The 60,948-nt window shown below is 36.2% G+C and overlaps 4 protein-coding genes across 7 annotated transcripts; 3 read left to right on the top strand and 1 right to left on the bottom strand.

Moving 5' to 3' along the window:
* Positions 1-26,306: 26,306 nt before the first annotated feature.
* On the top strand, positions 26,307-26,931 carry LOC145122036 (histone H3.2-like). Its single transcript, XM_079057714.1, has one exon. The coding sequence runs from the start codon at positions 26,397-26,399 to the stop codon at positions 26,805-26,807; it is 411 nt and encodes a 136-aa protein (XP_078913840.1). The 5' UTR covers positions 26,307-26,396; the 3' UTR covers positions 26,808-26,931.
* A 16,365-nt stretch (positions 26,932-43,296) lies between these two features.
* LOC145120783 (germin-like protein 1-1) lies at positions 43,297-46,620 on the top strand. Of its 3 annotated transcripts, none has more exons than XM_079056576.1 (3): positions 43,297-43,591; positions 45,687-45,731; positions 45,860-46,620. In XM_079056576.1, the coding sequence occupies exons 1-3, from the start codon at positions 43,483-43,485 to the stop codon at positions 46,396-46,398; spliced, it is 693 nt and encodes a 230-aa protein (XP_078912702.1). In that variant the 5' UTR covers positions 43,297-43,482; the 3' UTR covers positions 46,399-46,620. The 3 variants fall into 3 exon arrangements, with proteins under 3 accessions (XP_078912702.1, XP_078912701.1, XP_078912703.1); XM_079056575.1 differs by lacking the exon at positions 43,297-43,591 and adding an exon at positions 43,923-44,131; XM_079056577.1 differs by lacking the exon at positions 43,297-43,591 and having other exon boundaries at positions 45,558-45,731.
* Positions 46,621-51,915: 5,295 nt separating this feature from the next.
* On the top strand, positions 51,916-54,191 carry LOC145118934 (Pentatricopeptide repeat (PPR) superfamily protein). The gene has a single exon (XM_079054592.1). It carries the CDS (start codon positions 51,953-51,955, stop codon positions 54,101-54,103), a length of 2,151 nt encoding a protein of 716 aa, XP_078910718.1. The 5' UTR covers positions 51,916-51,952; the 3' UTR covers positions 54,104-54,191.
* A 504-nt stretch (positions 54,192-54,695) lies between these two features.
* On the bottom strand, positions 54,696-59,671 carry LOC145119654 (ubiquitin interaction motif-containing protein). 2 transcript variants are annotated; one of them, XM_079055359.1, is made up of 8 exons: positions 59,567-59,671; positions 58,918-59,398; positions 58,031-58,109; positions 57,639-57,790; positions 57,383-57,506; positions 57,104-57,289; positions 56,879-56,950; positions 54,696-55,792 (listed from the first exon to the last, which is right to left on the bottom strand). In XM_079055359.1, exons 2-8 carry the CDS (start codon positions 59,337-59,339, stop codon positions 54,995-54,997), a joined length of 1,833 nt encoding a protein of 610 aa, XP_078911485.1. In that variant the 5' UTR covers positions 59,340-59,398; positions 59,567-59,671; the 3' UTR covers positions 54,696-54,994. The 2 variants fall into 2 exon arrangements, with proteins under 2 accessions (XP_078911485.1, XP_078911484.1); XM_079055358.1 differs by having other exon boundaries at positions 58,918-59,627.
* Positions 59,672-60,948: the final 1,277 nt, after the last annotated feature.

The following is a 60,948-nucleotide window of genomic DNA, read 5'->3' on the forward strand; positions in this document are numbered from 1 at the left end:
ACTTCCTAATTACATTTTTTTTACAAATAAAGCTCATGGCTTTCTTTGAAATCCGTGTAACGGGCTTCCAACCAACACATCCAGATCAAATGACCTTAGTGTGCTAGATTTAAAGAGATCCCTCGGGTTTACTTGCCCGAACCTCAAAGGCCACAGATTAGCTTTATTTGCTATTATTAAGTTCATGACTTTCTACGGAACCCATGTAACGAATTTTCAACTCAATCAGTCCCAAACAATTTAGCTTTAGGCGATTAGGTGTAAAACACCCCTCAGAGTTTACTTGTTCGAATCCCAAAGGTCACAGATTAACTTAATAATAGTTTTTTTTTTTTTTTTTAAGTAACACAAATACAAATATCTAAGTTAACACATAACACTCTTATTAATTTATTTATTTATTTATTTGGTCAATTTCTTTATATTTTCGTCCTTGACTTTTCTATTGTGGGACATCTCACGGTCTATTACCGTGAGGACTTCTAAGACATTTTTCAGGGGACTAAAGGTTAACATGCAAAGACCCGTAAGTATAGTTGAAAGCTATGTCCCCAAGCAGGGTATATAAAAGGGAATGAGTAGAAATGACTTTTTAGAGCGCTGGAAGGCTCGGGACATTGAAATTTTGCATTCTTTTTTTTTTTTTTTTTTATTTGGCATTTTAAGTTCAATTGAGCACTTACTACTCATAAGACCAGTCATATGTCCCAAAGAATCGACTCATACCTGCTGTTATGCTCAAATGTTGACAATCTTCTCACTTTCTGTTTTGCACAAGTAGCTTCGGGAGGTGTGTTCGTGTGCGATTAACTTGCTTTTAGATTTTCAATAAAAAGAGCAAGTCTAATCTCAAGGCACATGACTCATTTACCAGCTCAACTGTTTCGAAAAGATTCGGTTGCTTGGGATTGGATCTTTTTTTTTTTTTTTTTTTAAGATCAATGCAATGCAAAAATTTAGATGTTTAGATGCAAAGAAAATAATAAAAATTATAATAGAAAGAAAATCTTTTTGGTTTTTGAATTTTTTTTTTTTTTTTTTTTTTTAAAAAAAATGACAAAGAAAAATAATGCAATGCAATGCAATATGTACAAAATTACATGCAACCTACATGCAACGGGATAATACATGGATGGATGCACCTCCCCAAGCTTAAAATAAGCATCGTCCTCGATGCTTGGAGAGAGGCATAGCCGGCCTATTGAGGACCGGGCAGTGGATATGGAGGGAACTGTGAAGGATAATCTGCAGGATAGTATGGAGGCCATTGGGGTTGGGATGATGATGGTTGCTGCTGCTGTGTGGGGAGCACAAGAACTCGATGGATATCGCTCATCAAATGATGAACGTTGCGGTTATGCTGCTCTTGAGCGATCCATCTCTGATCCTGCTCAGCCCACCGCAGTTCTTGTTGGGCCCAACGCTCTTCTTGCAAGTTACGGTAGTCCTGAAATTCAGAAGTGATTTCAGCGACACCCGTATAAATTTCTCCGACTTCCTGCTGTATGCTGGTGTAACGGTAGTTCAAGCGTGCAAACTCGCCCATGTAAAGATTGTGTTCAGGAAAAGGAATGGGGCGAGATGAGCTAGAGGCACCAGCAGTAGGAGCAGGAGGAGTAGAAGTGGTGGTTGAAGGTCTACGGGCAGCAGTAACACCCAAGTTGGATTGGAGGTGCCAATTGGTAGAAGGGATGTCATTGGCCAAGACTAATATCTTCTTATTTCGGTTATCGACGCGTAAATATTCTTTACCATCGACTGTCCAATGAACATCCCCATTGGGATGGCGGTGAAAGAGATGCATGATTTCCAAAACCTCAAGTGATAAACGAGTGCGGCCCGGAATTATATTGGTTGGATTGTTGGGTAGATGGAGGCCAAGATGTTCAGCTATAATAGATACCATGCCTCCACAATGTAGCTGGCCACCAATGCTCAGGGCATTTCTGAGCATTTTCTGAACTACCCAACACCCAAAATGAGGGACTTCCTCGGGCTTGTTAATCATGCACCACAAAACTTCTAATTCTTTTTTGTTTGCTTTGCTAATCTCTTCTTGAGGAAATAAGAGAGAAGCAATAATCCGGTGGGTGACCTTCAGAACCGGATGAATAATGCTAGAAGCTTTTGCTGTGCCTGACTGAAACTCATCTTCACAAGAGATAGTTCTCCAAAACGTTCCACACTCGCGCTCAAATACAGCATTTCTTCTTCCTTTTGTTGTATATACATCTCTTTTCGCTTTTGGGGCACCAATAATATCACATAGAGTATCATCATGAATTCTATGTGATTGATTGAGCAAACGGAAAGTGAGGATGTGTGTTTGGTAATCGAAAGTGATGGATGACAAGAATTCCAACATAGGTGTTTGATAACTGACTGCATGTAGATTCAATAGCCCTTCCCAACCAATGTTCTTGAAGAGCTTGTGGACACCTTTATAGATATGAAGGTCTTTGAGGGCTTGGATGTCCACAAATTTTTGAGCCGCCATTACTCTTCCAATAAGGCTTGCATACAAAATGTTTTGTTGATTGGTCTCAAAAATAAGACCAAATTCATATGGGTTTTCCATGGGATGTTGGTCTTGTTCATCATTAGACTCTTGACCACCCATATGTGAGGTCCCAGTTCTAGCCCTTTTTCCACGGGAGGCCATGGTCAAATTGGATTCAACAAAGTTTTGCACACAATGTAGGACAATTTAAACTCAAGAGTATGCACAAAAATAAACAGCAATATCACCAAAATCACCCCAAAATCTAAGTATATGCACAAGTAAAGAGTTGGAACAATTATACCAATTTGTGCTTGAAAATGGTGGTAGGGTGATATCCAATGCTTCCCCAAGCTTTTCCTACAAGAAATTTCAAGCATTAGGTCGAGATTTGAAGTTCAAAAATTCTAGGGTTTTGCTCAAAAGCCCCAAAATCGGCCATGAAAAGGGTGGAATAGAGGTGGAAGACAAAGAAGATGAAGAAAAGAGAAGAATTTCATACCTTGGAGCTTGATTTTTGATGCAAAATTGAGGAAGATTGAGTATTTTGAAGGGTTTTTTCGAAGGGGGCAGTAGGGAGGAGAAAAAGCGCAGGTTATGTGAAAAGAATGAGTTAAAAAAATCGAGTTTTAGCCTCAAAATCGACCAGCTCTGTTTTAACGTTTACACGGCCCGTGTAAACAGAAGGGCACAATTTACACGGCCGTGTAAATGTAGAGTTTTAACTGCGGTAGCTGGTCGTTTACACGGCCCGTGTAAACCATAAGCATAATTTTACACGGCCGTGTAAATGTCTGTAAAGGCCAAATTTTTTTTGATTTTTTCACTTTTTGAATTTGCAACCCGCTAAACCTCTACTGCCCGAAAAATGATTTTTAACCCTCTTTTAGCATGAAAAACAACTTGGAAGTTTGAAAACAAAGAAAATACAATGAAAATATAAGAAATGACAAAAATACCCCCGGGTTGCCTCCCGGTTAGCCGCCCCTTTTTAATGTCGTTGGCTCGACTTTGCCCCAACTATTTGTGCTTCAGTCTTGATACGTGGGCCTCTCCAACACATCAACCTCTTCGCCATCTCCTTCTTGAGATGTATATTCTTTAAGGGATCCAGTGGAGTTTTTGCTCCTGAATTTTGTGCTTGTTCCACCGGTGGAAGGATTTTGATTTTGGTGGATGGCTTGGGTTTTATATCATCACTCCTCACATGCTTCTTGTCATCAATAAACTCTAAAATCTCCAACACTTCATTATCCATATCAAATTTCTTTGCAAGCTCTTTGGCTTTTTCCCTGTCTAGTTTTCGTGACAAAACTAACTCTAGAAATTCATTGTTAGACAAGTTCAAACCCTTTTTTGTTGAGGGCTGGATCAAATTGACAAAATTAACAGATTGAACATCAAAAGGAGTCTTTTTTGCTTCATGCACATTGAAGTTGATAACTTCACCATCAAATTCCATACTCAAAGTTCTATTGTAGACATCAATTTTTGTTTTAGAAGTTTTAAGAAAAGGTCTACCCAAAAGTATGGAACTTGAACTTGGAGAGTCATTATCTCCCATATCTAAGACATAAAAATCAGCCGGGAAGACAAATTCATCGACTTGCACTAACACGTCCTCTAATACTCCCTTTGGGTGTACCAAAGACCGGTCAGCAAGTTGGATGATCACACCGGTTTTGCTCAATGTTCCTACACCAATTGATTTGAAAAGAGAATATGGTAGGACATTTACGGATGCACCTAGATCAAGCATAGCTCGGGGTACATAAAGATTCCCCAACTTGCAAGGCACGGTAAAGACACCGGGATCCTTGCACTTCGGGGGCATCCTCTTTTGCAAAACCGCGGATACATGCTCCCCAACTGTTACGACTTGATTTCCTTTTAATTTCTTTTTAGATACACAAAGATCCTTAAGGAACCTTGCGTATCTAGGTACCTGCTTGATGACCTCGAGGAGTGGAATGTTGATTTGAACTCTCTTGAACATTTGCATGATCTCATTCTCCTCCCGTTCTTTCTTCGTGCTCTTTAATCTTTCGGGAAATGGAGCAGGTGTGGCTTTAGACTCAGTGATGAAGGGCTTCTTTTCGATTGTTTTCTCTTCCTCCTTCTCTTCTTTGGTTGCCTCTTCGACCACTATTTCTTCTTCCTTTTGATCAACCGACACTTTTGGACCATCATAGCTCTTCCCGCCTCTCAATGTGATGGCACACACATTGTGCCTTGGGTTTGCTTCAGTTTGGGCAGGCAACTTTCCTTGAGATTCTAGTTTGCTTACGGAAATAGCAAGCTGTGAAACTTGTTTCTCTAAGTTCTTTATGCTTGCTTTTGTCTCTTGTTGGAAAGCTTGTGTACTGGTTGCCAAACTCTTCACTATGTCCTCTAAAGACATACTTGATGAACCCGCTTGTTGAGGAGGGTGTTGTGGTTGCCTTGGCTGAAAGTTTTGTGGTGGAAAAGGTGGTCTTTGTTGGTATTGATGTGGTTGACTTGGTTGATAGTTCCCTTGTTGATTTCCTCCCCAACCTTGATTGTTGTTCCATCTTTGATCACCTCGTGGCTGCTCATATCCCCTTTGATTAGACCCAAGAAAACCTCCCATGGCTTTTTCTTCTTCATAATCTTCCTCTTGAAGTTGAGGGCACATGTCGATTGGATGCCCCACTTGAGTACAAATACCGCATGGACGGGGTGTGGGTTGCACACCTTTGTCTTTGGCTAGCATCATAACCACTTTCGTAAGCTCGGACAATTGAGCTTCAATTTGAGGAGTTTGGACCTCCTTTACACCTCGGGGTGCATCCATGTACCATTCTTCTTCTTGGACTGTATGCTTGGATTCTTCTGCCATGTTCTTGATAAGAACTCTGATTTCTGTTGGAGTCTTATCAGCTATAGATCCACCACTTGATGCATTGAGTAATCTCCTATCCCAAGATGACATTCCTTCACAAAAATACTGCAACAACTGATATTCTGTAATCCCATGTTTTGGACATCTTGAACACAATTTCTTGAACCGTTCCCAATATGTATGCAAGGCTTCTCTCTTTTGTTGCTTGATACCAATTATCTCTCTGCGTAAAGCTGAAGCTCTCATTTCTGGAAAATATTTATCCAGAAACATCCTTGCAAGTTCATTCCATGTTGTGACTGACCCCGGTGGTAAGTCATATAACCACTCCTTGGCTGAATCTTGTAAAGCAAAGGGGAATGCCCTTAACTTGATTTGATCTTCTGTGACTTCATGTGGCTTCATACCCACACAGACAACATGAAATTCCTTAAGGAATTTATGTGGGTCTTCATTCTCAAGACCACGGAATAAGGGTAACAAATGGATGAGTCCAGACTTGAGTTCAAAGTTGATTGCTGCAGGGTAATTTATGCACAAAGGTTGTTGGGTGACATCTTGAGTAGCCCACTGTCTAAAGGTTTGTTCAGGTGGTGGGTTTGGAGGTGGGTTTCCTCCATGGTTGTCTGCCATGGTAGGAGTAGGTGAAGATGGTGGGGTGGTACTTTTGGATGTTGGTGAAGATGTGGTTGATGGATTTGATAAAGAAGCTCCGAATTGTTGTTTCTTTAAAAGTTTAGCTTGCTTCCTTCTTTGTTTTGCAGATTTCTCTATCTCCAAATCAACTGGTAAAGGTGTACCTGTGCGAAAAGATCTTGGCATAAACAATTAGTACTACCGTATCCCCGGCAACGGCGCCAATTTGTTTGGGTGTCAATCCAACAAATAATGGGACAAAATAATATTAATAAAGCTCAAGTCACTGCTATTTCTTATACTAAAGATAGTATAGAGTAAGCAGGGTCGGTCCACAGGAATACAGGACTTCTTATCTTGCCATATTTTCACACATAATACAAATAATATTAAAATGGGGGATTGTGTTTGAACTTGAATTAAACTTCATAAATAAGAAAGATTGATAACAAAACGCAGTAAAAGAAGTACATTTCCGATTCTGACTCTTATACATGTATTATGTTGAAAGATGTAATATGATTATAACTCATGTTCAATCTAGGTTGGTAAGTTAGATATTAATAAACTCTAATCTCCAAATTGGCAAAAGTATTTTATTCAAAACAAGCTCTTCAAATAAAACTTCATTTAATTGATTCAATTCAAATAAGCTCTTGCATCAAATCATTAAATGACATTAAGTTTTTTCACTAATTACCAACAATGTTTAACATTCCTCTTAAGCTTGGGAATATAAACATTTAATCTTTGATTGCACTAATTTTGATCTAATTGCAACCAAGTAAGTGTGTGTTACTAACATCAAATCATAAAACATATACGAATTTCATAATTTGATTAACTAGATTGATAAGAACCCTAGTTCATTGATCAAGTGAAAAAGAGAGCTAACCAAACACATGATTAAGATCAAATCAAAGATTACTAGATGTTAAACACAAATCAAGTTCAAGTTACAACCTAACAACACATACTTAAGAATTCAGATTCGGAAATGATAATGAAATCAACCACACATGTGTAGGTTAAACTACAAATCAAACAAGTTCAAACTTCAAATTGACTTACAAAAAGGAAATTAAAGTGTTTCCAAGTGTTAATCTACTTCCAAAAGCTCTGAAAATCTCCTTCTCCCTGTCCAAAATCCGACCTAACCTCCCACAAAACTGATTGTCCCCATTAAATGAGAGTAAAACTACTTTAAAAACTGTCGAGACGTTTACACGGCCCGTGTAAATTAAAGGGTGCCATTTACACGACCGTGTAAACAAGAAAAGAAGAATGCTCTTGCATATGCGTTTACACGGCCCGTGTAAAATATAAGCCATCATTTACACGGCCGTGTAAATGTCTGAAAGGCTCAAATCTTCATTTCTTCATTCTCTCTCTCTTCAATGCTCCAAAACTTCTGAAACTTTGTCTCCAACTCTTTTTAACTTCCTCCATCAAGATCCAACCTTCAAAAGTCCCTGAAATATCATAAAAGTGTGTGAATGGAATTGCATCATGAAAAATCCCGAAAAATATGCAAAATGCATGAGTTTAAACCTAAATGAAATGCACTTTTATGAACTAAAACTACAAAATGAATGCATGAATATGCATCTAACAATGAGCTGGTAGACTTGCATGCTAGTACTGAGTAGTCAGCGGTAGATTGACCTGATATGGTATGCCATGCTAGAATGAGAATGATTATTGGTATTGGTAACTACTACGTGTATGTTTTTAAAATTGTATACGGTTAGGATCTTATAGCCTTATAATAATTGATTCGGCCTTATTTCCTGTTTCTCATATGGTTGTGGTCCTAGGGTAGAGTCTATTATTCGACAGTCTATTGGATCCTGTTATGTGTATAATTTTCATGCATAAGGCAGCCGACAGTGAGGATGGGTGGATGAATGTGGATAGCACGACTTGTGGTTTGTGGGCTGAACGTTCTATGATATTTCTTTGGATCAGAGTGCTACTGCACGAATGTTGCTTGCTTTATGCTTTGTGGAAGTCTTAAGTGATGGGAGTCAGCCACTAAGTGGATATGACGATATCCAGGAGGTGGATGGCTGACATCATGGGGAGTTTTCAGCAGCTGATGGCAGGCGAGGTTGGGGACCTAGGAAAACCTAGGATATGCTCCAGTGAGTTAGTGGGGCGGTTCGGTGAGATTGGGAACCTAGGGGGAGCCTAGGAGTTGCTTCGGTGAGAATCGTGCTGCTGTTTAGTGGACATTTGGTGCATCAGTTGAGTAGGTGACTTAGAGGATTCAGGAGGATTGCTGAGGAAAGTATGGATAGGTGTGGAAGGTAGTATTGGGCCCGTACTACTGAAAGCACAAGATCCATACTCGAATCGGTGAGAGTCCTGGAGAATCTGAGAAGCTTATGGGAAAGAGAATTCTTGGCTATGCCTTGATCGTGGGAATAGCTGCTTTGTAAAATGAGGATGAGCACGTATGGGAAGGACCATGGTTTGGTCCCGGCTCCGGTGGTGAGCCAGTTAGCGGAAGAAGTGCCAAGATTTCGAGTTCGCCTTGGATCTCTTGTATCGGGCGGCAAGGGTTGATTGTGCAATTTATTGCGCTTTGGGATTTGGAACTATGTATTGGGAATAGTTTGTAGCCGGTTTAGAGCAGAGATTGCTCCAGCTACTATAGTTCAGCCGTCGACGATTGAGCTGGTGAGTGTGTCAGGGTGCGAGACCCTGAATGTATTGGACCTCAGATTCGAGGGCAGAATATTGATTAGGAGTACCTCAATGAGAGAGGTTCAGTTCAGGTGAATTATTTGGAGGGTCTCGGGCGGATACCTAAGAGTTTGGATCAGTCTTTGAGAGGCCAGCAGGGTCGGATCCAGTTCAACGCTTGCAGAAACTGCACGGCGGAGTTTCGTTCCAAGGGTTTGGATTGTCATTGGGATCGGAATGAAGTGTTTCATCATGTTCTTAGGGTGGTTGAGGTAACCCAGGAGGAGGTGGTCAGGATTCCTCCAGATGTTTGCGGATATGCTATCTTCGGCCATTTTCGGTGGATATCAGGTATTTGTACCGCTTGGGAATTGTGATAAGTTAGATCTCGGGTTGGTTTTCTGCTATCGTCTGGGTTAGAAAGGGTTGTTAGATGCCTTTCAGCAGGTCGAGGAATCTTTGAGAGATCTTCAGACGGATGTATCTCGCGGAGCGAATTCCACGTGTACCGTGATTGCTCCGAGTCATTGTCAGAATCTGTTCAGTGATTTGGGTTGTTACACGTGTAGTAGGTTTGGCCACGTCATCAGGGATTGCCCATAGAGAGCAAGCCCGTTATATTTTCGTTGTGTTCAGCTGGACGACAAGGAGGTCGACTGTCTGGCGATCAGGGAGGAGCAGTGAGTGCACCTGCTCCAGTTATTTTCGGGGTTGGTTCAAGGGCTTGAACGAGGGAGTTATGACTAGCTTTCAGTAGCCTTAGTAACGGTGTTTGGAAAGGCTTTTGGGGTTGTCAAAGGAAGAGAGAGAGAGTTGTTGCTGAATTTTTGATTGGAGCATCCGACCTTTGGACTCCGAGATCTGAGTGTGATATCAGTTTGAGCAGCTAGAGTCATGGGCATTGTTGGGACACAAGATGTATTAGTTGGTATTCGGGAGTCGTGTTGCTTTGGAAGGGTTATTCATGGCGTTCAAACCTTGTTAAGAACCGACCGTCAACAGATTGATCATTAGAACGAGAGAGGGTTTGGGAATCCTTCAATTCTCATATTGTAACACCCATAAAATTTGAGCCAAATTAAAACATTTGATTTCATTCAAAACCATTAAGTTCATACATCTTGTTTTCAAAATAGTTTAAACATCAGAGTATCCCCCAGAACCATATCATATAAATCATAAAACATGAGGAGCGGTACGATCACGCCTTCGCCTTGCCACGATCTCCTGAAGTACCTGAAACAATACACTGAAACTGTAAGCCCGAAAGCTTAGTGAGTTACCCCCAAAATACCAACCACACATATCATACTCATAACATATCATAAATAAAACAGCCATGCACATCGGGTCTACTGTGTAACTGGTCCGCCCGTACCGGGCCTTCATTCCACCTGGTCCACCCTCCGAGTCTAGCCATGTACGTCGAGTCTACAATGTGATTGGTCTGCCCGCACCGGGCCTTCAATCCACCTGGTCCACTCTCTGAGTCTACAGTATGACTGGTCCGCCCGCACCGGGCCTTCAGTCGGCCTGGTCCACTCTCCGAGCCTCGGCACGTCTGGTCTGCCCTCTTGGGGCCTTCAGCCTATCCGGACCGCTCGCTGGGCCTTCGGAACATCCGATCCGCCCTGGGTATGTTGGCCTACATCACAAAGCAGGACCCGCCTCAACCCAACCCCCGTCAAACAACCATGTGCACATACAACAATTAATCACATAACAATCCTCAACCAGACAAACAGTCTAACAGATCACATAGCATATCAACATCCTAACCAGGATTCCGACCTAACCGGTCACTAGCATAACATTACCCTATATCCCGGGTACCGACCTTAACCAGGTCACTAACATAACACCATCCTAAATACCAGGATGCAAATCTAGCAAAACAATGACATAACAACAATACCCGGATTTCCATCCGATAAAGGGCCGGCCTTGGTGCCGTAGACCCTGTCGATATAGTGAGGATAACTCACCTTGCAACTGCCGAAATCCTGCAAATCTCTGACCGCTGACTCACCGGGACTCCCAACTATCACATGATAATCACCAAGTTAGAATCCAACATGACTTTCTAGGCCAAGGGCCCACAACACTCATTAAGTCCATTATCCTCTTAGTGGGCCAAGACCCAAAACCAAATCCTCATGCAAAACCCAATATTGGCCCAATTTACTAAATTGGGCCCACCTTTCCAAACGGGCCTAGATCCAAGGTCCATAATAATTATTGGGTCCAATTTACTCCATCCATACTATTCAGTCACGGCCCAAGCCCAGCTAGCCCATAAACAGCCCAATTACTCAAGGCCCAAAATTGAAAACCCAACAGAGGGCGTACACTGGGCGTACTCCTTCGGTACGCGGGGCGTACGCACGTCTGTACCAAAAATCCTTCTAGGTGCTTAATGGCTTAAGCTCTTAAGCCCAAACTTCAGATCCATCGACCAAACATGCCTAGGATTCATAAAGTCTCAAACTTTATTACTCGGGACGTCCATAAAGCTCTTAACTCAAGGTCTTAATCCACTAAAACCCACCTACATCACACATGAGACAATCAAAGCCTTTGGGACCTCATTTTTCTCACTCAAGACCTCTCCTAAGGTCTGAAAGGACAGCTAATCTCAACCAACTCGCATCATGCATCACTTTGGGGTTTTTGGGACAAGAAATGGTGTCAAAACCTCATAACACCTAGATCTACACAAAATAGATATCAAGCAAGAGACTTTATACCTCAAAAGGGCTCCAGAAGATGATGCCTTCCCAGATCTACGAGCTCCAGCCACCCAACTCCTTCCTTGACAACTTCTTCTTTCTTCTCCTAGGCTCTCCTTTGCCAAACCAAGCTCCACAAGGCCAAACACACCCAACAATGGAAATGGAACGGCTATCTAGGGTTTTCTGAGGATAAGGGAACATATAAGGAGGCTAGGGTTGATCCCTTATGTTCTTTATATAGTGGTTGGCCCCAAAATTAGGGTTTAATGACTCTGAGCGTACGCTGGGCGTACCTCTAGTACGATGGGTGTACGCGTCCTTGCACCCGCGAACATTTGCTCTATTACGCTGGGCGTAACCCAGCCTACGCTGGGCGTACCCACGCGTGTCCCAATTGCATGCATGGCCTACTTCGACGCCTTTTTCCATTAAGGGCCATAAATGTCACTTTCTTTAAAATGTCATAACTCCTTTATTCTAAGTCCGTTTCCGACGAACTTTATATCCACAAAAAGGTGGCGAGAAGCCCTACGCTTCTAGCAACACACCCCGACCCGAAACCTTCTCGAATAAAACCCATTGCCCATGAAAGACCGAAACGCCCTTACTCTTGATCTCGGGGATCCATGAATAATTACTCTTAGAACGGGGCGTTACACATATGCTGAGCGGACTTAGTTTAATCTAAGTGGGGGAGAGTTATTCAGATATCCAGGATAGAAGCGATTGTGAGACGAGGACGCGTTTCACATTCCCCTTTGGGGGAGGAAAGGTGGCCTTAGGGGCTGACTGAATATAGGATATCGTGGATGGGAGTTCGGGAAACTCCCCAACAATTGGATCGTGTCGCCTGATGTCATATAATAGGCTTTGGGGGAGGGAACCAGGTAGATTTCCAGTCAGTGTTTGAGTTCAGTTGGGAGGATAGACCGCGTGGACGCTCAACGTTGAGATGTGTTCGGATTGATAGATGAGCGATATGGCTATGGTCAGTGATCATGTGAGTGTGGGAAGTGTTGTAAGACTACGGGGGAGCCGTAGCATTCACTAGCATTCGGATAGTGTGGAAAGTGTTGTAAGACTACGGTGGAGCCGTAGCATTCACTAGCAGTCGGATAGTGTGGAAAGTGTTGTAAGACTACGGGGGAGCCGTAGCATTCACTATCGGTCAAATAGTGTGGGAAGTGTTGTAAGACTGCGGGGGAGCCGTAGCATTCACTATCGGTCAAATAGTATGGGAAGTGTTGTAAGACTGCGGGGGAGCCATAGCATTCACGAATTCATTCAGATGATTGAGGATAGGATAGACCAGTTCGCAAGATTGAGGGGAAGCCACAACTTTATAGAATCAGGGCCGGAGGTGGTTATTCGATCGGTTACCCGTGGCGCCCAGATGGTTATGGGGATTCGGAATGGAACTGGCAGAGACTGTTGAGTCAATGGCTTGGACCTTGAGTTGCAGGATCTTATGGATAAGTGGTACGTGACACAGTAGGGCTACGGCTGGGTAGTCTTGATATTTGATCTCTTGGGAACCTGGTGGTTGGACCGGGTGCGAGACTGGTAGTCTCGGGGATCGGCTAAGGGTATCTATTTACCGATAAAGTAAGGGATGTTGGAAGTTATGGTGCATTATGGATCTCGAGGTAGTAGCGGGGTATTGACTCGTTTCGGAAAGGATTCCGAATTGGGATTCGCGCATGTTTAGTACAGGATTTTGTTTCAGTGAGATGAGATTTTTGAACATAAGGATGCCAAGGGATTCAAAGGCAGGGTACCAGGGTAATGAATGGGTTTGTTTCGATGGTAGCTTAAGCCATCATGATGTGTCTCGGGCTGGTTCCATCAATAATAGGGCCACGACATGTTGGAATCGAGAAACGGCAAGACGGAGGAGACTGGGAATGACAAAAGACTACCGTATTCGGGTAGCGCGCACTATTGTATTGGATTCAGTGGCGATAGGGTTTCGGGTTATGATGATTAGATGTGTCAGAAGGATTGGCGGAGTCATGAGTGGCGGTAGGGCAACTACTGCTAGACGGGGTCACTTCGGAGGTCGCAGGGGACTGTTGAGTGTGTTTTGGCTCAGCAATCGGGTATGTGTGCGGTGTTCTGGACAGTTGGCAGACAGGTTGGGACCAGGGAGGTCCCCGGGTGTTCTCCAGGAAAGCAGCCATGTGGCAGTAAGAGGAGTAGGAGCGACTTCAGTGATTTGGGGTCTGTGTGTGGAATTGCCTTTTATACGGTAGACGCGGTTGATCGGTGATTTTGTTCTTTAGGAAGCCTCAAGGTATTACGAGTGGGAAGTATTCTACCTAGGCTGGTTTCTTATGAAATCAATTCGATGTGGGCAGTCTGTCAGGGAGACAGACCATCTCGAACTTCAGAGTTCGGATGAAGTAGATGTGATCAGGTTGCAAGGAATTCGTTCATCTTTGGGTTCTATAAACCTGCGAGGGTTGTTTTCAGTTGCCTTGGGAAGGTTGTGGTATTCTCGGGTTTGTGGCGGTGTTGCTCAGGTTGTCTGGTATGACGGGGATATTAATACATGATTTCGAGGACCAAATCTAATTTAAGTGGGGGAGAGTTGTAACGCTCTGTTCCGAATTGACTTCTAGTATGAGGTTGTGGGCCGAAGGTTGGTCATCATAAGGAGTATGGCTCTAGAGAAGGTAAGATCTAGGCCCATTTGGGTGCGGGTGATGTATTAGGAGTGATTCGGGTGTTCGGTTTGTGTTTTGGAGCTTAGGGGTATTTTGGTAAAGTGTCAGTTCGGGCTTTTGTGGAAATGGATTTTTGTTGGAAAGGTCTAAAGGAATATATGAGTTTATAGATGTGTAGAGCTTCTCGTCACCTTTCCGTGGATTTAGGATCGTCGAAATCGGGCTTGTAACGAAGAAGTTATGGCCTTCAGAAGTTTTGTGGTTTTCAGGCTTAGCCGAGTACACGGGGCGTACACAAAGTGTACGCGGGGCGTACTAGTAAATAAATTAGTACGCTGGGCGTACCTTGGAGTAAGCTGGGCGTACTGACCAGGATGGTCGCGAAGGTTCCCAGGAGTACGCTGGGCGTACTCCAGTCAGATCAGAACCCTATTTTAGGGTCTTGGACCCTAAATAAGCTCCTTATATCATAAACTAACCCTAATATCTTCAGCCTCTATACCTCTAAACCCTAGAAATCGACCCTTAGCCTCCATTTGAGTGATTCTTGAGCTTTTTGGTGATTTAGTGGCTTTTTGGTGCTTATTGTGGAAGAAGGAGTTCCTTGACGAAGCATTGCTTGGCTTGAAGCTTGTGGATCCAAGCCCTAATCATATTGATCTAACTCCAGAAAGTATAAAGTTTGGATCTTGGTGGATTTCTCATGTGGATCTAGTTAGGTTATGACTTGTTATGTTTGGACCTTGAAGAAGAAGGAACTTGGTGATCAAGCTATGGTTGGAGTCAAGCTTCTAGATCCAGAACCTTCATTAACTTTGCAAGCTTTTGGAGGTATAAAGTCTCAACCTTGTCAACTCTTTCATGTAGATCTACCATTGTGAGTTTTAGTTCATTTTGGTCCCAAGGATGGAACTTTATGGTTAAAATCCGATTCTTAGGCTTTGAGTTGCCACTCTCAATGTTAAATGAGTCCCTAAGGCAGAAAGTTGCCATCTTGGGAGTCTTAATGGGCTAATGCATGATTTAAGACCATTTCCTTGGAAGTAGATTATCATTTTTGGAGTTTGAGCTTATGTGGGCCATGCAAAGCCGTCAGGTAAGCAACTTTATGGTTTAAGACGTTGAAAAGGACTTCGATCTGTGTTTATAGCTTTTGGAGTAGAGTATTAAGCACTGAATGGGAAAATTGCTTAACATGGGATTACGTTGAGCGTACGTGCAGGTACGCCCACCGTAAGCATCATTTGCCCTGTACGCTTAACGTACATAGGAGTACGCCCAACGTACTCATCAGTCATGGGCTTATTGTGTTTTGGGCCTCGGTTTGGGCCATGTAGTGGACTTTGGGCCTTTGGGCCTTAGTGGACCATCAGAAGTTAGATGTATTAGGCTAAGGATATGTTTGGGCTTAGGGTAAGGCCCATTAGAGGCATTGGGCCCAATTGAGCAAATTGGGCCATTATTTGGCCACTAGTGGGCTTGGAAAGCCTACCTAGTGTTGGGCTTTAGTATAAGGTCCATTAGAAAGATTCGGGCCCAATTTGGAAAATTGGGCCATTGATGGTTTTATGGACATTATAATGATGGGCTTTTGTTTTGCGTTTGGACCTTAGTTTTGGATCATATTGGGGCAGGGGTAAAATGGTCATTTTACCCCATGCATGGATTAAGGATTATGGTATGAGACCCAATTTCTAATTGGGTATATTGATTGGTAGTGACAGCTCGGGAAGCTGGCAGGGTAGCAGCTAAAGAATTCATGCGGGAAGCTTCTGCAGTGCGAGGTGAGTCTTCTCACCATACCAATGGGTCTAAGGCACCAAGGTTGGCCCATTTTATGTTATGTGTTACACTAGCTGTAGTAGAGATATGTGGTATGATAGTTAGCTTATGCTAAGTGGTATGCTAGTGATACAGGTTATATGATATGTGTTATGCTAGTTGTCTTTGTGATACTTGCATGGAAGACCCTGGGGGGAGCCCGTGGCATTGGATATAAGACCATGTGGGGTAGCCCATGGCAGTCCTAGGTAAAGACCATGTGGGGTAGCCCATAACATTGGATGTAAGACCATGTGGGGTATCCCATGGCTTTCCTAGGTTTTATGTATGCATGGCTTATGTGATATATGTAGCTTTTATAGCTAATATGGTATGCGTTATGTGGATTGTGTGTGGGGTATGCTCTGGGGGACTCACTAAGCTTCGTGCTTACGGTTTACAGTTTTGGTTTCAGGTATCATCGTTTTGGAAATGAAGAGCTCGGATTGATCGCAGTGCACACACCTATGATTTCCGCAACGAATGATTTTGGGATGAACTCTAATAAACGTTTTAATTAATGATGATTTGAAATGTTTGAAATAAATGGTATCAATGTTTTAGCTATTCTAAAAATGAAATTGTTACCCTTGATTTTTAGGCTGTTACAGGTAAATAGAGAAGCGAGACTCGTGAGCCTCCTCTAGTACAATCTGTCTGACCCCACCAGACATTGGAACCCATACCCGAACGCAACGGGTCAATAACCCCTGAATTTCCTGCACAAATTGGGTGATCTCGCCTCTAATCCGCTCAAGCTTTCAGTTCTCCTGCCGTACACTCTTAGCCTAAGCTTCCCTGATTAAGCTCAAAAGTGGAGAATCCACTAATATCCTCATGCATGTCGCTGAAGTAGAAGATCCATCCGACATGCGGCTCAAGTCATCCGCCACAACGTTCGCTTTACCTGGATGGTAAAGGATCTCGCAGTCATAATCCTTGACTACGTCTAGCCTCCTAAGTTGCCTCATGTTCAGGTTCGGATAATTTATGAAGTGTCTCAAACTCTTGTGGTTCGTGTATATGGTACAACGGACCCCGTAGAGATAGTGTCTCCAAATCTTGAGAGCTAATACCACCGTCCCAATTCCAAATCGTGTGTGGGGTATCTCGTCTCATGCGGCTTCAACTTCCGCGATGCGTAGGCTATCACTTGTCCTCTCTGCATGAGGACTGCTCCCAGTCCCATGATGGATGCAATACAGAACACTACAAAATCCTCAACTCCCTCTGGGAGAGTCAAGACTGGAGCCTCGCAAAGTCGATGCCTGAGGGTCTCAAATGCCCTCTGCTGCTCAGGGCCCCACCGGAAATACACCCCTTCCTCGTCAGGCGGGTGAGGGGTATTGCGATCTTGGAGAAATCCTGTATGAATCTTCGGTAGTATCCTGCCAATCCCAAGAAGCTCTTGATATCCGAGGGAGATTTCGGAACCTTCCACTGCATAATGGCCTCAATCCTGGCCGGATCGACCAAAATCCCCTCGTGGTTAACGAGATGTCCAAGGAACCGAACCTCTCGTAACCAAAACTCACACTTCGAGAACTTAGCATAAAGTCGTTCTCGTCTCAAAACTCCCACTAGCTTTCGAAGATGCTCCTCTTGTTGTTCTCTGGTATTGGAATACACCAAGATGTCATCTATAAACACAATGACTGAGCGGTCGATCATCGGTCTGCATACCCGATTCATCAGGTCCATAAATATAGTTGGCACGTTGGTGAGCCCAAACGGCATCACCACGAACTCGTAGTGTCCATAACGAGTCCGGAACGCAGTCTTCTCCGCGTCCTCCTCCCGTACCCTGACCTGATGGTACCCGTACCTCAAATCAATCTTGGAGAACCAAGATGCTCCTTGTAACTGATCAAAGAGATCATCGATCTGTGGTAGTGGATAACGGTTCTTCACCGTCAACTTGTTCAACTCCAGGTAGTCAATGCACATCCGGTGTGAACCATCCTTCTTATTCACGAAGAGAATCGGTGCTCCCCACGGAGAACTGATCAGACGAATGAACTGCTTGCCTAGCAGTTCCTGCATCTCAGGTGGTGTCAATCGTTACGGCGCCTTGGCGATAGGGGCCGCACCTGGCACAAGGTCGATCCTGAACTCGACCTGCCTCTCCGGAGGTACTCCGGGTAACTCCTATGGAAACATGTCTGCGAATTCCCTGACGATTGGAACCTCTGAAACCGAACGTTGATCCCTGACCCGTGTATCCACCACATACGCTAAGTAACCCGCACACCTGTGCTGAATATACTGTCGAGCCCTAGCAGCTGAGCAAAACCCTGAATCCACTCTGGTGCCCTCGCCGTAGATAACCAGTTCTCCCCCACTTGGGGTTCGAACAACCACCCGCTGACCTTCGCAGTCGATTATGGCACCGAGTCGACTCAGCCAGTCCATACCCACTATCACACATACTTCCCCCATGGGAATCAGAATCAGGTCTAGCGGGAAAGGTACCCCGAAGATCTCCAAAACACAGCCACGATAGACCGAAGAAGCAAGATTCTCGTGTTTGTTAGCGATGGAGACTCGCAACGGATACTCTATCTCTCCAACAGGAAAACCGAACTCCTTACTGAACGACCAAGAGACAAAAGACCGACGCGCCCCGGAGTCAAATAATACCAAAGTCAACAGTCCTTGTTGACCCAACTCGTCTAGTGCACCTAGCAACTTGTCGAGTTCCTTTAGAACTCTGAGACCGAAAACCCAAGCCAACTCGCCGAGTTTCCCAACAACTCGTCGAGTTCATGCAGTGTCCAAAAGACAGGAAAACCCTAACCAACTCGTTGAGTCATCTTACTGACTCGTCGAGCCCATACAGAACCAAAAACAGGCAATCTTCATCCGACTCGTCGAGTTGACCATGCAACTCGTCGAGTCCCTTCAGTCCTTTTCTTATTCAGATGCTTTTAAGCAAGACCAATGCTCTAAATTGTAGATCTAGCCTCCTAGGGCATGGCTACCACGAAAAGTTGCAAACTTTACGTGCATGCAAGGCCTTAAATGCCAAAGCCAAGATAAGGAAGAGGTTTAAGCCAAAGAGGAGGGCCAAAGCATGATAAATTCAATAACTTTATGACTATGAGGGCTTAAAGGAGTTCAGATCTGTCGTTACAACTTTAGATCATGCTCAATACCAGAAATGACCCACAAACATGCTAGAAATGGCTTTAAACCCTTGAATGGGGAGATGTAACACTAGAATAATCAAGGTAACAACTTGTTGCCTTCAAATGGAGGCCAAAATGGAGTAGGTACTGGATCTACAAGCTTCTCCTTGATCCAAGCTCTTGAGTCTTCAAGTTCCTTGCACTAAAACCACCTTCCAAGCTTTTACACACAGACACACAATGGGGAGTAATACACGATTAGGGTTTTCTGAGGTCAAGGGAGGCGATAAGAGAGGCAAAGGGTGGCTAATGAGCCCTTAAATAGGGTGCAAAACCCTGGAAATTAGGGTTTCACATTCCAGCTCCAACTCGTCGAGTTGGGTCCTCCAACTCGTCGAGTAGGTCCCTTAAGTCACACGGCCATATCCGCTTCTACACGATGAGTTGGGGCACCCAACTCGTCGAGTAGGCCTTTACATCTGAATATAAAGTTGTAAAATTTGTACATGGGAGTCGGGGTGTTACAAATAACCATACAAATATGCTTGGCACTCTCGATGTCATTTATAATATCATTTTAACGTGCCGGTTAACCACACGTGATCCATTAATTAATGATAATTTTCAAGATGCCCATTATTACTCTTTATAATCACTATTAGTGTGTTGGTTAACCACACACACTCCAATAACTACTATAAAGTATAATGTGCTTATTTTATTGATTAGCATACTTTTTACATTTTTCCTAAAGTAACTAAGAGTGGGATTTTATAAAAAGGTGTTTTTGTTATTTTAATAACATTATACTTTTAATGAAGTTAATGTTCTATCAGATCCGTTCTGCTAACGACCCTCCACCAAACAAGGAAACGGTGGGTGAGAGTGGACACCATTCAACTACCATTTTATAGGTAGATTCCTTATACCCGCTTATAGTTCGTCTTCGTGAATGAGGCATAATAGAGATCCAACTGACTTATTCTTATATATATATATATATATATATATATATATATATATATATATATATATATAAACAATTAGTCATATTTATAATATAAGGTGTATTTTAAACAATTTAAAAATACTAAGGATTTGACATTAATTATTAAAAATGATCAATATCTAAATTAATCATTTACACATTTAAAATCAATCATGTTAATCAATTAAACAGTTAATCAAGTAAAAGATATATCTCCTAGTTTATAGGATTTTATTTAACTATCAAATATGCATAAAATTTGGATTGGCAGATATTTAAGGCGGATAATTACCAAATAAAGGGCATGCAAATTAGATTAGGCAGATAAAATTTGAAATTTTCGAATTCGACAGATCTCACATCGTGAGCATAAACCCTCACGTCGTGAGATACAAAAATCCAAAATTTTTTGTTTGATCGATTTATCAATGTGTAATTATATGTAAGACAACATGGCTCTGATACCACTGATGGAAAGCATAGATTGCAAAACAATGCTCTAAGCAGGAAAACATTTAACAATTAAATGATTAAGGCACATGCAAACTAAAGAGGATCTATGTCTTTCACATAAAGGCAACGTACTATGAACTATCAAACTACAAAACCCTAATGAATTCATAATTCATAAAGGAAGATTACATACCTTGTTGATTGTTGTAGAAAACAATCAAGAATCCTTTCTTCAATAACTTGGAAGTTAGCACCACAAGTGTTGTGCCTCTGATGGTTCACACCCAACATTAGCAACTAATAAGCTTTTGAGAGAGGAGATAGGTAAGCAAAACTTTGGCTATCTCTAGAGAAGAATAAGTGGCCAAAATTTGAATCCAGGAAGGTCCTTTTATAGTTGAAAGAAACTTGGGGCCAAATCTAAGGTTTTTGGGATAAGGCCTAGATTAAATAATATAATAATCATGTTGCCTTATCTCCTCATCCTTGCCCCTTGGACGAAAATTCTAGATGATCTCTATCCAATTTCCGTCCACCTCATCCCACAGGGATTCTAGAGCCTTCTTGCTTAAACTACATACAACCCAAGTTATTATTACCGTATAATCATGCAACATAAACGCGTACATATACTAGCATATTACATATCCTTGACAACCAGCCTTCCCTAGTTACCCTGCCATTGACCACTTCTCGATTAAGTCCTTCGTTGGTCAATCATACATAATCATGATAACTATCCTTCCCCAATCACCCTAACCATACATAACCCCTAACTGTATCATACGATCAAAAGGCAAGACCCTACCGGTGTAACATACCATGACACCAATTTTCATACATTGTACACACATAACAAGAAGTTATCCTAGCCAACTATCATACTTGTACCCAAACATGACTCTTTTCTCATTTTTATAAACCTAAAGACCATTTGAGAGCCACAACAAGCTCGAGCGTTCCTCAAACTCCAAGAGCATCCATGGAAGGGACCAAAATCACCCAAAATGAATTTAAACTTGAGACAAGAAGATCGGAGGTCAAGGTATGAACTTTATACATTCAATACCTCGAAAATTAGAAGAGTGTGATGGATCTAAGCTAGCTCCTTGCTTCCTTGCACCAATATGAACTTCCACCTTCCTGGAGCTTCACTAAAATCCAAGAACAAACTCTTCGATCAAGTAAACAAGCTTTTAATCATGCATGAAGGCTATGGGTTTGAAATGAAGAGATGGATGCTGATGGAGAAAACCTAATCCAATAATTAAGATGATTAAATATGAGAGGAACCCTAAAATGTCATGGGTTTGGGCTGTTATAGCCATGACGTCGTGGAGCACTACTTGCCACACTGTGGTGTCCATCATAATACGCTCACAAACACAAGCAATGCCACGTCGTGGCATATGGTTTTCATCAAAAACCATACATTTGTCTCCTTTAGGTCACTGACTGACTGATCCAATCTGGAAAACGGGTGTTACATTATATCACAAAAAGCAACTATCTTCTCTTTTGTAATGTTTTGACTTAATCTGGTCCAATATCAAGTCACATTCACCTATCATGTATGTATACTAGACACTCGTATATAACTTCTTGATTCAACTATAAAAAGTTAACTATGATAAAAGGTCAATTCTTGTAATTGTTTTTTGTTTTTGACATCCACTGTGAGTGTGATGTAATCGAGTGTCACATGTTGTAACCTTAATTTTTTACTTTTTATTGAATGAAGTGCTTGCGACTTCATTATACATGCTACAATATGGTTCTCCTCGTTTTATCATTTGAAAGACCAGTCATTCTAAAAATATACACTATAAAAAAACTTATATGTTGAAAAAGATTTGTACATATGAATAGATGAATGAATGTAATTGCTTCTCCTAAATACTATATTACCACGATTAGATTTGTTCTTCCCGTCACTTGTCCACACATAGGAGAGACTTGATTTATTTTAAAAAAAAGGAAGATCGCTACTATAATTGGGTATATTATATTTTTTTCAAAATGTATAAGAACTTACTTACCCTTTCATAAAAGTAAACATCATTTTTACATTATCTATCCGGTAAACATATTTCTGTATTTCCAAAGATAAAAGTATCGATAAACATTTTTTTGTACTTTGGCATCGAGCATATGTATTATGTATAATTTATTAGTAGCGATAGTTAAGACTTAATTGTGTCTTAATTGTTGAATACAAATATGTAATTAACGTTTTTAACTAAACAAATAAAAATTATGTATAATTTATTAGTAGTGATAGTTGCGACTTAAGTATTGGGTTAATGGTGTGCAATAGTACTTTATATAAGAATTGTCATTGATGCATTAACAATAAAAATATACTCTGTTATTATGGTATAAATATCAATTAATCTTTAATAATAACAATTATAAAAAAATATAGGGAAAATGACTTAGGAGGGTAACTACCTCTTATCCGTGTTCACATATTGACAACTTCTTCTTTTTTGTACATAAGAAAGCAACTAACTTGTTTTAACTGTTTAAATTACACAAATATTACCGGCTAATACCTGTTTTAACCGATAACTCAAAGGGAAAATGACTTAGGAGGGTAACTACCTCTTATCCGTGTTCACATATTGACAACTTTTTTTTTGTACATAAGAAATCAACTAACTTGTTTTAACTGTGTAACATTCCAAAAATCATGACCAAAAATTTAGTTTTTAAGTGACCTACTCGGCGAGTCTGGGACCGACTCGACGAGTTGGTATGAGTTTGGGAAACCCTAAATCCGGGTGTTGGTATCCTATTTAAGCATCTTATTCTCCTTCCTTTGGTTCCATTCCCAGCATCTTATCCGGGTCTTGGTACCCTATTTAAATCCGGGTGTTGACTTTGACCATTGACCGTTGACCTTGACTTTGATCAGGGTTGACTTAGTTTGACTTTTGGAGGGTATTCTGGTCTAAGTGTTGGAGTAGCAGTTCGGGGAATTGCCAGTTAGCCGCCAGCAGAGTTTCAGCCAGGGCTTCAGTAGTGCAAGGTGAGTCCCCTCACTGTATGAATGAGTCTAAGGCCACAATGCCAGCCCATGTAGTCTATGAGTAGGAAGACCCGAGGGTTAGCCCTAGGCATTGTATGCTAGTATGTTATTTCGGACCAAGGTCCGATACCGGTCGGGTGCCCGAGGAATGTTTGCATGTTAGATTATACTTGTTGTCAGTGTGATACTTGTATGCCGGACGGGTGACCAAGGTCCGATGCCAGACGGGTGCCCGGGGTTCCGTATCTCATTATTAGTAGAGTATGTTTCTTAGGACAGGGATACAGTAGAGTATGTTTCTTTATGTGTTAGCATGTTATATGATTGTATGTGTTTAGCGGGCGGGCCCCGGAGACAGGCGGGGTCTAAGAGAGACGGATATGTATACCGAGCGGGGCTCGATGCCAGGCGGGGCCCGATGCCGGGCGGGGCCCGATGCCGGAGTATTAAATTAATGGGTTGATAATTATGGTTTTAGTATTAAATTAAAAACGAAATTTTTGGTCATTATTTTTGGGATGTTACACAGTTAAAACAAGTTACTTGTTTTCTTATGTACAAAAAAAAGAAGTTGTCAATATGTGAACACGGATAAGAGGTAGTTACCCTCCTAAGTCATTTTCCCTTTGAGTTACCGGGTAAAATAGGTATTAGCCGGTAATATTGGTGTAATTTAAACAGTTAAAACAAGTTAGTTGTTTTCTTATACAAAAAAAAAAGAAGTTGCCAATATGTGAACACGGATAAAAGGTAGTTACCTCCTAAATCATTTTCCCAAAAAGGAAATCACCATAATATACTCCATTATTATTTAGTTCGAATAAAAAATATACTCCATTTCCTTTATTATGGTGATTATTTAGTGGGAAAACTACAATAAAGTCCCTACATATTGGCCTCATAATCGATTTAGCCCTTATATATTTTTTTAAATTCAATTAAGTCCCAAATACCGGTAATCATATTCAATTTAACCATTTGACCCGGTCAACAGGTCATCCAACTTTCAAAAATTACATTTTCGGCCCAGATTTCAAAATTTATTACAAATTTGGTCCAAAATTTACATTTTTGGCCCATATTTTAATTTTTTTTACAAATTTGGTCAAAAATTTACCCTTTTTGCCCAAATTTTAGAATTTTATTATGAATTCATCATAACTTTAGTTTTTTTTACAACTTTTTTTTCTCAAAAGTTTGTTTCTAATATGTTTTTTCTTTAAAACTCATATTTATACAAAAAAAAAACATATTTTCACATAAAAATCTTATTTTTTCTATATAAAAACTTTTTTGTATATGAAATATCTAATTATAAAAATAGGTTTGGATTATTTGTGTGATTTCTCTCCAAAAATCAATTAAGAAATTAAAAGTAACCCTAAATTATACTATTAAATTATAGTTTGTCAAAAACTAGTTACACTCATTTTAATATTATTTATTTGTTCTTTAATCACATTTATAGGAAAAGTTTAAATAATAGAAGATGCTACATATTGAAAACTTCATATTTTTTGTTTCTCGCTGAATACATGTTTATACATATAGTTCATCATCACTTTGGATTTCTTTATTTAAACTTCTTTGTAAAATCGGATTCATGTGTCAATTTTGTTTGTTGTAATAACAAAAAATAACTATCTAGAATGGAGCAATTGTCATTTGTCGATAAGGAGGTTTTTGGCAGAAAAGGGCATTTAACAAATGTAAAAAAGTATTACAAACGTTGATAATGCAACTCCTGCTGAAATCAATATGGATTGTCATATATGAGATTAGAACAACTTTACATACCTTTTGTCATATATATATATATATATATATATATATATATATATATATATATATATATATATATATATATATATATATGTAATCGAAGGTATGATTTAATTTACGAAGATGCAACAGATTGAAAAATACATATAAACAACTATATTAAAATCTCATAGAAAAAAGAATACACACTAAATAGAACACATATTAAAATCTCTATATTAATAGTATAATTTAGGGTTACTTTTAATTTAGGGTAACTAGTGTAACTAGTTTTTGACAAACTATAATTTAATAGTATAATTTAGGGTTACTTTTAATTTCTTAATTGATTTTTTAAGAGAAATCACACAAATAATCCAAACCTATTTTTATAATTAGATATTTCATATACAAAAAAGTTTATAAAAAAAAGTTTTTATATAGAAAAAATAAGATTTTTATGTGAAAATATGTTTTTTTTGTATAAATATGAGTTTTAAAGAAAAAACATATTAGAAACAAACTTTTGAGAAAAAAAGTTGTAAAAAAAACTAAAGTTAGGATGAATTCATAATAAAATTCTAAAATTTGGGCAAAAAGGGTAAATTTTGGACCAAATTTGTAAAAAAAATTTAAAATCTAGGCCAAAAATATAAATTTTGGACCAAATTTGTAATAAATTTTGAAATCTAGGCCGAAAATATAATTTTTGAAAGTTGGATGACCTGTTGACCGGGTTAAAGGGTTAAATTGAATATGATTACCGGTATTTGGGACTTAATTGAATAAAAAAAAAATATAAGGGCTAAATCGATTATGAGGCGAATATGTAGGAACTTTATTATAGTTTTCCCTTATTAACAAAGGAAATCACCATCACGGAAGAGGCACAAGGATCGCGATCCGCATTCTCTGCTAACATATAATCTAAGCCGTCCATTTCTTATTCGAACAACCAACGGTCTAGGATTGTTCGCGCTATTCTCCCCCAAAGTTTCAAATATCGCACAACCTCCGTCACTGTAAACCCTAATAAATAGAAAATCTCCCTCCCCCTTTTCCCACAACACTCGATCGAATCTACTAACCAAACACAACAAGCTCACTTTACTTTCCGAATTCTCAAAAAATGGCGAGAACCAAGCAAACTGCTCGCAAATCAACCGGTGGAAAAGCACCAAGGAAGCAGTTGGCGACAAAGGCGGCTAGGAAATCAGCTCCGGCGACAGGAGGAGTGAAGAAGCCACACAGATTCAGGCCAGGAACTGTTGCACTAAGAGAGATCCGTAAGTACCAGAAAAGCACCGAGCTTTTGATCCGCAAGCTTCCATTTCAGAGGCTTGTGAGAGAGATCGCTCAAGATTTCAAGACGGATTTGAGGTTCCAGAGCAGTGCTGTTGCTGCGCTTCAAGAAGCGTCGGAGGCTTATTTGGTGGGTTTGTTTGAAGATACTAATTTGTGTGCGATTCATGCTAAGAGGGTTACAATTATGCCTAAGGATATGCAATTGGCTAGGAGGATTAGAGGCGAGAGGGCTTAGATTTGTTTTAAAAATTCAGTTTCGGATTTTTTTGATTGTAGAAAGTAATCAGGGCTTTTGGGTTCATGTTATTGAGATATGCTTCTACTTGATTCAATGAATATTATGAAGGCATATTTTCAAAGCTTTTTTATAAAATGTAAAATGTTTTTTTTTCCAATCTCAGTCATGTGAAAGTCGTTTCGTCAAAACTAGAATGAATGAAGCAAATGATGATTTTTGTGTATCATGCTTTTCTCCAATTCTAATTCACACACGAAATGATGATTCTCGAATATAATTTCTCACTTTTGCCCTCTGGGGATAAGATTACTTTGAAAGGAAGATACATAGAATCTGGGTTTAGGGTTTACTTTTGATGCTTCAGTGATATGTGGACTGATCAGCCCCCATGGACTTATCCGTTTCTTTGCCTGTTCCCTTTTGGGGTTTGATCAAGATTTTCCCGAGAAGAAGTGGATTCCATTGATCAACGACTCTATTATCTCCTATGGTTTTGCTGGAATGTCATCTGCAACTCCTACAAACATTGCAAGCTTGCTTGTGACAGGGATGATCTTTAACTACTTTGTGTTTAAGTACCGGAGACAATGGTGGCGGAAATAAATTTTTGAGGGGTTTGAGTTACCTCTGGTGAGAACCCCCTCTTTCGATTATGAAATGTGCGATGATGTCATATTCAGGTTGCTGGCTTGTGGTTGCTTGAATGACTCCAATGGGGAGAGTAGCAATCCAAGCCAAGAAGAAAGCGAAGCGAAACCCAATAACTCAAATTGTCTCCAACATTTGTTGTCACATAGACATTAAGTAGTATGCTCTAATATTTGTCATTTGATGCCTACTAGGGTAGTGGATGTATCCTCTCACTACTCACTTTTTGCTTGTCACGATTATTTTTCTATTTTATTTTTCTATTAGTCTCCTTTGTGTCTCACTTATGAAAAATGGTTAATTCTCATCTTTTTATTTTTTTAATTAAATATAAAATTATAATATAATAATTTTATGAATATCTAATATTATAAAGGTGTAATATTTTACTAATTCAATAATCAAAACATCTTTAGTAAAAAACGACAATTAAATAAATAAAATATAAAATAAATCTAATAATTGATTTTTTTTTTACAATTAATTTCATCTTTTGCCATAAAACCATGGTGAATTCAGATAGTCGACGCTTTGTGATTGAAATTTCATATCACGTTGTTTTTTGTTCGTATAATTTGTGCTTATTTTCTCACACTATTTGATTTTCTTCTCACGTTTTTTCTTGTTCATTTTTTTTGTTTCGAATTGCGAATGAGTTTCAAAATTCAAATTATATAATTCAAAGCTATTCGCCATGTTCCCGACGTCATTACCTAACTCTCTATTTTATTTTTTTGCCTTATCTCTGTCAATAAATTGAACTATCTGTTTGAGTTCAAACTCGTCATCTTGGTCAAGTCAAACCCAAAATGAATATCCGATGTAGTTGTGTATCTCGTTTAAGAGTTTTTGGTTTTTTTTCGAACCACCTCTTCTTCTTATCCGTAAAAGTCTTCATTTTTTAGAACTAGATAAAAACTTCAAAACTTCAACAAATTTGAATGAACTTCCTTTATTGTCGATTTTAAATATTTCAAACGCCATCTCAAAAATGTTTGTATTGCTTTCCTTTTTTTTCGTTGACTCATCAAGTTGTTGTAGTCCCGTTAAACTTTGTAACTGTCTTGTTCATTTCAGGAAACTTGTTCCTACGTTGGTGTTTGTACGGTGCTCATCACGACCCATTTCGTTGTGAAACCGCTTGGTAATACTTTCTATTCTATTATTCTCGTGTCTATCGTTGAGGGCCGCCTTTTCTTTTTTAGCCATCACTTTTTCCTTTCCTTTTCCTTTAGGCCAGAGTGTTAAGGAATGGGTGAGTTTGGTTGTGTTTCCCGATTAAACCTGATTTCCAACTTAGGGTTAGATTCCTTGAACGTATTTCGAAAGACTGGAAAAATTATGAAATAAGGTTGGAATAATGGGCTGCATAAAGTAATAATGTGGTGTATTTTGAGAGGTAAATTGTTGGGGTTGGGATTGGGGTGTGGTTGAAAAAATAGAAGCATTTATATATGGTTGGTAAATTGACGGTTTGAAAGTAAAACATTTGGAATCAATATCATTGAAGCACTTCCACATGATTTGTTGCGACCGGATCTTGGGGTGAGATTATTGGAAGGATTGTTTGGATTCATTTTAGTATGAGGTTAGAATAATAGTAGAAAATGGAAGAAAATTGTGTGAAATGAGGAGTAAAAAATGTAGTATTTATAATGTTAAATTTAAAAGTAAAAAACAAATCTAAACTAATCCTTTATTTCGGTCGGAGAGGAAAAGAGAAGAAAGGAGGTGTGGGAGAAATAGTTGTCGCAGGGAGGGTTACCACACCACTGCACACTGGTTGGTCTAGTGTTCAACGCACCACCATGATGACATGTCACCACCTCTCAGTGTACCGTGCATGTATATCGTTTTGCTTTTAGGTGTAGTGCCTTTTAATGCCACCAACATTTGCATTTTTTCTAAAACAAACATTTTATATCATTTTAGAAATAAAAACCATAACATTAAATTTAGGAGTGGAAGTGTTGGGACTTTAAAGTATTTTGGTTGTTTGACCAATGGTGAAGATGATGAAGAAGAGTAGGTGGGAGGCGAGATGATATTGGTGAGGTCATTGGAATCATACACTTCCAACTATTGGCCTAACAATCATAATCATCATCCGCATCTACGAACGCCACCTCATGCCCACCACCAAACGCCTTAGTAACCACCCCACCAAAATCACAATCATCCAACGTATTATACTTGGGATTTTCTTCTAGATCTTAACCACAATCGTCTCAACCTTAGTCGAATTAAATTGTAACTAACGATGGACTAATCGACAACCTAAAATCAATTATTCTAATGAATAGGGTAGACATTGATGATTTTTACAAGGTGTTGTATTTTTTGAGTGGATCGAGTCTAATATATGTGTGGTATTGGCTTTTTTTGGTGATGTTTTCCATCAAGGAGAGAGGGGTGGAAGCAAAAGACACAAACACACACATGGAATCATTTACCTTTAAGCTCTATTTTTGTTTTTGTTTTTCTAGATCAAGTTAATCTCATTGTGTGTGTATATATATATATATATATATATATATATATATATATATATATATATATATATATGTGTGTGTGTGTGTGTGTGTATGTGTGTGTTTAGTTTTCTTAGATGATGACCAACAAACGAATAAGATGATGGTAAGAAAAAGGTTGATGTTTCCATAACTTGTCATATATTTTGGACAATTATCTTAATACTTATGAGCTTATTTGATATTTAAAATGATTTGAATGGGATAATTATAGGAAAGATTGTGGCTTCAAGCAAAAGGGAAGAATCGGAGTTGATTTGAGTTGATAAGTCTCTAAGTAGTTAAACTATTTTGTTCATTTCCATCATTACCTTTGTTTCGGTAATGACTATGAAGATAAATATTATTCCGAACCTAGTGGTCATATCGGATCGAGTCCGATTAATCTACGAAGTAAGTTTGATGTAGCGTCCGACTTTAGATTGAAGGAAAAGATAATCGAAGCGATCAATAGAAGTATCAAGATCGCTGTTAAAATTAACCAGTCTGTAGCTAGACGTGCTACATGCTAGAATGTGATTTTATCACATTAGAACATGAAGAAATGTATCGTCCATATTGAAGTCTGACTCAAAGAGACGTGAGTCTAACCATAGCCTCATACGATGAAAGGTCATTAGAGTATGACCCATCAGTCTCTTACGGTAGTCAAAGTAAAGACCTTATCTTAGGTTCTAGAAGGAGCAGGAGTCTCCGGTGAAAATCAAATTTAAAATGAAGAGCAGGTGCAAGATTGAGCACCAACAACAGTCAAGAAGTCCAAGAGTTCGAAACTTATTTAAAAAGACATAAGAGTTACGGTTATTAACAATGATGGAAAGGTAATGTGCAAAGTCATTATACAAGACCTGTTTTGTTGATGATTCCGAAACGTAATCATCTTAAGGGGGAGATAATTATAACACCCGTAGATTCGGGTTAGTCAATTAAGATATAATAAGCATTAAAAATTACTTTTTGATATAAAATTATTTAGGATAAATAATCTTAACCAAAGTTATATTATATGTGACAAGGATTCCGTACATATAAAGAACACTGAAATCCGACTTCATATGAAGAAGTTATGTTTCTTCGAAGTTTCACGATTAATCTGACACAACTTTGCGTATCGTAAAAAGTGAAATTTTGATAAATTTCTTTTTAGCCTAAGTGATCTAAACAAAATTCATAGTAGTCATAAAGCCGAGAGCTTGCATATAGAGAATGTCCAAATCTAACTTTGTGAGATAAAGTTATGATTTTTCGAAGTTTCAGCGCAACCGTATACGACTCAGAAACCGAAATTGAAATCAGTCGATTGTTAGGAAAAACAATCTAAACGAGAGTTGGAAATCTCATCTATACCTATCCTTCGATATAAAGACAGTCGAGAACGGATATCATACGAGATAATTATGATTTTTATACAGACTTTAACAGTCTAAGCATGTTAAAAAATGTACATTTAAAAATAAAGTGAGAATTAGCTGACGAGTCTAAATGAAAGTTGTAGATCTTGTCGATAGTTACGCGGGGATATAACGAACGTCGAAAACAAAGCTCATATGAAGAAAACCTGAATTTTTGAAGAAACTGAAAATCCTCGCGTGCGTTCACGCGCGTCAGTAGGGCACAAAGCGCGCACCGACACTCTACCCAATAATTGTCACGTGTCACCACCTAGAGCAAGCCACGTCACCTGCCCCGGCCAAGTGCGCGACACACAAGCAAAAAATGCCCTATAAGTTGGATTCAAGCCTCATTCGATTTCCCACACCTTCCAGCTTTCTCTCTCGATTTTCTCTCCATTTTGGTCAGAAATCTTCTTTAGAATTAAGTTTTAGAGAAGCAATGCAGTGTCAGCTTGCCAGTGAATGGAACCCTTCGGATCAAGATTCTACCCGCATAATTCCCAGTTTTCGCTAAAAGCTCTGTAAGTTAAGCAACACTTATTTTATTCAAGTGTAACTTTTAATTATAGTCATAGTCGTTATTATGAACCTATAATTAAGATTTATCACTGATTCTAAATCATTATACTGATTGATCTACTTACGGGGATGATGTCTAGTTTGGATTTAGTGAGCTGTTTAAAACGGTATTTCCAAACACTATACTCTATCTTCGATATTATCCTACCCGGTTGTTCCTTACTTGATAGATATTGATGTAGACATTGTGATTAGTAAGGAATCTAGACCATCATTAGTCACCAAGAGTATAAGACTAAGACTTAGTAATGTGAACCTTGGTCACATCAGAAGAAAAGATCAAGTACCAAGGCGAAGTTCTTCTCGAATTCCGAGACATCCAATTTTATCAAGTGAGTGTATAGTTACTTTAATTTTACACACAAATATGAAGTATTTAGATAATTAAATGCTATATTTGCTTATGTGCAAAGATTTTCTGTGTTAGATGAAATATTATTTGATATATAACATATATGTATTTTATAAATTTAATACATTGGGTAACGAAGGGTAGTAATAGATGCCATAGTATGATGAAAGATAAGATGTCATAGTATGATGAAAGATGTTGGCAATGATAGGATGGCACAAATTTAGAAATGGTACCAGTGTAATAACAAAGTATGAATGATGCTAGTGTACCAACGATGTAGTCACGTAGCAGAGTACATGTGACAACCACCAGACCAATTGATGACAGTCCCATGGAATGCATGCAACGATGGACTTCGTGCCTATTTGATGCACTCTAACCTACTAAAATGTATTGCAGAGAAATCCCTGTAACAGTACTGTCAGCAATGATGATAATGATGAATCATAAGATAAGACCTACTGACATGTATTGCAGAGAAATTACTGTAACAGTACTGTCAACAATGATGATTAAGATGATCCTTAAGACAAATCCTTATGAAGGAAAATAGAAAGAAAACCTACTGACATGTATTGCGAAGAAATCCCAACAAAAATACTGCCAACAACGATAACTATGATGACCCTTAGGATAGATCCTTAGGGAAGAATAAAGAAGAAAATGAGGATGGGTAATCGGGTTCATTGTTTGATAATTAAACATATTAACTACATTATTATAGGTTGAAAACCCTATGTAATCACCAGGTTTCCCAACCCGACCCACTCAACTTCTTTGTATCACAGGTAGCAATATAAATGTACATGAATGGTGAGAGATTCAAGGAGATGTAAGCTGATAGTCTAAGATGTTGTAATGCCTGTTTATGCTTTTGTTTTGTATCGGTTATGACATCCCAAACTTTTGTAAATTAACGAAAAAAAATATTTCTTCGGAAATACTTTTACGGGACCAAATTCCACACTTATAAATAAAATATGTTTTAAATAACATAAATAAAAAATTTTAAAATGACTGTAAAAATGGGGATGTCATATTGAGTACAATACATAATCTTTATCTAGCGATGTGACTTTACACCTTTATCGACACATTTTCATAAAGTCTATAAAGATTCGATCTTTTTAACCTAATTGCAGTGCACAACCTTGGGAATCCTTGACTAAGGAATTAGAAGTCATTTTCAATGTCCAAAAACACTTTTGGGTCGATTTCTAGGTTGAAGAAGCAATTTGGAGCGAAGATTTAAAGAATCGAAATCTAGGAACATTAGAACTTCATATCGGATTGCTTGATAAGCATGTTTAGCTATTCTCATTTGATGTTTTTCTGTTTTTACCAACTGATTATAGGGTAAAACCCTTATGTTTTTACTAGAGTAGATGTAACCGAATGACTTGATGTGATTCCATTATTGAATATTTAGTTTTATTTAAGTTATGATTGTTTGATTGAAAATCCATATATGTTTTTGTTGATTTCTTGTTACTTAGTTAATATATTTTAGAAGACTAATCTGACTTTGTTGGCTTGAGTCACAATCGTTAATTTCCATTGACAACTGGGACTAGAGATGAACCATTCCGATCATTTGACCCAATCAAGTCTCTTTATACGAACTTAATTATAGTTGTTTAAATAATTAATTTATCATTGTGTTAATTGTTTTAATAATTATATAAGTTAGTTAATTGGACCAAGATAACTAATTACATTAGAAATCAGTAAATAATAACTAATATTAATTTCACTAAAATGAAGGCGAAATCGAATTTATGTGAAAACATCATTATGTCTCTGTCTCTAAATTTAATCTCTAGTTTTGGTTGTTTTTTTTTCTAGTTTAATTAAGTGTAAACAAATTCCCCCTTTTACTTTACTGTTATTACTTTAATTAGTATTTGAATTATCTGATCCAGTCTTACCCGTTCTCCTTGTGTTCGACACCGGTCTTACCATAACTATACTTTTTCACGATTAGGTACACTTAGGGCTCTAAAAGAATTTAACATTCAACGAATTGTTTGTGATACGTTCAACTAGAAGTTCATTTATGTTAAGTTTATTTAGTAAATGAACGAATATGAACAAGATTGTTTGTTCATTTAGTTAAACAAAGGAACACGAACATTAGCGTTGTTTGTTTATTTACGTTCGTGAACGTTCGTTTATGTTTGGTTGTTTACGTTCGTTTGTTTAGGTGTGTGCGTATGTGTGTGTGTGTGTGTATATATATATATATATATATATATATATATATATATGCAAAACACTGTTCTGCTTCATTTCGTAGAATCTTACACTTTGCTAACCATAAGTTAGACTTATAATCATACAATTTGAATTTTCTATTTTTGGCGGTAGATCAAAGTGTACTATCTTTTTTACTTGTACGTAGCTTACTTTCAATTTACATTCCAACCTTATATTATTTTTTAGGGTTTATGTCATTTTTGGTCACTTAACTTTTGGTTTTTTGCTCATTTGGTCACTTAACTATTTTTAAGTTTTAAAAGGTCATCAAACTTTTGACCTTGTGCTCATTTAGTCACTTAACTTTTGATTTGGTCATATTTAGCCACCTAACTTTTAGATTTGTGCTCATTTAGTCACCTAACTTTTAAAATTGTGCTCATTTAGTCACTAAACTTTTAAAAAAATTTAAAAGTTTAGTGACTAAATAAGCACAATTTTAAAAGTTTGGTGACTAAATGTGACCAAAACAAAAGTTAAGTGACTAAATGAGCACAAAGCCAAAAGTTTGATGACCTTTTAAAACTTAAAAAGAGTTAAGTGACTAAATGAGCACGAAACCAAAAGTTAAGTGACCAAAAATGACCTAAACCCTATTTTTTATATTGTTTTCTGATTCTTTCTAAACATATATATATATATATATATATATATATATATATATATATATATATATATATAAAAGTTTGGTCTTCCAAATTGGCTAGGTCATCTTTGCTACATATTCAAAATCATTTATAAAGTTTTATAAAGTTCACAACAAGAGTTTTACACATCATAATATTTCCCAACATTACATAATGCTCATTACTAATATCTTTACTATATTCACTACAAGAAAAAGTCGAAATAACGACGGAAAAATTCCGTAGTTAAAACATGATATTCCGTAGTTAAAATCAATTAGCGACGGAATTTGCTACGAATCCATTCTGTAGGCAAATTCTTCGTTAGTAAAGGTTCGTTACAGAATCCGTAGCACCTTCGCAACGGAATTTACAACAGACTTATTTCGTAGAAAACTTGCTATGGACTACATCCGTAGCAACAACGTAGCAAATTAACTACAATTTATTTCCGTAGCATGTCCGTAGTGAATTAACTACGCTCCGATCCGTAGTAAATCTGTCGCAAATTAACTACAAACTAAATTCGTAACTAGTTTCTGTAGCATATCCACTATGGGTAATGGCGTAGCTAGTACTCCGTAGTAAATTTACTATGACCTAATTTTGTTACAAATTAACTACAAACTAGCCCCGTAGCTAATTTTCGTAGCAAATCAACTATGGGTAATATTGTAGCAAACATTCTATAGTGAATTTACTAGGGGTATCAAATACGTTGTAGTAAATTTACCACAACCTACTTCTGTTGAAGAAAAAATGTGATGGAATATGTTTCATAGCAACATCCATAACAATTCAACTACAAAAATGTGACAGAATTAATTAAAATAAATACAAAAATGACTAGACTTTTTCCAAAGCAAATTAATAACAAAATCAACATTATAAAATTGCATTAAACAGTAAAAGAAATTACATAAACTCTTAATAAGTACATAGTTTATCATCAAATAAAATTTCACTTTGTCCAAAACACCAATTATAATATCCCAAAATTTTCCAATAAAGTTAAACTTTTCGAAACATTTATTTTGTAAAAAAAAACATCCATCCATATTATAACTTAACCAATTTATAAAATTCAAATCCCCAATTTAGTAATTCCAAACATACTTTAGATAAACCCATTTGTTTGTAACTCGGTTATAATAGAATAATAAAAGCCTTAAAATCCGTAATAACATTTATGACAAGGACCCAATCTTCAACCGCGTCAGTGTACAGTTAAGTCGAACCCTTACCCTTGTTGGTACCCGATGTACCTGTGATAATCATTTATAGAATAAAAGGGTAAGCACAAAGCTTAGTGACTTCCAACACAACATAACATTAGAAATATTACACCCTACTCCTACGTATCATGCCACCAACAAAATATGCAAACATCCATATAACATATAAACATTAATATCATATATCCCGTGTCTATTTGGGAACAAATCCCAAACAACACCCAAATAAAGACTCGGTATTCAGCCGTCGAGTCCACGGACTTGGCGTTTTCGCCTTCGGTCCCCCTGACTTGGCACAATGGCCTTCTGTCAGTCGGCTCGGTATTCAGCCGTCGAGCCCCAACATATCGACTCAGTATTCAGCCGTCGAGCCCAAACATATCATGCATATACATTCCACATAACAAATAAGTACATCAAAGATAACTAATGCAACAAGTATTACTTTAACTATCAACCATATAGTTCCTAGTCTCACCCGACCTAACAGTAGGCATATAATACTCTAAGGTTATGAAGTCAGGAACTCACCTCAAGTAGTCAAACACCCTTCAAATAATACAAACACCCCTTCACACCAGGTTAACCTTCAACTTCCTAATAATGACCAAAAAGAGTTAAGTTATGGTACTTTGATATCTCAAAAGTATAATGGCTTGAGTGTTATTTTTTTTTTCAGATTTATACATAGAAATTATAGTATTGTTCGGGACCTGTTTTACCCCCTAAAACGCCTCAAAACTGTTTTATATGAATTAAGTACAGGTCATTAGCTTTAAAAGTAGTATTTTCACACCTCTGTATGATTTTTCTACAATTTTTGATGATTTTTACAAAACTGCATCGCAAAACAGTTCATTACGGACCAGTCTGGGTACATGGTCGATTTCACCCTAGTTAGGGGCATTTCTGGACTTTGGTCAAAACTAATGAAATGTATAGGACTAAAAAATGAAACTCTGGCTTTTGGTTTCGACTAAAAATGTTTTCGCATGATCGAGATATCATCTCTCAAAGATATGGACACATTAGGGTAAAATCCTGAAAGCACAGCTTTGTCTTTTTAGGGTTAATTTGACCTCTTAACCCATTAAGACCTATCCAATGAGGCTTATAATCAGTAAAATGAGTTCATAATAGTAGATTACTTCATTGATATAGAATTCAATGAAAATCTCAACCCCTTTTCTTGAGATTTCTTGCATAAAACATCAAAATAAGTATAATGCCCTCATGGGAAGAATACCAACTAGGGTTTAAGGTTTGGGACCAAAACAACCCATGTCACCACTTAGCCCTTAAAACACCTTGGAGCATCACTACCCACTGCCATAGTGGCAGTGGTGGCTGGCGGTGACTGCCACCACCTTGGCGGTGGTGAAGATTTCGTTTAAAGGTAGAAGAGAAAGAAGGAGAATAAGATTGCATGACTTACTTGAGAATGATGAATGTTTCTCCCTTGATGAAGATGTCGTAGCCTCCTTCCAACCTTCACTTTCGATGCTCCCTTCTTCTCCACTCCCGTTCTTTCTTTTCTCCCTTCTCACTCACGGCTACACAAAGAAAAACGACACCCCCTTAACTTCATAGGGTTAGGCCGAAATTTTGAGGCTTAATAGGCCTTTTGGACGTGATTATGGGCTGTCCTAAGTTGGTGTCCGATCAAGGGGGGTCCAAGGCTTCAAAAACATAGCATTTGGCCCTTCAAGTTTGACATAACGGCTCCTCTAACCCCAAAAACAATTCCATTGCACAATGGGTCCATAATTAGCCCTAATTACCCCACCCTATTATTATTTTTTTAATATAGTTAAATATACCAGAAATAATAAATAAAGTATAATAAATTCACGTACCATGAACCGGGGCGTTACACCAATCAAATTAATCTAATAGTCAAACTCAACTAGAAATCCTAAACATGCAAAACAACTTTACTCAAAAGCCTTAATGCATAACTTAATGGAGTTTAAAGTTAGGGCTTAACAAAATAATAATAAAAATGTATAAAGCTTCATTTCATGTCTTAGCCTAGGACTTCCCTTGACCAAAGTACCACAACCACCAACCATGGTGGCCTGTGGTGGCAGGAGCTGACTCACACTGGCGGTAGGAGGCTGCCAGTGGCGGTCCTTGGTGGTTTCACGGTGGAAAGAAGAAAAAGAGATGAGAAAAAGAGATGAAGAATTACCCAATAGCTAGAATGAGACTGGAACACTCCTCCCGACACCCTTTTCCCTACAAGTAGCACCTCCGGTAACACCAAGTCCGATAGTACCCTCCTTCCGATCGCAACTGTCCTTCATGTTGACCCTTTTCTCGACCGACAAATGAAAATACACACATAATTTGGTCCTGGATCGATTAGGGTTAGATTAGGGCTTATAAACGTGTTTCTTGAAATCGTGGGCTGCCAAAAATCCAATCCCGATCTTCCCTAATTTATCCAGTCGAGTATAACGAAGAAAAACCTCGATTTTTTAATTTAGACCTTGATTTTTCCCATAATGACGGAAAATACCCTCAAACCAAATTTATTTTCACAGAAGGTTTTCAAGTGTGACACTTTTAGCCCCTAATTCTTCATTATCTTCCATTATTGATTCATGGATGTTATTTCATCTTAACTATTATTATTATTATTATTATTATTATTATTATTATTATTATTATTATCATTATTAGTATTATTATTTTTTCTTTATTTATTATTTAGCCACTTAATATTTATCGGATCTTTTTATTCGTTTTTATCACCGATAAAATTCCTTAAAACTATTCTCCTTAATTATATAATTATTAATTTAATTAACACTCGATTCCTGAATCACTTATCATAAAAAAATAGAGCATTATAGGTGATGAGTTTCAGGCAATACATCAATCCTATGGTGTACATGCAAACCCTAATAGCTTTGGATCTAGTTTGTCTAATGAACATGCAATTGAATATCCAAAGCCATAAACCCCAGATCTAATAAACTATAACTGAAATTAGGGTTTAGATCTTACCTTTGATTGTTATATAGCAATAACAATCAATCCTTAGCTTCAGAAAGCTTAGTGCCTCAAGTGTTGCACCTCTAATGGAGTCACAAACACCACTAAGCAACTTGGATGAAGAGGGAGGAGAGAGGAGGCACCAAAAACGGTTGGAAACCCTAAAGGAAGTGTTCACCACGTTTTTGGGGCTTAAGGGTCCTTCATATACATGTAGGCTATTAGGGTTTACAACTAGGAAACCCTAATCTGGCTGCTTAGGCCCTAAGCAGCCTATGGACTCCTTTAACATATCCTTTGGACGATTTCTAATGGGCTTCCCATAGAATTCGTCCAACCTATATATTATTAGGTGATCCATAGCCCAATTGTAATTATCTTATAATTACAAATCCAGTCCCCTAAGTTTAATTAATCTCTTTTAGCCACAAAATTAATTCTCAATTAATTATTGACTAATATCAATTAAACATTATGATTTCTCCTTTAATATATTATTCTTATAATATATTAATAAATCATAATTAAACCTTTCTCTCCTTAATTCATCCTACATATTGCTATGGTGAAGGCAACCCAAAAGGACCATGCTCATAATCGGGTCAAGTACATACCAAAATAGTTATGGACTTAGACACTAATCCAACAATAGGTTCATTTCCATTTCAATACATTTTCTATAAAAATAAGCCATGGTGACTTAAAATTACATATTGGAAAATTCTATTGTATAATATTTATGGTTTTTATATTATAGTATAATAGCTATGACCTATGATCTTGTAGCAAATTCTGTAGCGACATAGCTACGGATTTTGAGTCCGTAACAAATGTCGTAGCAAGCTAGCTACGGACTTAGATGCGGTAGCAAATTTTGTAGCAAAATAGCTACAGATTTTGATTCCATAACAATTTATGTAGCAAAGTAACTACAAACTTTAATCTGTAGCAACAGTTGTAGCAAAATACCTACGCCTTATAATTCTGTAGCAAATTTCGTAGCATGATAACTACGGACTCTGATTGCGTAGCAAAATTCTATAGTTATTCAAATATTAGCTATAGAATGCAATTTTGTAGTTAATTCCGTAGCAAATATACCTACGTCTAACTAGTTTGTAGTATATTCCATAGTAGAATAGCTATGGTTTTTAATTCTGTAGTAAAATTCCGTAGTTATTCAAATATTACCCACAGAATGTAATTCTGTAGCATGTTCCAAAGCAAAATAGATACGACAAGCCATTCCGTAGCATAATCCGTAGCAGAATAACTACGGATTTTACTTTCGTAGAAAATTTCCGTAGTTATTTCAACTTTTTCTTGTAGTGATTGTGAGTTGGATCAATCAAATCCAAAGCTATTGTCTCCCTCAAATGTATCATAATCAAGCAAAGAAATGTTTCATTTAAAGGATTAGGCTTTAATATATCAAATCTACGAAGAAGATCTACAAAACTAGTACTTGTAGATGACATTATTTGTTCATGGGAAAATTTCCAACTTCAATAAATCCTTAATCCCAATAATTTTCAAAATTCTCATCCTCATCTAGACTTGAATCACTTATGTCATGTGCAATATTAAATTGCTAACCAAATTAATAACATAATGCGATATTCAACTTAAATGATGTTTTTTCAACTCCAATATGTGCATAACGTAAATCTATAAATTATTTATATATAATTTTATGCCTAACAGTATATTGAAGTAGTCAAAGTTGTATAGTCACCCTTTATGAAACCATTCTCATATTCAGTATTATCACCTCAGTAAAATCTAATCATAAACGGACGATCTTGAGTCGATATATATATATATATATATATATATATATATATATATATATATATATATATATATATATATATATATATATATATATATATATATATATATACATATATAGAGAGAGAGAGAGCTAGGTTCATTTGTTTAAACTAAGTATTGTGTTATCGTATTCATAAATGTGGGCCAAGAATTTGTTAACCGTATTCTATAAGAAATAATGTATTTTTTGTTTTTATTCTTCAATTGATTGTTCAAGAATTTGTTATTCTACAAGAAGTTCAAGAATTTATGGTTCAAGAATATTTTTATTTTTGAGTAAATAATTAAATAAATAGACATATTCTGTCAGAATGTCCGAATTAAAATAGTTATAATTTGTAAAATCGGATTTTTAAAATTAATAGAATCTATGATCTCTTAAAATATGCAATTTTCCTTTATTAAATCTATTTTAATTCAATAATATATATTAATCACTTTCTTAAAATAAGTAAAATTGATTGACCCACAGTTATGAATACAATAACACAATAATTACTTTGAATAGAATAACCTAGGCCTATATATATATATATATATATATATATATATATATATATATATATATATATATATATATATATATATATATATATATATATACACACAAATCTAAATGTAGAATAAATCATAAGATAAAAAGAGATATAAATCACTATGGGATAAATGAATGATGAAAATGAAAGAAAAATGAAAGAACCTAAGCTCAAATATCGTGTGAGAATTTCGCTGGAAGGGATGACAAAACTAAGTATAAGAATCATAAGTTATAATACTAAAAGGTTAATTAATTTTACATTACATTTTTAATTATTTTTATTGAGTTTTCATAAACAATGACAAATAGGTTTGTAAAAGAGATTGCTTTTACAATTGAGTTATCATCTACAATGACATTACAATAATGATAAAAATATATTTTGGATATGACCATACCTATAAAAAGTGCCCTTACATATATTTAGCTGACAGATATCATCCATTTCAGACAATTCATTAATTTCGAACGTTTCAAACTTAATATTTTGTTACATTTAATGACTAAACGATAAAGAAAGAAAACACCCTTACGAATGTTACGATTTAGTGTTAATTCATATTATAATTTTGTGCTTAATTTGTATTGTAATATCATTTTTAGACGATCATATAAATTCTTGAGATTATAAGATATTCAATATTGGTATGTACTTGAAGGTATTTGTTAAGAGCGTGTTTGACACGAAGCTTTTGGAAGCGTTTGGGAGCTTCTATCTTTTAACTTTTGACAAAACGCTATAGTTTAAACAAAAAACATCGTTTGGCAGTACGGGTATTTAACTTTTAGTTTAAACAAAACGCTCCAAATCTAAAAGCTACTCCATGTAGCGTTTAACAAAACGCCACTGAGTTTTTGAAATCAATTTTCTTAATCAGCCTTATATATATATATATATATATATATATATATATATATATATATATATATATATATATATATAAACAATTGTATTTTTATGTAATTTTATATATTTCAAAAGCTTTCAGTTAATTTTGCCAAACAATCATATAAAAAATAAAAGCTATAACTTCCCGTTACCAGCTACCAACTACTCGCTACGCGCTATCTGCTTTCAGCAAACAATTACTTTTGCCAAACACGCCCTAAATCTATTTAATGATATAAGTTGTTAAAATAGTATATAAATTATAATAGTATATTTCGAATAAACTAATCTAAAAATAATATATATATATATATATATATATATATATATATATATATATATATTAAGGGTTAAAACATAATTATTCAATAATAAAAGATATAAACAAAAAATAGGTAAAGTGTTATAACATTTAAAGGTAACAAATGCAATTATTTAAAATTATTTTGGAATAAAAAAGTTATATAAATGGTAGGTCTCCTAAAACTAACATATTCTACAAATGATTTCAAAAAACAACCTACTTCTATAAAAACTCCGAAAACCCTACATTTGTTGATTCCCCTACATGTGTATGTTTATTCATTTCTCTCTCATTTTTTCCATTTTTAAATTTCAAACACAATATTCATTTGATAAATTTAATTTCCTACGGCAACACCATAGTTGGAATTTGTTGCAATAATGATGCTTGAATTACTATATGACGTTACAACTTGTTTGTTAGGGTGGACATTCGGACCGGTGAGACATGGACCGACACCGGAGTGGTACCGGTTTTATGTAGAATGTTCGGCTTTAGGTTCTTGGATCGGCTATGTTTCGGTTCCTTTTTTTTAGCCAGGTGGGTTTGGCGGTTTTGTGGGTATTGGACCGGTTTGGACCGAAAATTGAAGAGTAAGTTTTTATGTGTAATTTTTAAAATTTTGAAAATTACATAACTCATTCGTTTGAAGATTGATATGAAATCTTTTTCATTATGCAATTTATAGTTTGTACTTCATTTTAGGCTATAGTTTCATCATTTTTGGTTCCATATCGAATGAGTTATAGTCTCTTGAAGTCGGGGTATCAAAGTTGAAAATTTTTCAATTTTTCAGTTTTAACATATAGTATGTGAAACTTTTTAAAATTGCATAACTTATTCATTTGATGTTAGATTGAAACGAGACTTTTACGACATATAGTTTATAGTTTGTACTTCAATGTAGGCTAAAATTTCAGCACTTTTGGTTTCATATTGAATGGGTTATAGACCCCGCAAAGTCGAGGTATTAACGCTAAAAGTTTTTCGCTACTACTTCAATGACTTATACCATACACAACGATTGTTGAATTGGTCCAACGAGTCCAAGAATCAGAACCGATACCAACACCGGTATGTGTCACTAGGTCCGGTCCATGATCCAACGGATTCTCTACAACCAGTTCTAGACGGTATGGTCCAACATTTCTAGTCTAAATGCTCACCACTACTTGTTTGTAGGAGTATATTTGAAATATAATAGATTTTTTGAGTTTATCTCCTTATAGATATTCAGTACACATATAATTAATTAAGTTGGAGTAAGTCATGAAACAAATTTCTATTTTTCTAGCTAATCCTTTTTAAAAGTATAAGAAGTACTGGGCTTGAATGGGAAGAATACACATAAGGAATGGAAGGCCAAAATGCAATTACTGTTACGCTGAAATTCACAGTAATTGAAATTGGCAAACTTAATGAAATTTTATCAGCAAAGGAAGGCCGAAATTTAAAACCTTATTGAATCGATCACAAACTGAATCTATATATCAATCTCATTATTTGTCTTGTTTTCTATTAATTTGATTCCAACAGTAATATGCTAGGATGAATACAAGGCCGAGTGGTATTAGACCGGAGGGTATGAGAGGGATGTTTCCCTCACTTTTTGTGGGCCACACCACCCTTTCCCTAACTTTTCTTTCCCTCACCTAAAACCCAAGGAATGGGTGGCAAGCTCCCCTCACTATTTTTTTATAAAATATATTTCATACATATATTATACTCATTTCGTAGGAAATTAAAAACCATAAATTTTGATATAATTTTTATATTTTTTTAATAGGTATATAATTTTATAAATATTAAAAAAGATAAAAAAAAAGGGAAAAAAAACTGTCTAATAGCATGAAGAGAGAGAGAGTGCGGCACCCCCTCCCCCATCTCTTTCCCGCGGGTTGCTTCTCTCGCCCAAGGGATGGTGTTCCAGAGTGAGGGAAGCTTCCCTCACCCCTTTCCCGCTATGATACCGTCCGGCCTTATAACAAATTTGCAAACAAGCTATAATAAATATTTTTATCATTACTTATTTAAAATCATTAATATAGCTATAACATATATTTTTATTGAAGATCACATCTAGATTTTCAAGGCTATATACATGTATAAAATAATTCATACGGGTCAATCCATTAGAAAAGAAACACTATTCGTCTGTGTATACATCGCTTACTTGTTTCTTTAGCAACGAAATACTATAAAAATTAAGATTATTAAGAAAGAAAAGTATTGCTAAATCAAATAAATTAATGAAAAGATGGGAAACTATCGCTCTATTTTCGCAAAAACGTAAAGTTAAATAATATCAAAAAATTTAGGCAATTGTGAAATGATTTTTGATGAATCAATAACAATTTTCTTAAAAATAACACAAAGTATTATCGTTAGAAAGGTTTTTAAAATCAAAATTCGCACTTCAATTAGCAACGCAATTTGTTGTTATTTGATTAAAAGTTTGAGAAAAAACCGATCTAGCGTAATGTAAAATATATTTTCCTATATATGTGTATACTTGTATATTTAGATGTTCATATAATACTTTTCTAATTTAAACAAGAAAAACAATATAAATCATTGCTCTCATTTTCTCTCCTTAATTATATTCAACCTTTGTCATGGCTACTGCAAATTATTTATCCGCGATTAGTACGATGATGATCATCTTCTTTGCTTCCTATGTCTCGACAGATCCTGATATGCTTCAAGATGTCTGTGCTGCAGATTTTACCTATGGTAATTTGAATTCCTACAACGATTTCATTTTTAATACTTTGTATTTATCTTTAGATATGTTTAATTTCTTTAGGGTTTAAGGATGTGAAATTGTAACAAAGTAACGTTGACGTCTATGAAACATGCAGGCGACGCAATAAAACTGAATGGATTCCTATGCAAAAAACATGCATCATCTGATGATTTCTTCTTTTCCGGGTTAGCATATCCAAGATCAACCGACAACACATTTGGAGCAACACCGACTCTAATCACTGTCCTAAACATCACCGGCCTGAATACCTTGGGGATGGCGGTATCACGTATTGACTTTGCTCCGGGAGGCCTGAATCCACCGCACCTCCACCCACGAGCCAGTGAGATATTTTTTGTAATAGATGGTGAACTGGAAGTCGCATTCATAACAACAGAAAACAAACTTTACTCTAAGTTAATCAAGAGTGGTGAACTATTCGTACTCCCTAAAGGGTTGATTCATTTCCAGATAAACAAAGGGAATGATAGTGCTGTAGCCATAGCTGCCTTCAACAGCCAGTTTCCAGGTATCCAAAGGGTGCCAAATGCTTTGTTTGGATCATATCCCGATGTGCCAAATGATGTGTTGGCTAAAACATTCGGGATTGGAATCAATCAAGTGAAGAAAATTAAGTCATGGCTTAATTCCTAAAAACTAAAATTACTAGTGCATGCGTAAATGTGTGTTGAGTTATGGGATCTTAAGTATTTCTATGTGTTGTTTGGTTATTCATGAGGACTGTTGAATCTTTGGAAGCTGAATGGTTTGGTGGTTCACTGTTTGAACCCATAAATAAAACACACATGATGTTACTTAATTTAGGTCTTTTATAATTAAGTCTCCATGTTCTCTGATAGCTAATATAATAAAACAAGCGACTTCTTGTCTCTCAGTCATTTTTTAGATTTTTGATTTATGAATTCAGAAATTCCATATTCATTTAGAAAAATATATACTATATAGATTATATGTACATGGAAACATTATAAGTCCTCTTATAGATTATAAGTGCTCCAAACCATGAATTATTATTATTATTATTATTATTATTATTAATAGAAGTAGGTTGTTTTTTAAACTATTTGTAAAAACAGGTTAGTTTCAAAAATAGTTTGTAGCCTTTCAATTTTTGTCTTATTTTTTATCTACATCTTTTGTTATTGACTGATTCAGTTTTAACCTTTATTATATATCATACCTAGATTAATTTATTTAAAATAAATTATTATAATTTATTCAAAATAAATTATTATAGTTTATATATTATTTTAAATAAGTTATATCATTAAACCTTCAAATAGATATCAATATTAAATAGATTACAATGTCATGAGATTACAAGATTAATTAGAAAAGATATTACAATTCATATAATTAAGCACATAATTACAATACAAACAAAACACTAAATTACAACATTAATTAAAAAGATTACATAGTTCATATCGCATTAAATCTGCGTTACGAATTTGAACAATTTCTTTTATTATGATCAGGTTGATGGCATATTTCATATCTGTGAAGTTAGTCAGGATGACGAGTGTTCATTTTGTTACAAAATTGGTTTGTACATCTAAGACCTCAATGAACACAAAGTTTTGAGTTATCTGTTATATATATATATATATATATATATATATATATATATATATATATATATATATATATATATATATATATCATAATAGTGTACAAAATATTTACAATAGAAAGAGGGCTATCCATTCTATAACTGAAAACTACAACAACATAAAAACAAGGAAAACTTTTCATTTGTCACTTACCATATGTTCATGTTTGTTGAGAGTAATGGATAATGTGCTTCCTTTAGTGTTATTTATCTGTAACTTTGTAACAATTTTGTAGACACCTTCATTGTGGTCAAAATTGGTTATATCGTGGCTTTGTGCATGCATTTTTTGTTTAACAAAGAGATGTCCCGTGCTTGATGGTAGATGTGTATTGCAATTCATTGTGATATCATAGTATTTTCTAAAAAGTTGTATAGTTCTCATGAATGTAAGATCAATACACATCCTAATCGATAACTGTCTTGCTCCTCTTAATACATTGTTCATACTGAGGGATATTTGTTGTCAAGAAACCCGATGGACGGCTTTCATCATATACAAGACACTACCGACTTCTCTTAATTTGCTTTAAATTATGCAAGCTTCATAATTGACTTTTAATTTTTTTTTTCACGTATTTAACAAACTTTTGATTTTACGTGGTGTTGCCAATAACCCAACATTTTTTATAAGACTCAAATTCTTGTACATTTGCATGAAATTACTTCCAATATGTCAAATGACTTTCTCCTACCGTTTCATGCCTTATAGGAAACATCAAAACTTAAGACTATTTTTAATATCTAGTCATATATGTTTCACTAGATAAACAATATCCTTTTCAATTGAATGAAGGATATATGAGACAATAGTTGCAAAGTCTAGATATTTGTTATTATTTCTGATACATGATCCAAAAAACTTATATGCATCCATCCAACATGTAATCTTCCACTTGTGATATTTTTTTTCTTAGTTGCACGAACATAGCATACACACTGTGGTGTATAGTGCTCAACACTAGACTTTTCTCATTCATTTCCTAGAGTCCTACACTTTACTACCCATATGTTAGGCACTTAGACTTACTATCATACACTTTGAACTCTCTATTTTGGGCGATAAACCAAAGTGTTACTACCTTTTTTACTTGTACCTTACGTTCAAATTGAATTTCTAATCTATGTTGTTTTACGATTCCTTTGAAACATCTATATAAATATGGTCTTCCAAATCGCTTATATCATTGTCTCTTACATCTCCAACATTATTCATAAAGTTTATAAGTGAAGTTTTACATACATACATCATCATCATCATCAAAATCTTTCTTAACATTACATAATGGCTCATTACTAGTATCGTTGTTATATTCTGGAAAAAATTGCAAGAATAATCATGTGGTTTAGTGAAAATTACCACTTTGATCCAAATAGGTTTGGACTAGCACAAGAGGTCCAAAGGTTTCATTTTCTTGTGAGTTTGGTCCAATTTGGTTTGAATTTTTTATAAAGATGATTTTTGCCCCTTATTATTTAATTTTTCATTTTTATTTTATTATAGAAATTAAAAAACAATTAAAAATTAAACAAAAATTAAATCTCTCTCTCTCTCTCTCTCTCTCTCTCTCTCTATATATATATATATATATATATATATATATATATATATATATGTCTCTCTCTTTCTTTCTTTCTCTCTCTCTCTCTCTCTCTCTCTCTCTCTCTCTCTCGTAATCTCTATTGCAATTCACCAATTCTGCTTCAACCAAGACCCAAAATCATGGAAACCAACTCGGTTGTTGTTCTTCGTTGTGATCCAACTGGGTGCTTAAGGAATTCAGTGTAGTGTGACTTTTGATAGTAAAGTCATCGTCATCAATGGTCAAAGAAGAATACTCATCTCTGGTTCGATACATTATCCTCGAAGTACTCCTGAGGTACTTCGCAAAACTAGTATCGTTTTTTCAGGCGAAATGTGGGTTTAGATGAGCTTCAATTCATAGGGTTTCAAACAGTCGCCGAAACCTTAGAAATTAACCGTCACCGCCATTCCAACGAACACTAGGGTTTCTAACAGTGATGTCGTTGGAGAAGCAAGAGACAAAGTGATTGTTGTCGTGTTCATCGAGGTAGGGTTTGTAGAGGCGAAGACGATTGTGGAAGTTGTGGATTTCGGTTTCTGGCGGCGTTTGGGGTTTGTCGTGTTCGTCGAGGTAGGGCTTTCACTTCTTGATTGATTTTCCTCTCTCGCACCTCATTCAACTGACCCCATTCATCCTCTTTTGGTTTGCCAGATCTGTAACCTTTTTCCTATAATTACATGTTTTTTTGTTTCTAACATCTAACTATCTCTTGTGTTGAATATATATGTGATTTTGATTTTATTTTCATAGGGAAGTGGGGGAGGAGGTCTGTCTCCTACGAAATTGAGGAATATGTTGAAAAAAAAGAAGAAACAAGGGGAAGATGAACTCGAGTCTAGTACTTTCTCTTTGCGATCTCAAGCTTCTGGTGGAGATGATGATCCAAGCGATGAAATCATGTTTTATTTCCATATTCAAAAATCATTTTTCAGACTTGATGTAATTGGTTTAAGATTCATAATCGTGTGTATGTATGTGATTCAAATTTTGTGTTCTTGAGTGTATGTGCGTGTTGAAGTGCAAACCCAGAAATTTGGATTTTGTGTGTGTATGTGTGTTGTTCTTGAATCTAGCCATGATGATTTATTTTATCTTGAGATGAGTTCATTTTTTTGCCATATGGTAGTACCAGTATGAACCATTCAAATATTGAAGAATATGCTTCCTCTTCATCTGAAAGAGAGAGAGAAAGACAGGAAGGGGTATTTAATTTAAATTTTATTTTTAATTGTTTTTTAATTACTGTAATAAAATAAAAATGGAAAATTAAATAATAAGGGTAAAAATCATCTTTATAAAAAAGTTCAAACCAAATTGGATCAAACTTGCAAGAAAATGAAACATTTGGACCTCTGGTCTTAGTTCAAACATATTTGGACCAAAATGGTAATTTTTACCTAACCATAGGAACCATTATTGCAATTTTATCTATATTATGAGCTGGGTTCATAAGTCCAAAGTCATTATCTGTATCATAATTAGACTAAAGAAATGGTACAATTAAAGGATTGGGCTATGATACATCAAAATTATAAAGAAGATCTAAAAACTTGTACTTGTGACATAAATCTTTAAATTCTTCATACTTTATTTTATTAATAATAATGTATACAAGTAGTCAAAGTAGAATGGTCCGTTTATGAACCCATTTTCATATTCAATATAACCACCATAATTTAAACAAATCATAAACGGACGATCTCTAGAGTAATAACTATAAATATATCAAAATCTAGTTATAGAATAAGATAAAAAGATATAAATCAATATGCTGCATATGATATTTATTATTAAATATATGATGGAAATATAGACAATAATGTGTACCTTGTTATGTAAATAAAATAAGGATGAACGTGATACCAGATTGATACCGAACATAAATTACCGAAAATTAAAATGTCCAAATTAAGGGTATCAAATCTCAAACCAAATGGTAGGTCACGGTGTCGATGTCGATACCGGTACTACGATAATTACTTGTAAGTATCGAATTTTGAAAGAGCACCAAATGGCCAAGTTTAAAGCTCTGTTACTGTTACTCATTCAGTACTAATCTAATTAAGGTGATTTCGATGCCTAATATGTAGACAATATAAAGGGAAATATGCACGAACAAAAATTAGCTCGTATGAAAGAAATATGGAAGTTCAAAGATGATGAAACTGTACATAAACTTAAAATTGCTAAAGAAAACAACAATTATAACTCTAGGACACTATAATAGTATAACTCATCCAATGTTAAATAACTAAGGTGATTCTAAAGCCTAACATGTAGCCATCAGAGAATATGCACGAAGTAAAAAACTCATTCTAATATCATATGAGAGAGATATAATAGTTCAAAGATGATGAAAAATTCAACATAAACTTAAAATTGCTGAAAAAACAACAATAACATCCCTTATTTAAGGCACTATCACTCAACCAATACTAATCTAATTAATATGATTCCATAGTCTAACTTGTAGCCAACATAGAAGAAAATATGCGTAACAAATCAGCTTATTCCGAACTCATATGAGAGAGAGATACGAGGATCAGAACCGGAACCAGTACCGATACCCGGTACCAAATTTCTCTTAAATCCATGGTAGGAACCAAATGTTCGCTAATCTATATTGCTATTACAATTTTTATATCATTGTATTATCTGTTGAATCTTACCGTAACATCAATAAATTTTGTTTATATATAACAAAAAAAATAAAAAAATAAATTAGAAGTATGTTTTTTTTTTTCTTATTAGAAAGATTTCAAAATCAGCGGCCGTCTATTAACCCGATTTTAAAAAACAACCTATTTTATTAAAAATATATATATATATATATATATATATATATATATATATATATATATATATATATATATATATATATATATATATATATATATATATATATATATATATATATATATAAGTGTCAATTTTATAGTTATGGCACTCGAGAGTTTTGAATAAACCCAAAAAACCAAACCCAGAGAGTATGTTTCCACCCAAATTCCAGTTACGAAGTAAAGCAATTAGATCAAATTTCTGCAATCGTTCGAATTTTGCTCTCTTTTTCACGCATACTACTTCGTGTGATGAAGAAAGGAAAGAACAACAACACCTTGAAGAAAGCATTACTAACAGGTCTTATTGGACCAAAAGAATCCACAAGCTTTGTGCAATCGATCGCAATGTCGATGAAGCAATTACCCTTGTTGACAAGCTTTGCATCCATGGATACCACCTCGATTCGCTCAACCTCAGCAGCATAATCCACGCTCTCTGTGATTCCAACAGGTTTGCTGAAGCTCACCGTCGTTTTCTCTCATCTCTTTCTTGCTCTTCCGGTAATGGTTTTATCATACCAGATGAACGAACGTGTAACGTGATCATTGCAAGGTTATTGGATTGGGGGAAAAATCCCCATGTCACATTGCGTCTTGTGCATAGAATTATCACTGTGAAACCTCATTTTGTCCCATCGTTGATGAATTTCAACCGTTTGATCAATCAGCTTTGTTCGTTTTCATACGTTCATTCCGCACATATTTTGTTCTTTCATATGAAGAGTTTAGGCCATCTTCCTAACGAGGTTTCCTACACTACTTTGATCAATGGCTATTCCAGAATTGGGGAAATGGGTTTTGCACATAAGCTGCTCGATGAAATGTCTGAATCTGGGGTAAAGCCTAACTCACTAACATACAGTGTCTTAATCCGTGGAGCTCTTCATGAAAGGAATATCGAACTCTACACCTCATTGCTTCAAAAACTATGGACAACAATGGCTAATGAAAATCACGATCACATTGTCAATCATGCTGCTTTTTCGAATCTAATTCATGCTTTATGTCAACAAGGAATGTTCAAATCAGTTTTTGAAATCGCTGAACAGATGCCTCAAGAGAACAACGTGAACAATGCTTTTGCTTATGCTCAAATGATAGACTCACTTTGTCTCCATGGAAGACATCATGGTGCTTCAAGAATTGTTTACATGATGATGAAGCAAAATTATATCCCAAGCTTAGTTTCCTACAACTCAATCATCCATGGACTTACCAAAAATGGTGGATACCTTAGAGCATATCAATTATTAGAACAAGGAATCGAATTTAACTACACACCATCTGAAAACACTTACAAGATTCTCATACAATGTCTTTGTTTACAAGAACACAATCTTATAAAAGCAAAGAAGCTTCTTGACATTATGTTAAACAAAAAAGGGGTAGACAAGGTTAGAATTTACAATATTTATATACAATCTTTATGTCAAATGAATAAAGATTCTTCTACCGAGCTTCTAAATACCCTTCTCATAATGCTCGAGACAAAATGTCACCCTGACATAGTTACTCTCAACACAATTATCAATGGATTTTGTAAAATGGGAAAACTTGAAGATGCAATGAAGGTTTTAGAAGATATGTTAATTGGAAAGTTTAACTTTTGCACTCCTGATAATGTGACATTTACTACAATTATAAGTGGTTTATTAACATTTGGAAGGATAAAAGAAGCTTTTAACATGTTATATAAAGTTATGCCCGAAAAGGGTTTTCACCCGAGTGTCATAACATATAATGTTGTTCTTCGTGGTTTGTTTAACCTCGGTCTTGTGAAAGAAGCCATGGAAGTGTTTAACTCTATGGGTTTTGGTACAGATTCTGACACTGACAGACTGATTGATGATAACACTGATTCTGACATTCTTACTGTTAGGACAAACATGTGGGGTCAGATTGCTGATAGTACTACACATGCAATAATGATTGATGGATTATGCAAATGTGATTGTGTAGATGAAGCAAAGGTGTTTTGGGATGATGTAATTTGGCCATCGGGGGTTCATGATAATTTTGTGTATTCGGCTATGATTAAAGGGCTTTGTGGGTCCGGGAAGTTTGATGAAGCTTGCGATTTTGTATATGAATTGGTGGATTGTGGGGTTAGGACAAATGTTGTGAATTATAATATTTTGATTGAAGGTGGTTGTAAGTTGGGTTTAAAAAAAGAAGTGTATCAGATTTTGGGGGAAATGAGGAAGAATGGAGTGGAACCAGATTCGGTTACATGGAGGATAATTGATAAATTACATAAGCAAAAGAAAGAATGGAGTTGTGAAGACAAAATCAATGTATAACATGTATGGTTTCTTTCATTGTTAAGTCATTAAATAAGGTTATATAAGTAATATATTTACTTTTTGGTAATTAGTTTATATGCAGATAGTATTAAGGTTAAGTTTAACGTACTAGTTAAAAAACTAGCTGCTAGTTCATAACTGGAAAACTAGTTGTTTTACTGAAAAACTAGTTGAGCTGAAAAGCTAGCTGTCAGTTTATAAGCTAGCTAATAAAAAATAACTGTTTAATAACTTTACCCTTTGATGATTACTTGCATCGTTATGCAAGTAATTTGTGAGTTGCTATTTTCCGAAAATCGGGGGTTACAACATCATTTCTTGTAACATCCGAAATCTTTGGTATTTTATATTTACAAATATTCTTTTAGGAAATAAGTATTGTTCATTAAACTTGTATGTTTTTGTGCTTGAGTTGTCATCAAATCAAAGCAAGAAGAACACCCAGACAACGGGAAGATGAAACTTTCCTACGACTTGTGTATTCAATCTTGTGAACTAATTGTGACGAGATAATAAACTTAAAGGAAAACCAATCAATGAAAGAAGATGAAACCATTATGTTTCAGTAGAAGTACAAGAAATGGTTGGATTTTGCGAATTAAACAATAACAATAACATGAAAACGATTTCAGCAGATTCTTTACAAAGTCCCAACTCCTAACACGAAAAAAGTATCCAAAAAAAATTCAAAAACAAGATTAAATAATAGTCCTTGATCAAACTCAAATCCGAACCAACATACAACTTTCAATGCATAACATACAACTCAACAAACCGTCATTACCTTCCGATTACAAACAAATAACAGAATCCACCACCACCACCACCACCACCACCTTTATTTGTTTGATTTCTCTTGAACTAATTAAAAAAAAACACGAACCACATTCAAACAATACTCGGTGGGTCCCCTTCCCAATTACAAACCGCCCTCGCCCACCGCGTCCTAACACAATCCACCAACGGAGCATGCTGAGTCCGCTCCGGTTTCTCCACCTCCACCACCTCATCACCACCACCACCGCCGCCGCCGCCGCCACTCCCGCCCGCCATAAACTCCTCCGGCGTCCACCTTGGCGGGACCGAAACCCTCAACTTGGTCAACCTCGGCCGTTGCACGCCAACCTCACTCCCGGAAACCGCTTTCGCAATCCCATTAAAATGCCACAAGTAAAAGACCTTTTTACCCATCAACCCTGTGGAATCCTTCAACCCACCAAACCCTTTATCCAAATCCAAAAGCACTTGCCAAAACTCACTCCAAACGATAAACCCTGAAGAACACAACGCCTCCATTTTTTCCGGCGGGAGGTTCACGTTTGTTTCCCGGAGGACTTGCCGGAATCCGTCGACGGAGATGAACCCGCCGCCGCCGGATTGGTCTTGGGAGTCAAAGGCTCGCCGGATTGTCGTTTCGCGGTTTTCAAATTCGTTTTCGGCCTGGACCTGTGGGTCCAGGGCGAATAACACGGTGTAGTGGGATTCACTTCCCACTACCCAGATTGGCCATTTTGGGGATTTTAAGGATTGGCCGACTTTACAAAAATTGAGGGATTCTAGTAATGTGAGGAATCCGACTTCTACGGGAGTCAAGATTCCTTTGACAAACATTCCGCCGCCTAAATCCATTTTTCCATCGAATACGTTGGCAACCGCCATTCCGGAGAGTAGGAGGTTAACAATTTCCTGAAGGGAAGACATAAAGGAAAATTGTCAGAAAAGTCCCAATATTTTCGGAAAAGTTTCACTTTAGTCCCCAAATTTTTTTTTGGACATAAAAGTCCCGATTATTTAATTTTTGGCTCGAAAAAGTCATTTTTTTTTCTTTTAACAGTAATAAGACATTATCGTGTAAAATCAAATAATCAGGACTTTTCTATTCAAAAAAAAAAAATTAAGACTAAAGTGAAACTTTTCCGAAAATATTGGGACTTTTCTGACAATTAACCAAGACATGAAATATTGATTTGTTAAGGATGTGTAGATGTTTAATTTTTTTACTATATTGTAATTACACATGAGAAATGTTAAGTGATGATTAATAATAGTAATGATGAGATATTTTTATATGGTTGTGTAATTTTGTGTCTTTTGTATATATTGAGGTAAAAGTGAGATATTGTTTGTATATATTGGTGAAAAGTGAAATATTGCTTGCATATATTGGTGAGAAATGTTGTTTGCATAAAAAATGGTAACTATTGTATAAATTGGTAGAATATGAAATATTGATTGGTAAAAAAGTGAAATATTGATTGCATAAATGGGTAAAAAAGTGAAATACTGCGACAAAAATTGGTAAAAAAGTGAAATGTTAATTGCATAAATTGGTAAAAAAGTGAAATGTTGATTGCATAAATGGGTAAAAAAGTAAAATACTGTGACAAAAATTGGTAAAAAAGCGAAAAGTTATTTGCATAAATTGGTAAAAAAGTGAAATGTTGTTGCATAAATTGGTAAAATGAAGTGAAATATTGTTGTATAAATTGATAAGAAAAGGTGAAATGTTGTATAAATTGGTAAAGAAGTGAAACAATGTTTGCAAAAATTGGTAAAAAAATTAGAACATTATTGAATAAATCTAAAAAAAATGAAAACTTCTTGCATAGACAAGCATTTATGGAATAAAAAGTGGTTGCATATTTCGACTAAGAACAACTTTGTTGCATAAATTGGAAAAAATGTAAAATTTGGTTGCGTAAATACATATTTAACCCTATAAATAATTATTATTACAATACTAAGGAAAAAAAAATGGTATGTGAATAATACCTGTGATGCATGTCCAAATGGAGCTGTAACTAAAGGTTGGCTAGGGTCATCCCTGTCAGATTGAACTGTTTCCTGAAAAAAGAAAGAAGGAAACATGACTCCATTCCATTCCATCACACAAAACAAAAGAGTTTTTTTTTTGTTTATTCCAACGGAATGAACCATTCCATTCCATCCTCCAAACATTATAGAAAGAGAAATGAAGAGAAAAATACAAGTATTTACCAATCCCCGAGAAAGTAATGCGGAAAGTAGGAATAGGAGTGCTCCCATACGACTACGGAAGATCGGAATCATTGATTCCAGCCTCTGCATTGCACTTGCAGGAGATGTGAATGTGGTAACTGTCAAAACTTTTTGCAAATCAACACCGGATTCAAGTGAAAGACCTTCAAGTGATCTTGCAACAATCTGTTCATATCATCCGAAAATCAATATTTAAAAAGTCTATATAAAAAACAAAATTATAAACCAGCATCAGGGAAATTACGAAAGTGACCTTACCTCATCTTTTTCCTTTTCATCTTTACCCTCAATGTTCTGGTCAAAAATTTTCAGAGATGCAATTGTTGCACTGTTATTATTTCCACATAAAAACAATATTTCACCCATGCTCCTCACCAAGGCTCTACATGTAAGTATAAATGTCTTTCAGAACATTTTAGTTTAAGAGTGTGAAAATTACCAATAACCCCTCACATTGACATCAATACAAAGATGATAAGGGGCATTTACGTCATTTGAACAGAAAAAAGATCACCTTGATTTTGTTTCTTCGGTTAGAGAGCCAAATATATTTGACACAGAATCTTGATTTTCCTGCAGTCTTCTTGAAATTGATTTCATTGGTGTATTTTGAACACCTTTTACTAATTCTTGTGGGAAAAATAGGAGGTATTTAAGAACAAATGCCTGCAAAATGAAAATAAAAAAATAAAAAAATTGAGATGTAGGAATTGTCGAAGTTGTCATGAATTAAATCTTTATTTGTTAAAACTGGTTTCATGTTTTGCAGTGTGATTAAAATATGTAATCATGCCTTTTAGTTTAATTTAATTTCTGTTTTTAAGATTGAGAAAAGTTTCAACTAACTACCAATAATTTTTTTTAAAGAATATATAATTTATAACGACATGAATTCAAGAAATTTACTTGTATAGCTGCTAAGACACCACATGGCCCACCTTCATGCTGAACTAATCCCATTGATGTTTCTTCATCAGGACTAAACCTACAAGCAAATTATATTCTCTAGAATAAGAAAGGAGCAAGGTTTTACATACCATAAAATGAAAGGCTAAATGCAATAAACAGCAATCTACTTTCATTTATATGTAAAGTATACACACATAAAACTAAAAGTTATGCTACTGCATTGTTATTGCTAAGGTGACGTCTGAGAGATGCCCTCCTTATTCAAGTATATGAAACATTAACTCTCCTTTAACAAAAACGGACGCAAATTTTTTATTCAAATGCATAGTTTAAATGAGATCAATTCTTTAGCACGAATTAATTTCGATGTCTTAATTGTTTTTAAAGCACTCTAGAAATTCATCATGTGTAACACTAATTTCTATGGTCACATTGAAAACTTGGAAGTCATGCGAGAACACCTTCAACCGTGTAACACTAAATCCTTTGTCTACATATAAGGCTGGTTCCAAGTTAATTAAGATAGATGTAATTGTCATTTGTTACATGCTTCCTGGAGTAGCATGGAGCTAATAATAGGGATGCAATCCTGCATCAATGAACTCAAAGAAGAGTCTCATTCTAAGAATCCTTCAATCTCCCAAATTTTTAATGTCTCAAAATGAAAGCTTTATCTCTAGATTGATCTAATTCTAAGCTGATAAAAATTTTGATTTAATTCTCAACTGATACATACGCATTAAGCATGGGTTTTATATGTCTGATTAGATTATACAACCTAAGGTTACAAAAATAATTACTAACTAAACTATGCACTACATAAACTGCAAGATCGATAGGAAAACAGTAAATATTCAATTGCATTATATAACCAATCGCCATACCTGATTCCCTGATTGCTCCACTGCGCAAGTATTCCCTTTGAAACTTCATTTCCAAACACCATTGAGAATAGCTGTTGTGCTTCATCCGATGATAACTCTTTCCCCAAAAACTTGTCTTCCTTCACTATCGCCACAGTTTTATCCATTTTTGACGATGAAGCTTCCGAGGAAGAAGGAACATCCTTAGGCGCACTAGTAATAGTAGCAGTCGTGGGCATAGCTGCCGATGCCGCCATCATACGCTTTTCAGCTGCTGCCGCCATCAACTCCCTCTGCAACCTCCGATTCTTCACCTCCGGCGACTCTTCCAAAGGAGTCTCAGCGCTGTCGTCCCTCGCTTTGCTCCTCTTCGGCTCTGGCGGTTCATGTTGCATGCTCATCCGTAACGCCTTTTGCAAATCATCCTCCTCGTGATCCTCCATTGGAATCGAATCAAATCAAATCAAATCTTTCCTTATCTCTATGAGACCGGATCTCTCAGCTAAAAAAACCTTCACCCAAATTAGGGTTTCCCAAATCAAATATCCAACAAATTATTATGTATGTATATATACACAAAAAGCAAATCAAAATCAATCAAACAATTATACAAACATCTACACACAAGATTTAGCTAAAAAAGCCCTAACATCTTGACTTGAAAGCTTACAGTCTCTGTGAGAGTCCTGCGAATGTATATATAGAAAGGGGAAAAATTGAATCCGTTATTGGGGGTTTAATTTAAACCTAATTTATATCCAACGAACATAATTTGGCGTCTGTTGAGTGTTGACCCATGGGGCCAACGACGTCGTATTTACGTCACTCGGGGGGAATGACGGTTGCGTCCTCGGGATGAATTGAAGCGGCTTTCAGATGCGAAGGGTGTTCTGGTCATTAAATAAGTATAAATTAAATATTATTATTATTATTTTTCAGGCGATAATATACTTGGCTTGTATGAAGAGTTCCATATCTGTTGGGTTTTTGTGTAGTAAAGTGATTGTGACAGGGTGTTCATGTGTATGTATTACATAACTAAATTATATGTTCAGAGATATTCACTATTTCACTACAAAGCGATGTTTTGCAAGAGATATTACATAACTATTACACTTTCGGTAAAATCAGATAATAATCATATGTCTGAATTCCAAAAAATTTGTGGTGAATGAAAAAGTTTGAAAACACTGTTCAAATAAAGAATAATTAAGGTCATAAAAATGCATATGAAAAACAAGTCGAAAATCTTCACACGTCTCTTGATTTTGTAAGTTTTTTTAATATATGTTACATTTTGTCGGCTAAGTGGTATATTGTTCAGAGGCGGAGGATCATTAGGGACGGGAGAGGCTATGCCCCCCCCCCTTGATTTTTTTTCTTAGAACTAGTTATAGCCCAACAAATTTTACCCAAATCAAGCCCAAAAAATAAATTGTTTGGGCTGCCCCAGCTCTCCGAACCAAAGTCATCGACACTTCTAACCCTCGCTCAGTCGCTCCATCATTCGTTGTTCGCTGCACTACGCATCCACCTCAGCACCTCCCAATCGGCTATCTTCAATCAACGCTGACAGCTCCACCTCTCGCCCCTGCACTAGAATCGATCAGATATGTTCAGTGTTCTTCCAATTTCTCTCTTCTCTCTTCTGCATCGGACCATCATCCCCATTACCTCAGCCCCTTTGATTAAGTTTAACTGATTGATAATGAATGTCTGATTATGCTTGTTATATTCAGTTATTTGCTTTAAATAACTGATACGTTTGTTCTTGGACTAACATTGTTAGTTAAATTGTTGGTTCAATTTTAACCCATTTGCATGAAAATCCTAATTAAGCAGGATGCAATATTTTAAACCTGTATGCAAAAACTTTAAATATAGTATGAGCAACTAGAAAGAGAAAAAAAAAGAAAAAAAATAGACAATAGAGAAGAAATTATAGCTAGAAAGAGAAAAGAAAAGAAAGAATAGACAACAGAAAAGAAAGTGTAATTGCGAGTGTGAGAGGAGATTGACAGAAAAAGGAAAGCAAGTATGATTTAGGAATGG

This window comes from Lactuca virosa, chromosome 6 (genome assembly GCF_052849685.1).
Source record: "Lactuca virosa cultivar CGN04683 chromosome 6, Lactuca_virosa_CGN04683_v6, whole genome shotgun sequence".
NCBI classification, from domain to species: domain Eukaryota; kingdom Viridiplantae; phylum Streptophyta; class Magnoliopsida; order Asterales; family Asteraceae; genus Lactuca; species Lactuca virosa.

What these genes read in the sequence shown, in the direction of transcription:
- LOC145122036 (XM_079057714.1), top strand. Translation starts at nt 26,397, where the DNA reads ATGGCGAGAACCAAGCAAACTGCTCGCAAATCAACCGGTGGAAAAGCA.
- LOC145120783 (XM_079056575.1), top strand. Translation starts at nt 43,939, where the DNA reads ATGGGTTATAGACCCCGCAAAGTCGAGGTATTAACGCTAAAAGTTTTT. An exon ending in TCTACAACCAGTTCTAGACG is followed by an intron (nt 44,132 to 45,686) that starts GTATGGTCCAAC and finishes ATGTCTCGACAG; the next exon opens with ATCCTGATATGCTTCAAGAT. An exon ending in TGCTGCAGATTTTACCTATG is followed by an intron (nt 45,732 to 45,859) that starts GTAATTTGAATT and finishes TGAAACATGCAG; the next exon opens with GCGACGCAATAAAACTGAAT.
- LOC145118934 (XM_079054592.1), top strand. Translation starts at nt 51,953, where the DNA reads ATGTTTCCACCCAAATTCCAGTTACGAAGTAAAGCAATTAGATCAAAT.
- LOC145119654 (XM_079055359.1), bottom strand. Translation starts at nt 59,339, where the DNA reads ATGGAGGATCACGAGGAGGATGATTTGCAAAAGGCGTTACGGATGAGC. An exon ending in GTGTCTTAGCAGCTATACAA is followed by an intron (nt 57,791 to 58,030) that starts GTAAATTTCTTG and finishes TTCATTTTGCAG; the next exon opens with GCATTTGTTCTTAAATACCT. An exon ending in CATTTGGACATGCATCACAG is followed by an intron (nt 55,793 to 56,878) that starts GTATTATTCACA and finishes TCTTCCCTTCAG; the next exon opens with GAAATTGTTAACCTCCTACT.